Here is a 71,604-nt window from a genome sequence, read left to right as displayed (position 1 = left end):
GGTAAACCTGCTTAATAAAACGTGGGTAAAACATTAAGACAGTATGTAGAGGAGATTAGATGCAGTTTATTAGAATTAGGGTATTTTAACAGTGTTTATTTGATTGGAGACAAAATTGTACTGGAGTTGAAGTTTATGTGCAGTCTGGTTTTGTAATACCTTTTATCTCTTAGTAAAATTTTTTTAAAGTCATTGCAGGCCTTTTTAGATTGGAGTTAATCAGCCACGTCGATAATAGGGTTTGTTAACCTGTCAACTGTTGCAAATAAGGCGTGACGATTGTTGATGTTCTTAATGTAGAAGAAAAATTCTGTTGCATCTCTTATTTTTAAAATTATATCTGTAAAGTCTCTCTTCATAGATTTCATAGTGAACTCGGAATCCATTCCTCCGCCACCTTTGCTTTTTGGCACTCCCTCTTTTCATTTCCCACTCCTGGAGCATTTCTCTATGGAGATTCCATCTTTCCAGAGACAAATTATCAATGGGCTCATCTTCTGAGTTACAGGGTAAAGTGGCAGCAAAAGTATAAGCCATGGTAAAATTATTAATTGTAGTGTCTATGATAAAATACTTTCTTATAAAATCTCTTTTGTTATTTAGATCTGTGGGAAAAATGGATTTAAAGTAAACATAAAACAGGGAAAGATCTGATAGGGAAACATCAGTTACAGAAACATTTAAAATGTTTGAGTTTTCATGTTGAATGGACAAATTCAGCTGTAGTGTTGGGCTGGATGCAGGAGGTGGTGATGTGGAGGCCTTATGGTGGTCCAAAGAAATGATAGATGTGACCTATATCTCCCCATTACCACATCAACCATGTTGGTTGTCTCTATTATTTATTATTGGATTATTTGTTCATTATGTTTTTCTTTTTATTTTCTCAATTTAAAAGGCATTGCTGATGTGACTCGAGCATTTGGATTAGGAATGATATAAAGAGCTTAGAAAAACAAATTGTTTTATTATAGTGAAGTCTGTGAGATTTCATATTTCTCCATAGTTAGATATTCTGGATGTATAAGGCAGATGGGTGGATTGGGGGAGTCTTTTATTTAAAGTCTGTTTAAAGTATTGAACAAGCAGAGATTAACAGTAATTACCAGCTTTACTGGGTCAGAATGAAAGTGATATAAATGTTAACCTCCTTAAAAGAATATCCAGTTACTGCTCAGTGCATGTACTCAAGACCTGGTGAATAATTCACTGCATCGAAGCAGTAGGGCATGAAAGGTAATCATCCTGGTGCTTTGGGTGTTGAAATGCGAGATGCTTTGATAGCAGCAGTCTTGTTTTTGACTATTGGGTCTTGTGATAATTCCTCTTGACTGCTATAAACTCTATATCAGATTAAGGTCAGACCAGGTTTATGATCAATCTAGAATAGTAATACCATTGAATTGAAGCAATTACCTCCATAAAGGTTATCTGTTGACTGAAACATCTGCCCTAGATATCTGCTATAAATTCTCCTGGTAGATACTGCACCAGCTGATAACCAAATCATCCCTGTCTGTGGAAACCTTTTGCTATGAACATGTGAGCAGTGATCAATTTATGAAGTTTTCTTTGGTTTAATGGTAGCGTAACATCAAAGTGACAATATGTGACCTATGTCTTGGATACATATAGATGCAATGGCTCAGGAAACGCTGACTCCAGCAGTCATTGACCATCTAGGCCAGGTCACACAGCCGTTTATTATGATTACAATATCATGTGTCCTGGTTTGGCCATGAAAATGGGATGGACTTTTAACTGGAGGAATATTAATTTGACTATATGAATAGAATGGACATGAATGGTGAAAGAGAGAAACCCTAGATATAAGGTAACTGATAAAATGAAGGCATAGTCAAATGTATAATGGTTTAAATCTTTGTGGACAAGAGGAAATATTCTGGTAGACCGCATCTACATAAGGTTTCAGTGTGGAAATGTTTACGGCATTGTTTGAAGAACCATTCATAAATATAAATCAGAATGTATATTTAATCTGTGACTTCTGGGACTTCAATATGAATCTGCAAAACTTAAAGAGGCATACAGTGTATAGTTTGAGCCTTTATCCAAATATCACTAAAACTAGTGGGATTGCACCCCACAATGCCACAGTAATAGATCATACTGTATATTTACAAACCGTATAGGTAACAACACAGTAAGTGTCATTAATCATATCAGTGATCTGCTGGTGTTTGTGCTGCATGACATCATTTAGAAAAATCTGCTAATGACTATACACAATATTACAAAAGAATGAGAAGACAGGATTCAACGACTGAATGAAGGATGAAATACTTTAAGAAAGAAAGCATACACAAAGCTTACATGACATTCCCAAACATTTTCAAATATACGGTACATTTGATAAACATTATCAAACAATAGAATATATGTCAAAATGATAATATTCTGAAAATCCATGGATCACAAAAGGATTGGAGGATGTCCGTGGGAAAAAAACACACTCTGTAGAGAATTCCACATTCATTTTAAGGACATTTAAACAGGAATATTATATACAAGTATTAAATAATAATAAAATGACATATAGAATATTATGAAAATGTTATTAGGAAAAGACCAAAATTAATATCCAAAATGTTTTATGAGCAACACTATTTAATGTTGATGATCTCTCTGAAGAGGTGGAACATTTTAAAAGTATTCAGTGAAAAACTGGCAGAAAAGATCCCTGAACCTGAATGATAGAGAGCTGCAATGAGGTGCTCATAACAAAAAATGAAACTCAGGGTTTCTCACAGCATTGGAAGAGGGAGAAATCAAATGTAAAAATGAAATATCCAATGACATTGGAGTCAGAAGAGTTATTGAGGCAACTATTAAAACCACTGACTCATATCGGTACCCTCTCTTTCGCGCAAAAACTATACCATTATATAAAACTGGAGATAGACAGCAATTCACAAATTATAGACCCATTTTGTTACTTCGAAATTTTTTCCAAGCTTTTGAAAAACTCTTTATTAGCAGCATGAACAACTTCTTTTGAGAAATTCAAAATGCTTTCTGAAATGCAGTATAGATTTAGATCACAGAGATCCACAGCTCTTGCAGTTCTAGGATTAACTGAGGAATTAATCAGCTCAATAGATTAAAATAAGTTTTCAATTGGTCTGTTTGTTAATCCAAAAATATTTTAAACAACTCATAACAATATATTAATCAGGAAGTTAGAGCATTATGGTGTGAAGGAAGTGGTTCTTGAACATTGCTTGTGATGGTCCCCAAGGGTCCAGATTAGGACTGATATGGTTTTATCTCTACATAAATTACTTCTATAAGGTTTCACAAGTATTCAAGTGTGTTTTGCTTGCAGCTGGTGCAAATATCTTCTATCTTGGTTTGTGTTTACAGCAGCTCCTGGAATATATCACTGGTTTGACAAGAATAAACTGCCATTGAATCTGGAAAAAAATTAGTTCATTTTATTAGGTAGTTATTAAGGAAACATAGACGTGATTGTGAAAAAAGGTAGGGTAGAGGTGGAACAAGTAAAGGGAATAAAATTATTAGGTCTGTTTATTGACTACTATACTGGAAGCCTCAGATCAAACATATCCACTCTAAATAATCTAGAAGCATCATTATCTTAGTAAAGCAAAACATTTTCTGAACTATAAGCAATACGTTTTGTCTGTTTCTATCATACCTGAGCAATTATATAGAAGTCTGGGATAACACCTACAAGACATTACTCAAACTGCAGAAAAGAGCCACCAGGAAAATTCCTATAGCTGGCTAACACGAACGCAGTCATTCATCATTCATTCACTCCTGCTTGTTTAAATCCTCTGATATGATAGAATTTGAAATCTCACAACTATATGTATAAAGCTCAAAATAATCAGCTACCAAACAGCATTCAAAAACTATTTGTAGCAAGGATATAATTACAGAGATAATCAAAAATTCAAAAGCTTATGTGACAAACATGAAAATCATATCCATTTCAATAGGTGGTGTGAAAGTAAAGAATAACCTAAATAATGAATTAAAGCAGTATTGAAGCATGAGACTGTATAAATAAGAGGTGTGTAGGAACGTCAATGTCCATATCTTCATCTGTCAATATTGTTGGTGGTATTACCTATAGGAACTGCAGAGGTATGATTAGATGACTCACTTCTTTACAAAGCTTTTCAGACATAATAAACTAAATTATAGATAAATACTCTATATCAAATTAAGGTCAGACCAGTTATATGGTCAATCTAGAAGAGATACCATGGTTATTAAATCAGTGTATTTTTCACAGAGTGGACAAGTAGCACAAGTCCTCCTACTTCTTCATAGTGTTTATCTTCATAACATTAAATTAACGAAAGTAATAATAAATAAATAAATCTTGATAATAAACATGAAAATTATACATTGCTTTTCAACCATGCTTTAACGGAATAACTGAAATAAAATAGCAATGAAACAAGTCTTGACAAAATAATGGTTCCCTAGAAAAGACTGAAAATACCGTTTATAAAGAGACATGTTAAATCAGGCCATGTCAACTAATTAGCATCACAGGTGTCTAGAGTCTTGTAATCAGTCAGTGGGCCTATATATAAGGCTAGTCACTGTGCTGTATGGTGACATGGTGCATACCACACTCAACATGGACCAGAGGAAGAGAAGGAAAGACTTGTCTCAGGAGTTATTAAAGAATATGATAGAAAAGCATGTTAAAGGTAAAGGTAATAAAACCATCTCTAAACAGCTTAATGTTCCTGTGACTATAGTTGTACATGTTATTCAGAAATATAAGATCCATGGGACTGAAGCCAACCTTCCTGGACTTGGTTACCGGAGGAAAATTGATGACAAATCAAAGAGAAGTATAATACGAATGGTAACAAAAGAGACCAGAAAAACTTCTAAAAAGATTAAAGGTGGACTTAAAGCTCAAGGAACATCAGTGACAGATAGTACTACTGTAACTGTCATGTTTTGAGCCAAATTGGATTTAACTGGAGATAATCAAGGAGGACCCCATTATTTCAAATCATAAAAATGCCAGACTGGAATTTGCCAAATTAAACCATTGACAAGCCACAATGCTTTTGGGGGAATTTCCTGTGGAAACATTAGGAGTATAGGAAGTATATCATGAAATAAAACCTCCACTACTGTAACAAATGGAGGTTGATCTTTTATGTCCGAGAGCTGCTTTGCTTTATGTGGCACAGGGTGTCTTGAATCTTTCCAGGGTACAATAACATATCAAGTCTATCACCATTCTAAAGAGAAATTAGAAAAGTCACCCTTGAAACCTGAGATAACTGGAGCAGTTTGCTTATGAAGAGTGGGCCAAAATACCTGCTGAGAGGAGCAGAAGTCTCATTGACAGTTAAAGGAATTATTTGATTGCAGCAATTGTTTTAATGGTTGGACAACAAAATGTTAAATGTACCTTCATTTTTGTCCAGACCTGTTTCACGAGTTTATTTGTTTATCATTTTGTTAAAGCATGGTGGAAAAGCAGTTTTATTTATTATTACTTTTGTCTAATCCATTATATTTCTGTGAACAATGTTGGGTTTGTCTTTCCTCAAACTAAAGGTACCAACAAATAAGATAATCCTACTAAATTTTTCTCTGCCACATGGGTATGGAGGTCTGTCTTGGGGCAATATCGCAAGGGCATTTTCCCAAAACTCTGTTTTGTGCAATAATACACTCAAGAGTGCTCTTTAGACAGCCAAAACAAAACTGCATGTGACATCTTGGACATGAAATGATTTTACATCCTTTCCCGGTGTGCTGGATCAGTGAGCCACAGGTTGGACAGGCACGGACAGACGGACACCCTTTGGCTCCATTCTCAGTCTGAATTTGGATTTCTGGACACTCTCTCAAGGTTTTCAGGGCAGAATTGTGGCAATCATCATTTTCACAGCGGTCGAACCGAGGCTGTATACCTTTCCACTCCCTCAAACATTGCCAGCAAAATGCAAAAGTGCGTCCTGTTTTTCCTGAGCACACTTTGCAGTGAATGTAAAGGTTTAAGCTGCTCCCTCTGGTCACAGGAGACATGCATCCAGGACACTGTCAGGATAGATAATGTGTGGAGGGTGAAATAAAAACAGAGGGATTTGCAACAGATTCAAGCATACTTGCAGTTTTTGTGTCATTAAACAGATACTTACAAACTTAGAGTTAGGGTTTCTGGCGGCAGCATTAAAGGACATGGTTTTCTCAAAGTAGTCCTTTTCTTCAGGGGTCAGGAGGGCCATTTTACAGACCTCTTTGAAAGGCCAAACAGCATCACAGCCAGACTGACCGCAAACAAACTGGCTGTCGCCCTTTATATAAACAGTCAGAGAAATAGTCGGAATTAAACGTAAGAAAAAGAAACTCATCATTCTGTGATTCTTTAGTTTATTTTAACCAATTTTCAAAATTCTGCCATTAATATTACGCCATAACTGTTAAAAAACAAAAGCTGCTATGTCTCCATAGAAAATACACCTATACTGCCTGGAACGGTATATTTTAATTTTAACTGTTGAGATCTGCTTTTATGTGTTGAGACTGCAAATAATATCAGAGTGAATTAAATTTTCAACAACACAACGGTATTTACTTTGAAAGCCTAAATATACATTACATTAGATATTCAGACACATTTTTAAATGTGACAGTATAGTCGGTGACAGACCTGAGATCAAATTAAAATGTTATTATAGGTGTTATATATTAGAGCTGTGTTTTAAAGATTCACAGTTTTTGTGCACTGAAAAGTAAGTATGCACAACTCAAATGTAAACTACAATGAAGGGGACATAAAAAGGATAAATTGATTTAAATACAAAGATTTTAGTCTAGGTCTGTGTCTAAAACCTCCACAATCTAAACAGCAATAAACACCCTTAGTCCAGCTAAAAAAACAACCCAAAAAAGCAAACCAACTATTTAGAGCTGCAAATGTGACTATAATCTTTTAAGGAATCCAACATTATTTGGTCATTTATGTTTGGAAAAAAAAAAGAAATAAAAAGGACTAAACTTTTAAAAAATATGATATTGGTCGGAAAATGTTCCTCTATGGGGTGTTAATAATTTCTGAACGTTAAATTTGAAAAAAAAAAATACATATTTTTCAACCAAAATGATGGCAGTGTATGGTCGAGAAGCGGGGCGCGCCCTGGACAGGTCGCCAGTCTGTCGCAGGGCACCACAGAGACACACATGCACACACGTTTTTGGACTGTGGGAGGAAGCAGGAGTACCCGGAGAGAACCCATGCATGCAAAGGGAGAACATGCAAACTCCATGCAGAAAGACCCCGAGCTGGGAATCGAACCCAGAACCCTGCTGCAAGGCAAGAGAGCTATAAACTGTTCCACCCTAGAGCCTGCCTATTTAAAACAAATTTCTGCTAAATTAAGGTTTATCTTGGGGAATGAACTTCTTTCTGTGATTTATAAAAACAAGCAAACTCTATAGCTATTATTTAGACAGGGAATCCTGTTTATTTTACCTGAATTTAACAATTTTATGGCAAATATGTTTCTGGTCGACGATTATTCCTCCTAAATTTGTAACTAAGCATTCAATTTTTTGCACTTTGTAAATAAACAAAAAGCAGATTCTGCTGCCAAAAAAAAAAAAAAAAAAAAACACAGTGGAAAAATGAAACCTTTTTATCTAAAAGCATAAACAACTTGCCGAAAGGAGCTTTTATTAAATGTTCCAGTTTATTTCTCTGCTTTGCTATCGGTTTCAGATTACTCGCTGCTCTCTTACCTTTTCCACTAAATGTTTGCACCACTTAGTGAGAGACATCGGGGTCACCACATGTCCACAGGACATCTGAGCTCTTGGAGATGCAAAACCTTCGCATGTAACTGTAGAAACAAATTTAATGAGATCCTACAGGATGTTTAAATACAGCTTGATTATAAACACGGTAACATTTATACCAGACATTCAGATATGGCAGCAAGTATCCAGCTCCAATCCTGCTCTGTCTAATGAACTAAAACAGCCACTTACAGTCAAACTGATCCTCCTTATCCACGAAGGGAATCGTCGGATCCCCCAGCTTATAACACTTGGTCTCAGCTCCAGCGCTCATCTCGATTTCTCCCGCGAAGACAGAAACTACCAGCAGGTTATACTGGAAGAAAGAAACTCTTTCGATTCTGTGCGGAATAAGTCACGTGAGTCAGTTCTGTCGGCTAGAAAATAAACTTGCGGAACTCCTGAAACCCTGCTGGATAACCGGCTCAGGATGGATGGATGGAAGGATGGACGAACAGATGGATGGATGGATGGACGGATGAACGGATGGACGAACGGATGGATGGATGAAGGGATGCATGGATGGACGGATGAATGGACGGACGGATGGATGGATGGATGAACGGATGGATGGACGGACGGATGAAAGGATGGACGGATGGATGGATGGATGAAAGGATGGACGGATGGATGGATGAAAGGATGGATGGATGGATTTAAGGATGGATGGATGGATGGATTGAAATTACATGATTAACAGTAGTGAAAAACAATCACTTATCCTCCTAATAAACAATCATTTATCAGGAGGATAAATGTCATTTTTGACAATTGAGCGTTGCTATAATAAAAACTACAAATGGCTCATTTACATCCAGCTCATCCTAAAGTAGAAACAATCAGTATCACTGATTTCCTCTATTTTTTATTTTGATTTTTAAATCAGTACAATGCCATATGAAGAGAATCCAAAAAGCAATAATTCAAATTAAGCTATATATTAGTCATTCATTTAGTAGTTTGTCTCTTCAATTTGACATGTTTCACAAATTAATACATAAATGTTTTCAAAAATAATTCAACAGATCAAAAGGTTTATTTACAGATATAAACATTTGACAAAGTTTAAAAAATAAATCAAGCTTTTTTATTTATAACAGATTTATAACAGTTTCAATGAATGAAAAGCTGAAATTGATCATATTTGAGCCAAGAAAATTCAACCTTTCTGTCATTTTATATTAATTATGTTTTTAAAGAACAATATATTAAACACTCCTAAAACAAACAAACAAAGAAAAAAGAATCTCACCACTATGTACATATGTATAGTCCCCCCCCAAGAAGTAAAATGACTGGAAGAGTTTGAAAATGAGCTTTAATAAAAATCTATTTCTTCGTTTATAAAAGCTGTACATTAATGGACAGGAAACTGACTGACTGTCACATATATTCAACCTAATGATATCTTTAATTAAAAGGGGATAGAAATAAACATCGAAACAAGTGGAGTTGATTTCAGGTGGGGATGGTCCGTAGTTCAAGCATCCAGTCCTCCATTGCAGCGCACCACTGCCTGGATCTCAGATTTGTGTTTGATCTGGTACTCAGCCAACATGTGTCCGTCCTGCAGGGTATAGTTTTTGTGGATCAGACCCATATTCTCCTTGTCTGCAAAAAAAAAAAAATAATAATAAAATACATAAATGAATTAAAACAATGAATCACCCTTATCTTTTAGGACATTTTTTTTTTATCGACAAACTAAAGAAAACAGAACAACAGAAAGATAACACAGATGTGATGATAAGTTTTTAATAAAAACTACACTCTAAAACTCAAAGTAATTAAACATTTATTTTAAAGGATGCAATTAGCTTTACAGCACAGGATAATTTCAGTAATAGCCTATATATATTTATATATATATCCACATCCTAATGTTCCTCTAAATGGTCAATTAAGAAAAGGAAGGGGTTTGGAACAATTCTATCCATCATCTAAAAGTAATACATTTATATGTAGAAAAGAGATAAAATAGCTTTTTAAGCAGAATTCTCCTTCTTTTATCTGTTTCATCTCTGAGTTAACCCACACAAATAAATATTTGGTCCTTTTACCTGTGTCAGGCCGTCTCTCCTGTATTTTCTGTTTCAGATGTTGAACAGGAGTCTCTGCCAGCTCATTCACATGCTGACAAACTTCAACCGAAAGCTTTCTGTTCTGTTCAAAACAGATGAGGAGCTGAACCACCATGGTATCTTCTTTGATGAGCTGAGAGGCTGCTTCTGAGTTAAAGCTGTAGAGAGAGGTGACTGCACTGTGCAACAGCAGAGGTTACATGGGTATAAATGGACTAGTTGGTTTCATTTTCGTTGGGGCGGGGTTTAAAAAAACCCCAAATAGATTATAGGAATGAAGAAAAGTATGAGAATTGCTTTATACTGAGTTGTTATTGGTGGCCATGTTATTTGAATACTATATAAACGATAACACACAGTAACATATATTTTTTTCTATAGTCTGTTCATATATATTTACTCTTTGCAACAAACTGGCCGAGAGATCCCAGGTTATCAGTAGTGGGAAGAAAGCATCAGCTGAGCATCTGCTTTACGTGTTGGTATAGCTTTGGTTCAGTGCTTTTAAGATATATTTGCCACAATGCAACTTTCTTCTTTTTTTAAACTCTTCTCACAATTTAATTAAGCAAAGTTTATAAGAAAAGTGTGTTGTCTTTTCTAAAACCACCCAGGTTTTCCCCTAACTGTCTCCCAGTTTATATTTACCACACTGGGCAAAGGTACAGGATCATTCTCAGGATTTGGTTTCGGATGGGCTTCCAGGTACTTTCCATCAGGTTGCCAAGGCACCACCCCTTCATAGCACCAGATCTGAACTATTACATAAAGGTAAAGTATGTTAGATGTCATTTTAATTCTTCGTCTACTTATTTCCTCATTGTTGTTATTTTGTTTGAAGTTATTCTTTCGTTTTTCTTATCAGAAATTGCTCTTCCTCTAATTCCTTTTCTGCTGTAGAAGCAATAATTATTCATTAAATAAAAATCTGTGATTCAAGTTTAGAATTTTGTTTAGAAATTTGCAAGATGTAGGAACAAAAAAAGATTTTTAAATGTCTGAAATTAGCTGATATTCTAATAACTGCAACTGTTTAAGTAGATCTAAAGCATTCATTTCTTAAAATGCTTAAATATGATCAAATCAGATTTAAACAGATGTAAAATAATTAACAGCTTTATTGCAGTCCATACCAGTGTCCTTACTTAATAAGTAGGTGAGCTTAGTGAAACAACTTTAATTTTTTTTCAAGAGGACTTTCTGGAACTTCAGTTTTTACTGTAATTGCATATTTCAAGTCAGAGTGCCACCTAGTGGAATAATAGTTATTAGCAAGCCTCTGCTGTTTCTGGCAGACAAGTAAAAGGGGAATTTTGAGACTGCATTGTTATTAAAAGGAGAAGCTACTGAGCACAGGAAGAACAAACTAAGAATAAAGCAAGATCTCAAAACAATTCAATGAAAGAAAAGACTCAGATAGACATACAGTTATCTAAAAAAAGGAAAGTGAAATCTATGATTAAGCTTGTAATTCAAAAAATGTAGAAAATAGGCTTTAAAAACAACATGTTTAGCTTTTCTTTGCAGCTGAAGAAAAAATGACTTATCCAAATATTTACACCCCTTGGAAGCTATTCCAAATTGCCAAGGATTTTGTAAAGAATCCAAAGAAACTTTATTGACTGGGAACAGCTGTGTCAGTCAACTCATCACAAGTCTTCAGGTAGGCAGTGTGTACTTGATGCAATAGCCAAACAAGACTTTTTTAATGATTAGTTTAGCATATTAGTTTACTTTGTGAGGACAATATAAAAACAGATTAGGCTATTTCTAATTTCAATCTGCAGGCCCTGGGAGGTTCTGAAATACACATTACATTATAAAATAAAATTCAAAATATTGCACAATACATTTCTATAGAATTATTAACATTACCTCGCTAAAAGGGTATTATGAGTTATAAAAAATTACAATACTTTACCTGGATTGATCCCCTGATACTATGAAGTGAGGCTGCATTATTTCTCCTGTTTATTCAGTTAATATTGTTCAAAACAAATACTAAATTACATTTAAAAGGACTGTATATTATTTTGCTGCTTTATATCATAAGGTTGAGTAGTTTAATAAAAAGTTAACCATGTAAACAGATCATATGCTTCTTATAGGGCAGGCATGAGAAGTGTATTGGTGACACTCCAGCCTTTTGTCTATGACTCTAAAGGTAATGGGTGTAAGATCCCAGACATTTTAAAGTTTAGTGGTTATTTTATCATCATCAAGGATCATTATAGAAACATTTTATTTTGTAGATTTAATGTTCTGCATTATTATTGTTGAAGATGTGAAAAAAGATGGATTAGCAGACCAAACAATACTAAAAGGGAATTGCATTTCATTTGATACACAAATGATTGCATAAGCTTGGTATAGTGTGGAAAGCTTCAGATTTATCCAAGTGAAAAAACAACGTTCTGATAATGTGTGTGTTAAAGTATATTCATGTTGGAATAGATTGAATTACATGGCAAGACTGTAATTATAATATTATATATCTGTAGAATAGAGATTGAAAAGAAGTGTGAATGAACATTTATTAATAAATATATACATTTGAGATTAAAGATATAATGAAGTGAGGCTGCATCAAACTGGGACACACCATTGCTCTTCTCATTATTTCTCATGTTTATTCAGGAAAATTCTTTTGTCTGCCCCCCAGACCAGAACCATAACATTTATTGTTATCCTTAAAGCTTCTTCACTGAGATAATTCACCTGAGATAATTTGCCTGATGATTCCCCATCTCTTTAAGGTCCTTCTTAAGTTTTTTCTTTTCTTCTTTAAGTTTTTCAATGGCTTGTTTTACCCTGTTCTTAATTTCCTCTATTTCCGGCGCAGTTTCATCTGTTGCAGCCTCTAGTTGCTGCTTCTCTGCTGCCAGTTGTGCTTTTTCTTGAAGCAGCTCTCCTTTCTCTGCTTCTAATTGAACTTTTGCCTGATCAATCCCCTTTTTCTCCATCTTGAGCTCCTCTCTCAGAGCTTCCAATGTGCGTTTCTCCTCTATCAAAGCTTTACTTTCCAGAATTTGTCTCTTTTCCTCTTGAAACTCTTTCTGATCCATTAATTGAATTTTAGGTGTTTCAGCCTCTTTGTTCTTTGTGGTGGCTGATTCCTTAGTTTGAATCTCACGTCTGGCTTTTCTCATGAGCGTGTCCCTCTCTGATAAGAGCTCAGAAACTCTTATTCTCAAACCTTCTGCGTATCCATGCAGAAACTGGTTTTCCCTGCAAACCGTCTGAAAATCTTTTCTGTCCTGCTGGGAACTGATTTGTCTTTTGGACCATTTTAATATTTTGCCAGGATCATTTACCTTTTTAACAGTAATTTGCAAATAACAGTCAGCTTTAGCTTCAGCTGTCCTAAGAAAGGATCACAGTTTTTGTCTGTTTGATCAAAGGTGTGCAGCTATGGTTTCATGTCTCATTGATTATACTAAACACTCTTGCCCTAGATTTGTGTTTGTCTGCTGTGTGTTTTTCTTCGTTATATGTCCCCATAAAAACACAGACTCCAAACTATCCCCTGGTAAACTTTGTCTAGAACCACCACTGGTTGGGTGGGATTTGGCAACAGAAACACAGGCACTTCAGCAGGCAGCAGCCTCTCTCCTTCACACTATACAGCTCTTATTGATGTTCCCCTTAAACTTACGACAGACATGTGACCCACAGAGGCCTGTTATTACGGGACTGGACAGCAGCCGAGAGATTTGCTCGGTTAGGCCATATTACAAGTTAATAATCAGTCAGGGTGACTATGTTACACTATCCAACACATTCAAGACCTTGTCTGTGGTTAGCCTACATAATAAAATTTGAGAATGTAAGCATGGACCACACCTGCTTACAGATGTGCAGCTGACAGATGTGCATTTTTCAGTGACAGTTTCTCTACCAGAGCCACAATCTGGCCCTCACTCATTCTGAGTCTCCTGGACATTTCCTGTACTGAGTGATTTTCCTGTTGTCATTTCTAACCGATGCATTTCAGTTTTTCCCTGTGCTACAAATAAACAATGGGTTTTTTAGAGTCAATATTTGAACAGATCTTAAATTTTGAATAACAAAAAGTGTGTAACTGGCACACAAACACACAATGAGACTAACATTAGAGTCTTGCTTTCAGGTGTGAACTGAACAAGAGAAGAGGTAAATAAAATGTCCACAGCTTTGCAATACATACAGGAAATACTGAGTTTATAACAGCCTTAAGGTATTCACATTAACTAGAAAACATAAGGAGAAATCAACGATGAACAAAATGAGAAAGTTACTGTCTAGCAAGCAGGAAAACATCTACTGGGTTTTAAATGTCGGTGCTGTTGCTTGAGGTCAATTGTCAGGTATGCTAAGATGATGCTGCGTTAGGTTGCTTTTGATCGGCTTATATTGCATGGTCTCTTCTGTGGTGTCTAACCTGGGATTGGTTATATCTGTCAGTCAATTAGTTGATTACTTACTCCAACTATGGCAAGCTGTACTGAGATGATATTGAATGAGGAAGTGTACGTGAAAGTGTGTTGTGCCTGAAAATGGGTCAAATTGCATCACTGTCACACTCAAAGTGTGACCTTGGCAGCCCTGATAAAGGAAAGTGTTGATGGCAACAGCCCAGCTGATACTTCTTCCATCGTGGAGAGAAATAAACAGACCAGATGAAGCTACTGGGATGAGAAATATAGAATAGAAAATCACTTTATTGTCCCACAATTAGAAAAAGAAGAGAGAACATAAAGTTATAGTTGCAACTAACAATTACTGCAGGATTGGAAAATAGAGATGGAATGAAGCTAAATGATGACAAAGGGTTCCGATTTCTCTATAAAGCTTTTAGGGATGTCTAAAAATGAGCCATGTTTTAAAATGTAACACATACAGACTAAGAAACTGTTTTTCATGGAGGAAATTTTGATTTCAGAAGTAGCGGGGCACGGAAGTATTTTTTAATGTAAGTACTATATAAAAGTTGAGCATGTTTTCTAGTAGATCTGTGTTTGTTTCCTGCACCTTCTCTATTTTTCCTCCATTCTGTCTTGCAGCTCTGCTATCCCTCTCCTGACAAGATATATGGATGCATGACATGAACAATTGGACCATTTGCAGCAATCCATGTAGATTAAAAACACTGTTTGACAATTATTATGAGTTTGGATATATGAAATCACATTAATAGATTGTATTTCTTTTCCTTTTTTGATGATAATAATAATGTATAACAATAATACATTGGGTTATGAACACTTTTAATAAAACAAATATACTTTACGAGGTTATTGAGAGCTTTATCATGCGGAGGAGGATCTTGAATTGGATATGCTGCTTTATGGAACCAGTGAAGGTGTTGAAGGAGGAGTGTTACACAGTTCTTTGAATGTAACTCACACTTTGACTTTTAAAGAGGTCTTATGTTTCTCTTTCTTTTTTCAGTCATCCTGGCTGTAAGCAATATCCAAATACATACATGCACATGATATCAATTCAAAGATTTGTGTGAATTGATACACTTTATATTATAAAAAATTCATCTTAAAAGGCAGCAAAATATTTAAGCTAGAGTGGAGGCTGAATTGATTTAATGGTAGCTTACAGAATCAAAGACAAGCAGATAAAAGCAGAGTAATGCAATGGAGAGAAACTGGACAAGGGGAACTGGTAGTTGATGACAGACATAGATTAAAATTACAGTATAATCAGGCAGGAAGAAGGAGAAAAATCTGACAAGTGTTTAACTGGTTGGATGCTTATAGAGTGGCTTCAGGGCCTGATGTGGCTTATTAGAGGAAAATGGTTCAGCTGAGGAAAAACCAGATCAGCAACACTGAAGGAAAGGGACCAAAAAACAAAGGTAAAAACTGCAGGTGACCCTGAACACAACACTGGCCAAATAAAAAAGGGAAATACCAAAAAAAGGAGTTCAATCCAAAACACAAACAACAGAATTAGAAAAAAACATAGCAAAGGATTTAATTCATTCTTAAAAACCTCATTAAAAAAACAAAGACCCAGAATAAGACAAAAACAAAAACAGGTAATAAAACATTATTTAGGCGCCTGTTGAACAATCTTCTACAAATCAAACTTCTTTTTGAAGTCACGTTTATCTGCTCTTTAACAATTAGTTGATCCTCAATATCAGACAAGTCATCTTTAGATTTTCTGCTCTCTTCATCTTCTTCGCTTTCTTGATCTATATTAATCCTGGTAAAGTCTGTTTCCCTTTTACCTTTCTTCCTGTAAAACAGGAGATAGGCACTCTGGGATCTGGTGCAGAAAAAACAAAAATAAAGTTGAGTTTAATATAAACGGCAAAATCAACAGAAAAAAACAAAGGGCAGCAGCGAACCTCTCAAAGTTGTCCATTTGAGACATCCGGTTATAAAGCTGTAATAAAAAGCAAATAGAGATAAAACTCTTTTTTAGATTATATTTTTTATACTAAAGTGAAATACTGATTTTCACATACATAAACTTAAAATCCACCTTCTTTTAAATCCTTATTATAGGACAATCATTCTCACCATTGTAACACAGGAATCATTGAACTCAAACCATCCTTTTTCATCCTGAGGTTTGATTCTTGCTGTACAGGCACGTGCAGAGGGGGGGGCTAAGGGGGCTTGAGCACCTGCCCCTTTTGCTCCATGATCCCAATGTGCCCTTTTTTTTTTCTTTTTTTTTTTTTTTTTATTTGACACATGTACTGAAATTATTATTATTATCTTTTTTTTGGCAAGAAAAACAATACAATAAGCCCTCCGGTCACATTGTTACCCTTGACCTTTTGCCGGTGATGATGCACTTGCCTCTCGCACAGTCAGATAAGGCGCCTAACTGCGGAGCTAAATGTAGCGAACATTCCACATTAAACTGTGGCCGCTGCTCATTTGGCCCTAAGCAAGATCAACCATGATCGGACGGATGGCTGTCTTCAGTCTGCGCCGCCTCTCCAATGTCAACCTGAATAGACATGTAAGTGAAACCAAATGAGCCCCATGGATGATGCAGTATTGTTTGATCTAAAACACTGTTTACTCTGTGCTTTTAGTCTTTTACATTGAAAATTATGTTTTTTAATTCACAAAAAACTGTTCTGTAATGATTACAGAACAGTTTTTTTGTGAATTAAAAAAACATAATTTTTGGTGAAAATACTGGAGTAGGCTTGCTACTTGTCAGACAATGGAAAACTTTAAACGTTGTATAATTTCTCTACTTTAGCAAAGAGTAGCGGTTTAAACGGAGGAAAGTATAGGACGCGGCGCGCCTTTCTCTGAAGAACTACTGAGCGGGAGGAGACAGCCAGGTGAGGAAAAGCTGTTCTTATCTATCGATTCAGTATTTTTATCATACAGACTGGCTGTTGTTCTTGTGCTATGAGCTAGCTGCTAGCTAATGACTTTGCTAGCAAAGCAAGATAACTAAAAAGCTTCCCTGTGTCGTTAATGATAATAGGACATTCTTCAGTATTACTTATGCAGTAGGGGCACATCGCCCGTCAAAAACCTATCATCTCCATAACGGATATATGTCTGATTTTCTAATTTCCTTTGCTGCATGATGTACATTTAATTTATTCTAGCGTTAGGTAAATGTATCTTGAAGGAGAACTCATCCAGAACTACTATGATAGATATATGATAGATATAATGTATGAAGCTGGTGAAAACAAAACTGCGCAGCTTATGCAAGGAGGATCGGTTGTCAGACCTTCTTTTGTTGGCAATCGAGAAGGATGTGCCAATCATTCACAGTGAGGTTATTAACATTTTTAAAGACATGGCTAACAGAAAACTGCTGCTGTGAACAAAAGAGAACAAAAATAGCAAAAATGCTTAAAAGTTGGAAATTTGTTTTCAAACAGTACAATCACCATGACGGAAAATAAGTTTTTGGATCATAATCTTGGATTTAGTTTGGGGGAAAAGAAAGGCAAGAGACTGAAATAAATAAGACATTGACCTTCACTCAACACAGAAAAGATGAGATAATGAGGAAAAAAAAGAAAAGAGAAACTGACAAGAAAAAACGAAGGGGAAAGATTGAAGAAAATGTATATAGGTACTTACAAAATACACTAAGACACAAACAGAGTAGGCTTTTCTCATGGTGACATGCATTAATAAAATGTTTGTTTTGTTCTTTTTTTTTCTGCAGTTCCACGTTAAAGTTTGATGCAGCAGCTCTGCTTTTCTGAATGGACCGTCTCCATCTCCACTGTCAGTACAGCAAACCAGGCAGACATTCTTTTTATAGATTACAGTACACTAAAAGGTTGCATTGTGCCCTTGTATGCATTTTTAACAGTTTAATTCTGTAAAGACAAAATATGTCTGGTGGTCCAGCTCTGATTTACATCTTTGGCTAAATTGCAGGTTTGAATATTGTAATACTTTCCTATAAGAAAATAGACCTGCAGAAAGAAATTAGTAATAAAAGATTTTACATATGCATAGTTCTATGTTCTATGTAGAGATTTCTCTTAGCTTTGATTGTATGTCTCACAATTTTGTAATTTATCATTGTTCATTAAACTCTGAAAGCTATGTGACTTTGTTAATATTCTGTCCTAAAATGCGATAAAATGTGCCCTTTTTTTTTTTGAGCACCTGCCCCTTTAGTGGTCTCTGCACGGCCCTGCATAAATCATATTTTTCCCTGTGCAACACACTGACGTCACTGACGCAACAGTACGTGACATATATGCCAGTGCGCATGCATGCATGCAACCCATACAGATATGGAAGCGATGATAACCCCCCCTGTTTCGGTGCCACCGTTCATAATAAACTTTGGCTACAAAAACTTTACATGAGGCGAGAATAAAAGAGCAGCAAACTGCAGCTTCTTTAGAAAAAAATACACAATGCTTGGTCCACCACATCTAGTGCAGGTGTACAGCCAGGGACATCACAGACATAAGGCAATAATTCAGGACCTTATTATTTCATGCAACCTCCCCTTGTCTTTGATCGACAAGCCCAGCTTTAAAAGCTTCATGGCAGTGGTAGAGGAGAAATATGTTGTGAATAATGTTGTAAATTGGCGCTAAATAAATAAACTGAATTGAATTGAAAATACTCGCTAAAACTAGAAAAAGTTGTAACCATAAACGTCAGGTAAATACTGTAAGAAAATAGTTTTTTTAAAAGAAAAAAAACTAAAAATGAAAAATTTATCTGGAAAAAATTTTTGCGTGTGTGCTTTCTTTAATTGTATTTTTCATTTAGCAGTTCAAGATAATGATAATTCCATAGATATAATAGCGACCTTTAAGCTATACCGTCTCAGTGACGAAGATGAAAACACAAGGAGAAACAAGCAAGCACGAAAATTATTGCACTTTTTTTAATTAATCAAGTGATTAGAATTTTTTGTGCGATTAATTGATTATTGTGACAGGCCTTCTCAAGACTTGAGACTTGACTTGGACTTGAGCTCTCAAGACTTGAGACTTGACTTGGACTTGCAAAAAATGACTTGTGAACATGTCTGTGACTCAAGACGGCTCAGGGCTGGCTCAGGGGTCTTTAGACGGCTCAGAACTGGCTCAGGGGTCTCTACACAGCTCAGAGCTGGTTCAGGGGTCTCTAGACGGCTCAGAGCGGGCTTACAGCGACGCCGTCTCTTACGTCGGGGGTTCTTAGAAGCTGGGCTAATGGGTTCTGGTTTGCAGACTGATTCTGGCAAAAGGCTAACAGATGTGTAAATGGGTTCGGACGCAAAGCTAACTGGTTTGCTATCAGGTTCACTAACTGGTTCTGGGTCTAGGCTAACTGGATTAAAAATGGATGGTGACGCTTGATCTGGCTGGCAGAGAGAAAAATGAGGTGGCATGAAGGGGAAGAGATCGTCTCTATCCCCATAATAAAAATTCCAGAGGTCAGACTCCTGAATGTGGGGAGCTCTGACTGTCTGGGGTTCTATGGCTAGAGACGCGGATAAACTAACTGGCTCCGAAACTGGCGATTCTGAACTACTTCCGGGTTCTGACGCTAAGGAATCTGAAATGTTACTTTGCTCAAAAATCGGAGAAACATGAATGGTGACGGGTTCTGAAGCTAGTGGAACAAAAACACTACCGGGCACTGGAACTAAAGGATAAGAAGTGCAAATAGAAACAGGAGAAAAAGGATGATTGACAGACCCTGAAGCTAAGGAAACTGGTATGCTAACTGGTTCTGTGGCTAACGGAACTGAATCACTTCCGGGTCCTGAGGCTAGAGAAACAAGATGGCTAACCGGTGCTGGAACTGAGGAAAACGGAACGCTGGTGGACTCAGAGACAGGGAAAACAGGTAAACTAACTGGTTCTGATCTGGAATCTGACTGGCGGAGAGCTCTAACTGTTTGGGGATTGATTTGTGGACCAAATTTGAGTTTTCTGACTGAGGACGCTAACTGTTGATCTGAAAGGTGGCTGCGGAGACGGATGGAACTGACCTGGCAAGGATGTGGACTGATTACTGCTGCTGGCTGGACTACAGGGAGGATGGAGGCGTCAGACTGACCCACCGGAGAAGGAGTAGAAGCGTCAGGCTGAACCACCGCAGAGGATGTGGCTCTCTTACCCCAGCAGCGATTCCTACGCCTGGAGGAGGCAGAAGGCAGAGGCGGACCAGCAGTGGCAGCAGATGGAGAATCAGGTTCGGAGGTAGGTGGAGAAAGTTTGAATGGTAGTTTTGAAAAAGCGTCCTGAATGTTCCAGTTGATGAGGTTGACATATCCGGCTTGCTGAAGGTTATTGTTGATGTCTGGATATTTCTTGAGTTTGGTGGTAATTATATCAGCTGCAGATATTAGTTTACGGGGTGGAGTAATGGTGGAAAGATCATCTATGGACTGTTTGAAGAACCGGAGAATACGATTGAAGGAGTTTGAGGGTGTTTCCACGGGGCTAGCTTGTTGGCCAGAGTGCACTGTCATGATGGGTGTAAGGTTCTAGCCCATATGCAGATAACACTCCAGAGGCAGGGTAAAAGTTCAAAGGTTTATTGAAAATCTGGTCAGGGCGTTATCAGGTCCAGGGCTGGTCACGGCTGGTTTGCTGACCTGGAACTGAGCAGAGCAACAGACAACATGATTCCAAGGAGGGTCCAGAGGCTGGCGGCAGACTGAGGCCTTAGGGGCGGCTTGGCTTAGCTGAGGCTTGAAGACCTCCAGATGTGGGTTTGGAGGCAGACGGCTGGCTGAGGGCTGAGGCTTGAACTGAGCAGGCCGAAGGGTGAGCTGAGCAGGCTGAAGGGGGGAGGCAGGAGGGTTCAGAGGCTGACGGCTGGCTGAGGGCTGAGGCTTGAACTGAGCAGGCCGAAGGGTGAGCTGAGCAGGCCGAAGGGGGGAGCCAGGAGGGTTCAGAGGCAGATGGCAGGCTGAGGACTGAGGCTTGGTTCTTCAGGGTTCTGCTGAGGTCAGACAGACCGATCTTCAACAGCAAACTCTTCTGGGGGTCTTTGGTTGCTGGCAGGTTTGACCTGAGAAACAGAGAAGACAAGGATTCAGGTTCAGTTCTGGTGGTCAGGGGACAGGACTGACTAGTTGGCTCAGGGTTTGGTGTACCATGATTGACTAACACTCTGGCACCGGAGTGTGGTCCTCAGCCTACTTAAATACTGGTCTCCTGATGAGCAGATGGAGAAGTCAGCTCCAGCCTCAGGAGATTCAGTACGCCCTCTGGTGGAGAAAGGTAGACAGAAAAAACCCCAGATCCCAACAGTAACAGAAAATCCCCAGGAAGGGATCCTCGGCGCCCTCTGGTGGGCAAGCCTCAGGATCCCAACACTCACAGAGCTCAGAGTATTAAGTTAAATGTTCTCTTTTCTGCTGCTGTTGTTCAATAAAAGTATGTTTTAAGATTATTTGAGGCGAGAACATTATACTTATACTTAAGTTATATTATACATTATACATCACTATATGGCCCATTCACAGATTTAATGCGTAATTAAAAAAAAAAAATATTATAACATGCACATAAACAAATACTTAAAAATGTAAGTAATTAAAAAATAAAGTTGAAGATTATAAAGGACAAAAAAATAAGGTAAATATTACAAAGGCAAATAAATAAAGAAGCTAATTAAAAGAGTTATATTCATGTATGTCTCACTGTATAATTTAATTTCTACTTACATTTATTTCTTTATTTTATTTTTGGTGGCAATTAATTGTATGCTTATTTATTTATTGAGCATTTATTTATTTCTGTATTTATTTTTATATATGGCAGAGTCAGTCCTCCATAGTTATGGCCCCTGTACTGAAGACATAATACTAAAAGAAATTCTAATGATGATCTGCGTTGGAACAGACATGGTTACTGATCGGTCCTTTGGATCTATTTCATTATTTTTTCTTTAAAAAACAATAGGGGGGTAATAAGGCTTCAGTGGTATTGAGATAGGATACCAGTTTTTTTTCCCAAAACACTTTAAAAAAAACCTAAAATTTTTACAGCTTAATTTTTCAGCTTTTCTTGATTTCTAATTTTGATTTTATAGAAAACTGTCATTTTAACTTAAATTACAATAAAAATATGTAAAATTCCTAAATTATGAATGTATATTGACCTAATTGTCAGGTTTGGTGGAGGTTTTGAGGACCCAATGCAGAGAGGAGTAGGCACAGATGACCAAGGGAAACAGAGGCAAAAATCAAAGAAAAAAAAAAATTACTGAAAACGAAACAAAACCAATAAATGTCAGGAAAAATACTCAAGTGAAGCAAAAGACTAGGAAGCAACTCACATCTTCAACACACACAGGAAACCAGCCCTGAAAGAAGGCTCTTGTGCTCTTTAAGCCCAGCACTATGATTATAAAGATGTCTTTTCACCTGTGTAGGCTACCCAAGTTCTCCACAAAGATGTATTGTAGAGATGTACAACTCACACTAACCCACACACAGGAACCCTGACACTAATATTCCAAATATTAATTTTATTTTATCTTTTAGATATTTATATAGCTACGATTTTTTTGAGTTGCTTTATTGCTATGCTAACAGATTTTTATTTTGATTTAAAAGATAATCTAATTCAATTTCAAGCCAAAAATAAATATTTTCATTTGGAAGACATAGAAGGTTAATTGAACCTAATTGAATGGAAATTTCACTTCATGTAGATATATTAATATATTTGAATCCCTAGCCCTGTTTTTTAATTCGCGCTTTTCTTTGCCCCCACGAAAACTCGCTGGCCCCCTCCTGGCCCCTTCCTGGCCCCCTGGTACTTTTAGTCTAGAACCACCACTGGTAACCATACAGTCAAGACAGTAATGCCAGGGTGTTATTTAGCAAGCACAAACAAATCGAAAAGCAAACAAATAAATACAGGTTAACTCAGAAATATATCAAAGTGAGAGCAAAAATATTATCATAATGGCTTTTCTATTTTTTGAATAGTGCTGAGATCTAATATATTGTTTGAATTCCTCTTTAAAGGCTAAAAAAAAAAATCTAAATAACGTCACTTACATGTTATCTTTTATACATTGTTTAAAAAGAGAATTTAAAATCAATTCGGTCAAGCTTAGATACTATTGTTTGTCTTGTTGTAAATAAAAACAAACTTAAAAAGAAAGACAAGAAACTGAAAGTAAAAGTTGATTTTACATGTGACGTAGCAGCAGCTGCATTGGAGCCCGGCTGCATAGGACGAGGAGCAGAGGCGCTGAGCTGATCCAACATGAGCAGACCGGGTCAGGATGAGAAAAGATTCGACCCAAGAGACACTACGCTGAAATTCGTTAACAGACCAGGTGATCTGGATCCTGTTGGGAGCTGGAGAAAATCCCATCTTTCTCCAGCAGAGTCCGCCGTGGATCCTCTGAGGGAGCCTCCTGCGCAGCTGCAGCTCATCTAGATCATCAGAGGATCCACTATATAAGCTGTCTTCAGACCTTGCCTCAACGCCGCAGTGTTGTTCCAGTTGGTCAGCGCTAAAGCCTAGATCTTTGAGTATCTCCATGACTTTGAATCCAGGTTGGATTCTAACCTCTATCTCTGTGTTTCCAGGAAACCCGTGTCTCCTCCGTGAAAGCTTTGGAAGAGCTAACCTGCCGAGCCGACCCTCTGAGCCAAACCCTGAAGATTCTCTGAGAACCGCCAAGCAGCTCTGGACCAGAGCTGGGAAACCAAGGCTAAGGTCTGTTCAAGCTAGACGTGAGACGCTGAAGCAGCAAACGGACTCTGCTGATAAACACCTCTCCAGAACCAACAGTGACTCTCCCAAAGAGAACCTCAAGAACCCTCAAGGTACAATCAGAGCTCACTTGGAAATCAGATCCTGTCAGCAGTCCTTAACCACTCTGTCTCTCACGCAGACTCCGGTGAAACCAGAACCCAGGCCCGAACCTGTCATCAGTACATTCTGTGTGTTGTGCTAATAAACGTGTTAAAACTTTCATCCTTGTGTCCGTCAAGTGGTGTTCTGCAGAATTGGGTCTCCATTTGAGAACCCATCATGACAGAACACTGCGGCCAAACTCAAGGCCCAGCAGATCACCAACTCCGTCGACTAGAGGAACAGGCTGCCCAAATCCATGGACATGGCCTGGCTCTACGTGAGTTAAACACCCACATTGAAAGACAGAATCAAGCAATCCAAAGTTACGTTAATTATTTCAGCAGCGCTAATGCTGCGTTTGTACAGCAACCATTTCCTGGTCCAGTCCCTCCCCCGAGGTCACAACCTGTGACGTCATCAGAGTTCCGCCCTAGTCTTCCAGAGAAATTCTCCGGTAACATGAAAGATTGCAAAGGATTTTTATTCCAGTGTAGGTTGATTTTTCAGAACTCTCCTGGTAGCTTTTCCACAGATCACAAGAAGATAACGTTCATTCTTTCTCAGTTAACAGGAAGAGCCTTGGAGTGGGCTCAGGCAAGATTTGCTACTGACGACAGTTTAAGTTGCCGTTTTTCTGACTTCATTGCTGAATTTTTCCAAGTTTTCAACCAGGAAACTGAACAAACTATTGATTCCAGAGCTCTTTTCAGCCTTAAACAAGGAAATTCATCGGTGGCAGATTTTTCAATAAACTTCCGGGTTAAGGCGGCAGCTTCCGGATGGAACCAAAGCGCCTTGAAGGGAGCCTTCTTCATGGCATTAAACGAACAGATTAAAGATGAACTAGCAACCCTCGACGAACCAGCTTCCCTCGAGGATTTAATTCGCCTTTCCATTAGGCTTGATAATAGGATTCGTGCCAGAAACAGTTCTAAGAAGCTGAGTAATTTCTCTCCTGCCTCTCTTAATGTGACTGTTTGTTCTCCCTCTACAGAGCAGATGCCCACTCAGAAGTCCAATCCCCAATCTCTACCATTGCCTGTTCAAGCCTCTCATTCGGGGGAAAGGGATTTTGAACCAATGCAGGTGGGACACACTAGGCTCACTCCTGAGGAGAGACAGAGGCGTTTCCTAAGTAAACTTTGTATCTACTGTGGCGAGAGTGGACACTTCATCGCCTCCTGCCCGGCAAAATCAAAAGCCGGGGCCCGCCAGAGGATCTGAGGAGTCTGGCGGGCCAAATAAATACAATAAAATCTCCTCGTTTGTTGCTGCCTGCCACGCTCTTCTGTGATAACCAAAGTCTCTCTTTCTCCGCTTTCATCGACTCAGGCTGTGAGCGTAACCTAATCGACTCTAACCTCGTCCAGCAACTCCAGATTAAAACCGTTCCTCTCTCTCAGCCTCTCAGTGTGTCCGCCATAGACGGGAAAAGACTCCACCGTGTTACCCACCAAACTCAGCCCCTCGAGCTACTTCTGTCAGGTAACCACCGAGAGACAATAACTTTCTTTGTGTTTCCCTCTGCATGTTCCCCGCTGGTCCTCGGGTTCGAGTGGTTGGAGAAGCATAACCCTCACATTAATTGGACTAAACGTCTTCTGGAATCATGGTCCACTACGTGCCACGAAACCTGCCTTCGTTCTGCTGCCCCTATGGTGGGGCCTCCTAGTGGTGGGGGGGAGATGGACTCTCCTGACCTTTCTTCAGTTCCCTCTGAGTACCATGACTTAGCCCCTGTCTTCAGTAAGGTCAGTGCGACGTCCCTACCTCCTCACAGACCATACGATTGCGCCATTGAACTTTTACCTGGTGCACCTCTTCCTAGCAGCAGATTGTATAACATTTCCAAGCCCGAAAGAGAAACAATGGAAAAATACATCAACGAATCATTAGCTGCTGGAATAATTCGCCCATCATCCTCTCCATTGGGCGCCGGTTTCTTCTTCGTGGGCAAGAAGGATGGTTCCCTGAGACCTTGTATTGATTATCGAGGTTTGAATCAGATCACTGTTAAAAATAAATACCCACTGCCTCTTCTCGCCTCTGCTTTTGAACCTGTACAGGGTGCAACAGTGTTTTCCAAGCTGGATTTAAGAAACGCCTATCATCTCCTTAGGATACGAGAGGGCGATGAATGGAAAACTGCCTTTAAGACACCCTTGGGCCAATTCGAATACCTGGTGATGCCCTTCGGTTTAACTAATGCTCCCGCCTGCTTTCAAGCTTTGGTTAATGATGTTCTCAGAGATTTCCTCAACGTGTTTGTTTTTGTGTACATTGATGACATTCTCATCTATTCCAAGGACCTCCAGGAACACAAGAGACATGTCCGTCTTGTCTTACAGAGACTACTGGAAAATAAACTGTTCGTGAAAGCCGAGAAGTGCGAGTTCCATCAACCTTCAGTCACCTTTTTGGGGTTTGTGCTCGAGGGCGGCCAGGTAAAAGGAGCTTCTTCCCCACTGCCATCAGACTGTTGAACCTTTGATCCACAATCCGAACTCTGCACCTATTGCACATTATCGGGCATCAAATGCTGCTGAACTTTTAACTTTTAGCCCTTTAAATTGTTCATCTCATTGTATTTTTCAATAACGCATTTTTTGCACAAATGCCATTTTGCACTGAACCACTGCAACTTGCACACTGTCTCTTATCCTCTGCACTGTTCACACTTTGACCACTGCTGCACTTTTTGTATTTTTCTATAACTCGTGCCATTTGAAATATCAATGCAACGTTCATAAGCTGTATGTAACGCAATTTCGTTCTGTATGCACCCTGTGCATACAAAATGACAAATAAAGAAGTCTAAGTCTAAGTCTAAGTCTAAAACCTTCTGAAGACACGATCAAAGCAGTCTTAGACTGGCCAGTTCCTGAAAACCGAAAACAGCTGCAGAGGTTTTTAGGTTTCGCTAACTTCTATCGCCGATTCATCAGAAACTACAGTCAAACCGCCCTTCCATTAACCTCTCTTACTTCCATTAAACGAACCTTTCAGTGGACTCCTGAGGCTCAAGCTGCTTTTGAGAAACTCAAATCCTTGTTTTCTAGAGCTCCTGTTCTGATACAACCTGACCCAACAAAACAGTTCATCCTAGAGGTGGATGCTTCTGATTCTGGGGTTGGAGCGGTTCTCTCCCAGAGGCTCGACTCTGATCAGAAGATACACCCATGCGCTTTCTTCTCTCGTAGACTCTCTTCCGCTGAACAGAACTATGACGTGGGTGACCGAGAGCTCCTGGCTATTAAGTTGGCGTTGGAGGAATGGAGACATTGGCTGGAGGGAGCTGAGCATCCGGTTCTTGTATGGACAGACCACAAGAACCTGGCTTACATCCAGTCAACCAAGCAGGCAAATCCTCGCCAATCCAGGTGGTCAATCTTCTTCTCACGTTTCAACCTTATCATTTCCTACAGACCCGGATCCAAGAACGTGAAGCCCGATTCTCTCTCTCGTCTCATCCAGCTTCATGTACCATTGGAGTGGTCAATTGGGAGATAACGGATCTTATCAACTCTGCCCTAGCCACAGAACCAGATCCAGGTACCGGTCCGCCTAATCGTACCTATGTCCCATCTTCTGTCAGGTCCCGTCTGATCCAGTGGATGCATGCCGCCAAATTCACCGCTCATCCAGGAGTGAGTAGAACAGTTGCTCTCATCTCCAGGCGCTTCTGGTGGCCCACACTCCACAGAGACGTAAAGGAGTATGTGTTGGCTTGCCCCACATGTGCCCGCAACAAAGCCTCACACCAACCTCCTTCAGGCCTGCTTCAACCTCTACCAGTTCCCTCTCGTCCTTGGTCCCACATAGCCATTGATTTTGTCACCGGTCTCCCCGTCTCCCGAGGTATGTCCACCATTCTAACCATTGTTGATCGTTTCTCGAAGTCCTGCCATCTAGTACCCCTCAGGAAACTTCCCACGGCCTTCCAGACAGCCCAGCTACTTATTAAACATGTTTTCCGGCTTCATGGCATTCCCCAGGAAATCCTCTCGGACAGAGGTCCACAATTCATTTCACAAGTATGGAAGGCTTTCTGTTCTGCTCTCGGTTGCAAGCCATCCCTCACTTCAGGTTACCACCCTCAATCCAACGGCCAGACAGAACGAATGAACCAGCAGCTGGAATCCACCCTCCGCTGTCTCACCTCCAATAACCCTGTTGATTGGAGTCAATACCTCCCGTGGATTGAATACGCCCACAACTCTCTCCGATCTGCATCCACTGGACAGTCCCCATTCCAGGTTAGTCTCGGTTACCAACCACCTCTTTTCCCTGCAGATGAGAGAGAGATATCGGTGCTGTCCGTCAATCAACACATCCGTCGCTGTCAGAGGATTTGGAGGGAGACCATCGCCACACTCAACCAGTCAACCGAGTCAATTAAACGCTTCGCCGACGCCAGGAGACGCCCCGCCCCCGAGTATTCTGAAGGCCAGGAAGTGTGGCTCTCCACTCAAGGGGATGTCTCAAAAAACTCTCCCCGAGATTCATTGGACCCTTCAAGATCTCACGAGTCATCAACCCCTCAGCAGTTCGTCTCCAATTACCTCAGTCCCTCCGAATCCACCCTACATTCCACGTCTCTCAGATTAAGCCTGTTTCTTCGAGCCCTCTGTGCCCACCGTCCGACTCCCCACCACCCGCCCTGGAGGTCGATGGCCATCCGGCCTTCACAGTGCGCCGCATTGTAGACTCCCGTCGACGAGGTCGCGGATGGCAGTACCTCGTCGACTGGGAGGGCTACGGACCGGAGGATCGTCAGTGGGTCCCAGGCTCGTACATCCTCGACCCCACTCTGATCGAGGAGTACGAGCGTTCCTGCCCATCTACCTCTTCCGCACCGCCAAGGGGCGGTCGTTGAGGGGGGGGTACTGTTGGGAGCTGGAGAAAATCCCATCTTTCTCCAGCAGAGTCCGCCGTGGATCCTCTGAGGGAGCCTCCTGCGCAGCTGCAGCTCATCTAGATCATCAGAGGATCCACTATATAAGCTGTCTTCAGACCTTGCCTCAACGCCGCAGTGTTGTTCCAGTTGGTCAGCGCTAAAGCCTAGATCTTTGAGTATCTCCATGACTTTGAATCCAGGTTGGATTCTAACCTCTATCTCTGTGTTTCCCGGAAACCCGTGTCTCCTCCGTGAAAGCTTTGGAAGAGCTAACCTGCCGAGCCGACCCTCTGAGCCAAACCCTGAAGATTCTCTGAGAACCGCCAAGCAGCTCTGGACCAGAGCTGGGAAACCAAGGCTAAGGTCTGTTCAAGCTAGACGTGAGACGCTGAAGCAGCAAACGGACTCTGCTGATAAACACCTCTCCAGAACCAACAGTGACTCTCCCAAAGAGAACCTCAAGAACCCTCAAGGTACAATCAGAGCTCACTTGGAAATCAGATCCTGTCAGCAGTCCTTAACCACTCTGTCTCTCACGCAGACTCCGGTGAAACCAGAACCCAGGCCCGAACCTGTCATCAGTACATTCTGTGTGTTGTGCTAATAAACGTGTTAAAACTTTCATCCTTGTGTCCGTCAAGTGGTGTTCTGCAGAATTGGGTCTCCATTTGAGAACCCATCATGACAGATCCGATGCGTAAGAATATATATATTTGTCATTTATGATGGTGATATCGGTGTACCTTTTAAAAGAAACAAATAGAACTTCATGATTTATTAAAACACAACAAAACTGGAGTCTCTATTTTGATGGTATTGAGTCTGTCCTCTGGTCTTTTAGCCCCGGAGGAAGGAGATCAGGGTCTCCAAGCTGAGATGTCCTGTGGTCATGCTGTTACTCCTCAATCTCTGACTGGGTGGTGTCGCAGCCTGCTGGATCAGGTATTTTCCAACGTTTGATTCAGCAGAGGCGTCATTCGATTTTAAGGAATGGGGGGGCCTTAGCCCCCAGGTGATACACAGGATTTAAATAAACATAGTGAGTGATACAGCATTTCTCAAACAACTAACAAAAACTGAAGTTACTTTTCCACTAATTGAACCGATTTAACAAAGTTACCTTAATGTGAAAAAATTTAAACAACTATCAGATTTTCTGTATTTCAATGGCGTAACTATCGGTAAGCTGAGTATGCAGTTGCTTCGGGCCCCCCGACCTGGTGGGTCCTCTACACAATTGTGGACTAGGACAGAGGAAATTGTAGAGGATTAAACAGAAGTCGAGATATTTTTGTTGTTGTTTTGTTTTACTTCAAACTAAACAAGACAATTTGAGTGAGCGGCCAGGTAATTAAACATGTAAGTTGCCTTTTGTTATGAATAATTATTACCATGGAAAATGTTTACAATGCACTATGTTTGCTTTGTGGTGAACAGCGTTAAAATTATGTTCTGTATTCCCTTTGAGATATATGATACATGTAGTCTACTTCCACTTAGCCTAAAACAAAGAAAATGTTGCTCTGATAGCAGAACAGTTTTTGTCCCATTTTTTATAAACTTTGTTTCGAAAGTCGATTTGGCAAAGATTCCATTCTATGTATGCTTTTTTTTTTTCGTATTGCCATGCAGAAAAATTGCCTGGAAGCTGCTGGAAGTTTTTTGAATTACCGGTATTTGTTGATAATATTCTGTATATCGTTATGGTAACTGTACTTTTTCAATAAATGAACCTAGTATTTTATAGGTTCAAATAGACACACAATCTCGTTTTTATTCATTCCACTGGTAGTCTGTTTTGCTCAAATAGAAATAGAGGCCTGCCTCCAATTCTGGTCCCCTCCAATAATTGCTTGGAGCAAGATGTACCTGAGTGAAATAAAGGCCCCGTCCTATATTAGAGGATTTACGGTAACCACAATAAAGATCTTAAAAGAATGATGTTTTCAAGTATTTTATTTTACAATAGAACTTATTATAGGTAATCCAGAGCGTAGATTAAAACCGGTATGTGCAATGTGTCAGTGACAATGGATACTAAAAAAGAGTTACTTAAGTGGATTCCAGAAAAGAAAAAGCAAAGAAGAGCTGTGGTGTTGTAGTTCATATGGGGCCCACCCAGATAATGTTGCTTACGGGCCTATCGTTGTGTCGTTACACCATTGCTATAATTCCATCCATTCATCTTCTCCCACTTTGTCCTGTCCAGGTATTGTAGGGCTGGTGCATATCTCTGGCATTCTATATTTTCTATATTTTCGATTCAAAACAACAACAAATGCAGGAAATATTATTGTTGATATGTTTGCCCCTCAACCTCTAAGCTCTGCCAGATCCTTCACAACATCTTGAAACTGTCACGATTTGGTGGTGTTGGTTAGAGGACCCAAATGCAGAGACGAGCTGGTTGAGATGAATTAAGAGATTTAATAGGTTAACAGGCTCTGAGGCAGGAGTAAAAAATCCAACAAAAATATCTTAAGAACCAGAATCTAGGAGACATCAGAGAAAAAGCAAAAACTAAGAACCAGGAAGAGACAAGGAAGGATGACAGAGAACTGACCAGAGGTTTGATGAGATGTAAGACGAGGATCCAGCAAACAAGAACTGAAGAGGGAGGGCTTTTAAAGGGGACAGAGACAAAGAGAGAGCTGACGAGGAAATTGGCAACAGGTGCTGGCAGGAAAGAGAAAACAGCAAGGGGGGACAGAGCAGAAAACAGAGCTAGGGATAGAGGACACAAGATGGCAGCAGAGGACAACAAATGGAAAACTTGGAGGACAGGAACTAACAAGAAAACAACAAAATAATAATTAGACACTAAAACAAGGAGAAAAGTAAGACTGAATACTCTACATAAACATAACAAAACCAAGACTGTGACAGAAACACAATACATTAAATTATAATATGACCTCTGCTTACAACACAAACATTATTTGTTCCCAAATATTTTGACGTTGCCCTGATTTAATTTTAAATACAAACGTGAATCAAATGGAAGCCATATTTAGCTATTTTGAAAATATCTGTGTCAGGCTGATTTATATGTTTATATATACAATGGTTACAATGGAAGTTGAGAAGAATTGTATTTTTTTTCCAGCTTTTTCCTTTCGTATTTATATCTAGTTTTAAAAAATGTCAATGTCTGTTACACAAATGACTCTACAATAGGAAATGTTTGGACTTGGGTGTGTCATCAACAATTAGAGGGGGGCTACAGCCCCAATAAAATAGGCATGGTGACATCACTGTAATCTACTTTCAATTAAAGGTTTACTTTTGTTTTCTCAAAAAAGCATTTTTTTTAAGTATAGATTCAGGCATAGCACAGGTTCTTCTCCTGCAAAGTTCAACATGTCAAAAATGAAACATCTTAGACATATTTTTGCCACCAGGATGTAATCGCCTGCTTAAACTACATAAGTGTTTAAATGGTTGACTTACTTTGTCAGCATCCCATATTACTTCATAATATGGCTCCCTCAATGCAAAAAAAAAAATCCTCCCTTTCCTATTGATTATGGGTCAATATTTTATTTATGGTTCTCAGTAATTTCCGGTTGAAGGTGCGAAAATAAATAATTTATAATTATTTTACTTTCAGGCATATAAAATCTCTAAGCTTTCTACCTATACGTTGTCTATGTTTGAACTTTTAGGGCCAGTACAAATTTAAGTGTCCGGCTTTGAAAGATGGCACCCTGCAGCAGTGTGGTGCTCTGTGGTCTTATCAGGAGGTTCGCCGCCTGGCAGTCCTGACAGCTGCAGAAATGCAGCACTTTGAAGAGAACATGGCACGCCTGGCAGCTGCAGAATACTGTGATTTTAAAACGGTAAGAGCCAGGACAATTTAAGATAATTTTATTATGCAATATTTCAGTTTTTAGCAATATGCAGCTATATTTTTATATATTTTGTGTCCAACAGTGTCCAGGCTGTAAGACCTACGTTGAAAGAGCAGAACTGACCGACCTCTGTGTAGAATGTTTAGTATGTGCAGAAGATAATGATGATGGGTTCCAGTTCTGCTGGCAGTGCTTGATGCCTTGGAAAGGTCCAGCTCCTCGCTCTGATCGCTGTGATAATGATGGTTGCATCAACCGTGACCTGGAACTGCTCAGGACCTGCAAGGACACCATCCTGCCTGAGGTGGAGGGGGTTGATGCCTGTCCCTCCATCCGGGCCTGTCCCACCTGTGGTCAGAGGGTTGAGCACGACAAGACAGGCTGCAAGAACATCATCTGTCCTCGCTGCCAGGTGGAGTTCTGCTTTGTGTGTCTGAAGCTCACTCCTGAGTGTCTGGAGACCAGTTCCCACTTCATCCCCTGTAGTGATGGTGTGGCTCCCAGACAGACATCCATACCTGTGTGGCGCAGAAACTAAAAATACACAAACCTACTCACTGTATTTTACAAACCTAATCAGTAGGATTAAACTAAAATTGAAAATCTTGACTCTCAGTTTTGTATTGAAATATGTAAGTGACCTGATTGGGTCCATTTACAACAAATAAAGTTCATTTTAAGGATATTTTTTTATGCCTGATCTAAGTCTGTGAAATTCCACATATAAATAATCTGTATGTCAGTGAAGCCCATAAGTTACCATTCGGAAAAAACAAGCATGCTTAAGCACTGCAGAAGTTTATGACCTTGAAAGGTGTCATAGAATGATTCTATAGGGTATTTGGTGCTGGTCCTTAAGGTCTCAATAGGATGTGTAACATTGGTCGGCCTGAAAATGGCATATTTGCTGTTCTATGAGCCCTAATGCAAACCTGGTTATAAGACCTAGAATGAAACGACAGGTTTTCTTCTTTTTATGGTATGCTCATGAATATTTAGATGAACTGTGCAATGATTGGTTGGTTTATAACAAGCAAAGCTGCTAAGCAAAGACACATCATAGCAACAAGCACTCACTCTCTGAAACATCAAATTGTCGATATGGTAGGGTGATGTCATCTTTTTCCCGGCTATATCCTACTTTTCATACATAAAAAAATGTCCGTGGGGAATTTCAAAATTGTCCGGGATTTTGTTAGACTACAGTGCAGTACGTAGTCGAAACACACCGGACATTCGAACAACCCATCAGCTGTGGGCCTGGTCCGGGAACCCTGGTGGACGGAGTGACTAAACTGTGACAGTAGCCTGGACACAGGCGGCCCCATGCTTCCCCCCGCCTGCCTTACCGGTTCCCAGCCCCTCTTCTCAGCTGAGGACAGGCAGCCCATGGCTCTCTGCTGAGCCCCGGTCCAGTCAGCGGCCCAGCAGTCGACACCCCCCCCCCCCCCCCCCCCCCCCCCCCCCCCCCGAAAAAAAGTGTACACCTTTTCAGAAACCAAAATCTGGTCACCTTAGCAAAGATGCTTCAGCCGCGCATCACAACTAAACTGGTACAAGCCTCAAAAATTAAGCAGCACGGGCGTTTTTGCTGCTCTTGCTGCTTTAGGGGTGAATATAGCATAACAGTGGCTAGCTTCCAGCCATGGCGTCCTGCAAGAGCATTGGGTGGTCAATTCGTTCATGGGTTAGGGTACACACACGGGGGAAAGGACAAGCAGATGACCATGATTGACATGTCAGGAGCCAATCACTTACAACGGACCGTCTTTTGTGTTTGGTTGGGGTTTTTCATTGATTTCTCACTATAGCGGGGACCATTAATTGTAGTTTCACTTCCAGACCTTCTATTTCACTGCTTGCTAAGGAGCTGTGGGAAGATCTTTAAGCCACATGGTAAAAAAGGAGTCAGAAAAGATCTCCTACATCTTTCATTAAACTGCCTTAGTTTTGCGGAATTTATAAAAATTATGCTCTAATTTGTAGTAACTGTTTGGTGCGATTGCAGGTAGTGGGCCCACTGGCGGATGGTGTGGCATCGCACCTCCGGGCTGGGCCATGCTGGGTCTTATAAGGAAGACCTCCAGGGTGGGGTCCCAGCTCCACTGTATCGGGCAACATCATTTGCCTTGATTTAATAGTCTTCATAAGGGCTTTTGAAACTGCTCTGTGTCTAACCCGTCACCCAGAGCCTGTTTGCCTTGGGAGACCCTACCAGTCAGTCTATTTTTGTCAGATCCTACATACCTTTAAAGCTCCTGACAACATAGCCTCTGGGAACATTCAGGCACTGAAACCCCTCCACCACGCTAAGGTGGAGGTTGAAGGAGGGGAGGCAGCTTCAATGCACTAATTCCTTCCTTTTTTCTTATTCAATTAATGCATCATAAAGGAAGCAGATTTTTTCTGATGGTTCCCTCTAACCAAGACCTAAATCATGCACTAGGAGAGGGTTCTCCAAGTCCAAGGCCACAGTTCAAATGGAGATGGCCCTTCCCAGTTTGAGGAAGAAGTTCCTGCCTCAATTAGAGGAGGTCAAGTATGTTTGGATCTTGCCCTTAAGAGAGAAAAGAATGCAGTCAACTAGGCAGACCTGTGAAGACGCTATTGCAGTAATCAATTCATATTACAAGTATTTTCCCATCAAAGGTTAAATTTTTTTTTATTTGAAGTTTCTTTAGTCAATTTGAAAGGAGCATTGTCCTCTTTTTTTTGACTGCTGACGTTACCTCAGTGAAATAATCAGTCATGTATCAGATTGAAATAATTGTACGGAGAAGTTATAAAACAAATCGTTTTTTTTATTTAGAGTGAGAGTGAGAGTGGACAGACCAACAGACTATCATTCTAATCACAACTTTAAATATAGGGGTGCCTGATTCTTCCTTTCCTTATGTTGATCAACCAACGGAATCTCTGCGACTGTTTTTATAATATCTTCTCATTTATTAGTGACCAATAAGTGCTGTCATGTTAAACACTAAACAAAGTATATTCTTAACTATATAATAAGAATTTTTGTCTTAAATTTTCATTTTCCAATTTTTAGATAACTGGGGGAGGTTTATCTTAGTTTGTATTTTACTTATTATTGTATAGTTTACTCTACCTGTGCTCAGTATTCCCCTCTTTAGTAAAGATGGTTTCTATTATTTCACACTAGTTGGCATTTTGACTTTGAAAATGGAGGTACAGTAAGTCATATGAATAGAAAAATTAAAAGTATATTTTTGATCATTGTCATAAAAGCTTTTTATTATCTTAAACCTGCAGTTAACTGAATTGATGATACTCTGTTTTATCAAAAATCTGCTGAATGCTTTAGATCTACTTAACCAATTTCCATTATTTGAATTTCACTTGGAGGCAATTTACCAATGCCTAATGTTGTATATGCTTGTTTTGTTTGGCAAAATTCTAAACTTGGATCTCCATCATATATTTTTATAATATACCTAATAACTGCTTCTACATCAGAGGAGCAATTGGTTTTACCAAGAGCATGTTCTGATAAGAAGATAGATGTAAGATTAACTTCAAACATAGCAACAACTATGAGGAGAGAAGTAGACAGAAAATAAAATTACATCACATATCCTTCACCTTTATCTAATAGATCAGATCTGCTGTCACTGAAGGGTGTAGCCTTTGCAGTCTGATTGGAAAGTACCGGGAAGGTGGTTTGAGGTAATCTCCAGTCAAGTTCAAAGCAAGTTTTGGCAAAGATCCTGCAGCTCTACCCAATGTGGTCAATAAAAACAGAACATTTAAGGGAAACCCTGGTTTTCTCTGAAAAGATAACACTAATTTACTGTTAACTTTATTTAGGTGCTCGCGTCCTGTGTCAACTTTAAAGAAGTTAAAATGTAATTAACTGAATTATGACAAACATCCAAAAACGGAAGAAATCTGAAGGTTGACAAATATTTTCTAAAGCACAGATGAAAAGATGTGCCAACAGGTAAAGCAGATGCTGAACAGCTGCTTTTTACACACTACTTTTAAATCTAAGACCTTTCAGCCAGCTTGTGTGCTGTACTATCTTGGGGCTTTGGACCCTCTTAAAACCCAAGTTGCTTATATTTTACGCTTATCACAGAATACTTTTAGAGATGTTTTTACGGGACGAATGTTTTAACGGGACAAATTTAATCAGTGAAGTTGTTTCATTATGAAATATCTGACTTTGAAAATCTTTGTTGAACTGATAGAGCCCCAGGTTTGATCTCCGGCTAATCACAGCCGTAATATTGGTCAGTGTGTTGTACAGTAATGTCAGTCATTAACATTTAATTATTTCAACAAAAAACATTCCAGAGGTTGTTTTTCAGCAAGGACGTACAACTCAAAACTTTTATCTGTGTAGTCAGTTTGTCAAAAAGTAGGCTACTTTTAAATCTGTGTCAAAGCTGTTAGAGAACAGGCCTCAGGCTTCTGCGGGCTGCCTTCTGAGGCCGAATATACTGTGAAGTGTGATCTCCAGCTACCCACAGCCCTATCGTTGGCCAATCACTCTGTCATTACTTATTAATTAAAAAGTGATTTATAAATGTTTTTCACCAGGAAAAGTACACCTCAAACCTCATCTGTGTATTCAGTTGATCAAGATTATGAATGTACTTCTAAATGCACTCCAATCAGAGGAGAAAGGTCAGATTGGTTTGAGCTGATAGAAAGATAGCACTTCCTACTACAGCAGCAGTTTGGGCTACAGCAACAAAAGATCTGCTACTCCTATCAGCTAAGAATAGAAACCTAAGGCCTCAATTTCGACAGACTCACCAAAATTGGACAATAAAAGAGTGGCAAAATGTTGCCTGGTTGCAGTAGATGAGTCTCCATTTCTCTTGCAACATTCGGATTGAACATTCGGTCAGAATTCTGAACATTTCAGCACCATAAAAGCATGGATCCATCCATACCTTGTTTCAACAATTTAGGCTGGTGGTGGTGGAGTAATGGTGTGGGGAATATATTCTTGGCACACGTTGGGACTCTTAGTATCACTTGAGCATAAGGTCACAGCCTACCTGGGTATTGACAATGTCCATCCCTTTGTAGCCACAGTGTACCCAACTACTGTTGCTGCTTGAGATGATTCGCGCTACGTGTCATAAAGCATGAATCATCCCAGCCTGGTTCCTTCAACATAACAATGAGTTCCCTTGTACTGAAAAAGCCTCCACAATCACCAAATCTTAAACCAATAGAGGACCTTAGGCATATTTATAATCACATCATGGATGTGCAGCCAACAAATCGACAGCATGTGTGATGTAGTAATGTCAATATAGACTAAATTATCTGAGAAATGTTTCTAGCACCTTGTTGAATCTATGCTATGAAGGATTAATTAAGTGTACTAAATGAAATGGCTGGTGAGTGTATCTTTTTAGACTGGCAGAGTATCTCTAATCTGACTCACAGGCTAGCCAGGGGGGGTAGTTGCAGAAAAAGCCTAAACAGAGTGTCATCAAACCCCTCCAGAGGCTAGGGGTGTTTCCTGCCTGTATTCATCTTTAGTAACTCAAGTTGTTCCCTCGTTTAGGGTTTGATTCGGCCCAAATTAGGGCAGAGAAACCTCCCTGTTTCTATTTTAGGACTGGTTGCATATTTACATGCACAAAATCAACCAACTGACTGTTTTTTGACTTTTTCTTGTTTTAATCGATGAGTGATATTATAAACAGCTGACCGCTTCTTTGCTTAAAATCATCAAAAGCAGCAACTGTGTATTCAGTTTTCTCTTCACTAAAATGAGAGTGACAGAAACTCATTTAAATGACTGAATGAGATTCCTTGTGTAAATTTGTACTTTGGTGACACCTGCAGGAAATCACTCCGTTTTTCAGCAATACTTACATCACCAGGGTGTGTTTGTTTTTCAGTGTGCTTGCTTCAACAAAAATACTCTATAGTAAAACTCAAAATATACAAAATTATGTTCTCATTTATCAACTTTGCTTTACTGCACTACAGCACCAGATATGTCTGCCTGGTAGGTTGATTTCATGTAAATTTTGCTCACTGAAATTTCTAAGAAGAAACTGAAAGTAAAATTAAAATATTTGCTCAGTGGCGTAGCAGTCTGCAGCCTCTGAGAATACGCCCTGGTAGCAGGCAGAAATCCATTCTTTATAAAAGACAAACTAGAAGATTTAGTGGCTCTAAAATGAGCAGCCCAGCTGAGGACGACAAAAGATATGACCCCAGGGATACAACGTTCAGTTTTGTCGACAGACCTGATGACCTGGATCCTCTGTGTAAGGACTATAAACTGCTACTGCTGTTTGTATCATATCAGTTGTCGTTTGCTTTAGCTTTAGCTTTAACACCTTGTGTAAACCTTTAGATTTTAATTGGTTTAGACTGTCACCTGAATTAGAGAGAATTCACATTTTATTTTTTTATGTTAAACCATATGTGTTACTGAATATTTCCTAATAGGGCAGTTCGGGTTTATTTGTACTCTTCCACTGTAATTTTCCTGGTAACAGTGTCTGGTTTACTGTCTGTTCTCTGCTCCTAAGTCGATGAAGATGAAGATCAGGGTCTCCGAGCTGAGATGTCCTGCGGTCATGCCGTCACCCCACAATCTCTGACTGGGTGGTGTCGCAGTCTGCTGGATCAGGTACCTAATGACAATACTCCACACTTGAAAAACACCATTTCCTTTTTTAATGATTCGTTCACTTTTGTACTGTTCATTGTGGTTTTTTTTTTCTAAATATAAGTACAGCGGACCAATGTCAGCTGTACTTCCTAAGGTTGAAAATAATTGAACCAGCTCAGGTAGAAAGAAATCATTGTCAAACTTCATATAGCTGTTTTTAGTTTCATTTTTTTATGTTGCTATCTTTCCATCAGTCCTTTGAAAACAACGATATATAGGACATTTAAGCTCAATATGGCAAACTACACATTTTACCAACACGTTTCCCTAATTTAACCTTCTTGAATTTAATTTATTGTAATAAACCAAATTTGCTTGGTTCAGTCCCATTGGCCACTCTCAGGCATTATTACTTGTGGTTATTTACTATCAACAAATCCATTCCAGGTCTCCCTTGCAAAAGAGATTTTTATTCTCAATGGGTATTACCTGGTTAAATAAAGGATAAATGAAAAAAAAAAAGAATTGTATTGTATTTGTAACACATTAATGTAAAGGAAAATGTTCACGTGCTGCCTAAAATACTGTATCTGCGCCAATTATTGGTGCCTTTGAGCTATAGCTTATTGCATTTTTATTTACTTGTACTAATCTTTTGTATAAAAAAGCAGGGGTGAAGCATGTTTTAAAGGTTAAACAAAACATCAAAATCCTCAGAATGTTGTCATGTTGCTTTTATCTGCTTTTCACAAAAATAGATTTTCTCAATATACAATAAAAATATAACATTATCCTCATGGTTTGTTTTTAAATGGTTCCACTCAATATTAGTTTATTGTGACATGATATGTATGTTTTGACTTCCAGGGCCAGTACAAGTTTAGGTGTCCGGCTATAGATGAGGAAACACAGGAGAAATGTGGTGCTCAGTGGTCTTACCGAGAGGTGCGACGTCTGGCAGACCTGAGTGTGGAAGAAATGAACTACTTTGAAGAGAACATTGCTCGCCTGGCTGCTGCGGAGTATCAGGAATTTAGAGCAGTAAGTTTCTCTAAACTCAGATCAATCATGACTTTAGGAGTTATGCTTGATCTATTATGTCTTTTTCTCACAGTGTCCTGGGTGTAAGACCTATATTGAAAGAAAGAACCTGACTAACCTCTGCGTGCAGTGCTTAGTATGTGCTGCAGACAAGAAGAAAGTGTTCCAGTTCTGCTGGCAGTGCTCAAAGCCTTGGAAAGGCCCAGCTCCTCGCTCTGATCGCTGTGGCAATGATGGCTGCATCAACCGTGACCTGGAACTACTCAGGACCTGCAAGACCACCACCCTGCTTGAGGTTCAGGGGGTCGATGCCTGTCCCTCCATCCGGGCCTGTCCCACCTGTGGAAATAGGGTGGAGCATGACAACACAGGCTGCAAGAACATCATCTGTCCTCGCTGCCAGGTGGAGTTCTGCTTTGTGTGTCTAAAGCTCACTCCTGAGTGTCTGGAGACCAGTACCCACTTCATGCCCTGTAGTGATGGTGTGGCTCCCAGACAGACATCCATACCTGTGTGGCGCAGGAAGTAAAACTGCTGCCAGTTTACCTCTCCGAATAGGAACTTGGTGGTTATTGTAAATTAAGCATGTTATTCTTACCTTTGTTCACGTTCAATAACTGTAAAACTCAATATTTAGCATTATATATTTGAACAATTATTACTCGTGTGTAATATTTGCTTCTGCTATGTTGAAACATATTGTTCTTTTGCCTATCTAAAAATGTTTTTAAATAAATTATTTTACATCTGACTGCAGCGCCACTATCACAGATTTTTGTTTCCACTCACCAGGACCATTCCACAAAGAAATGAGATTGAAGATTTTCTAAAGTAATAGCTTGAGGGGTTGGGTGGGTTGGGTATGAGGACTGGGAAGACTTGCTGATGAAGGCCTTGGGAAGAGACTCAGCAGAGGGTGCAGTCATTAGAAAATAGCTTTACCCAAACCCACTTAGAACCACCCCAATGCAACCTGAAAGAAAGAGGAGAGGAGGCAGATGACGAATAAAGGAATAGTGTCAAACACTAGAAGATGGATGGACTAGGAAGTAGACTGCTGGATCATAGCAGGTATAGCTGAGGTGTAGCCTCAGCTCCTAGGCTTGAATTAACATGTCCATTTAATTGTGTATTTAACATCCCTTGTCTTGTTTCAGTAGTAAGTTGTGAATTAAATTAACAATATAACCAAATATATTTGACTAAAGGCTGATTTATACTCAGAAACCAGGTCGTCTGCGTTTGTGTCGCAGTGAATGCAAATGTTCCCCCGTCCCCTCTGCAGACACTCTGGTGCACCTCTGATTAGTCAAATCCACATCCACTCTACACTATCCTTATATCCTGTTTGGTACCTCATTGGCTTGTTTTGTTTTTTGTATGACCGCAATTTTGGGAAACGACTCGTGAAGTTGGACCAGCTAGAAGATTGAGGTTTCGCAAGAAGGCTGGGACCCTTTTTCCACCTGGATCTTCCCTCTTTTCGCCTTCATGTCCCTCCGTCATCACACAAACTTCCCCCACTTCCTTACCGCCTTGGCCATATCTAGACCCACAGATAGTTCATGATTGACCCTCTTGCGTTGTGGTGGGGAATAACAGCTCAGACCACACTTCAATATTCGGAAACAAAAATATCTGCGACAAGCTCACTGCGACACACTGCTGCGGGAGTATAACCAGCCCTTTAGCCTTACAATGTTTTACATTAATTATTAATTAAGTGGTAGTAAATAATTTTTAAACACTAAGTTTTTCATCAGACCTCAATAATGTCTTGAACCCCAGTCGGCCTCAGCAGATGACTGCTCACACTGAGCCTGGTTCTGCTGGAGGTTTCTTCCTGTTAAAAGGGAGTTTTCCTCTCCACTGTCGCTACAAGCATGCTAAATGCAAGGGATTCCAGGGAGTCAATGAGTCCTCACAATGCGCAGGTTTTCCTTTGATAAGAATATTTTGAAGAATATGATTTTGTTACCTGTATGGACAAATTAAATATTTTCTAACTGCAGCTTTTCTGTGTGAGTTTCTCCAGGTTGAATTACAAAAAACTTTGGGTTTCAAAGGTAGCCTAATTCTAACAAGAAATCTGTAGTTTTAAATCTATATTTGGAGTGAGCAGGGAAGTACTTCTCTGATCTCCCTGCTTGCCAAAGACCTTCAAGTTAGTTTCAAAAGAGATATTTAAAGATGAGAAAAGTGAGGTAAAAAGACTAAAGACAGAAATTAGCCATGATCGATTTTGATAGGCCTACATGTTAATATGCAATATCTCCAAAGACACGGAAGGAATTCTCTTTATGGAACTTAAACCTCACCCCTTTCAGTTGTGATCACCAAGCACTGGACCTATGCTCCAAGTTTTATGCACATTTGAATGCTTTGAGTTTTTTTTTTACTCTACATAACCTAGTGTTCAGTTTCCCCCTTTGGAAATGAGTTTAAAACATTTACTTCAATCTTCAAAAGAGTTTACATATTTATTTTCTAAAATATATAAGATGTTATATCAGAATCCCCACAGAATTTGTGTTTTTTATGTTTCTGTTTCTAATGTTGAATTATTCTGCCTTTTTAAACTGTTCTAAACAAATCATTTTTAGATAATATCTAAGGTGATGTTCTAGACACACTTGTGAAAGGTTCATTTTCACTGATCAGTTATAAATATTTCAACAACATTGAGATGCATCCAAAATTATAGAGGTGATACGATGTCTAAATAACAATAAATATGAGTGATGTGTTTTGCACTTGGAACTTTCTCTGTTCTTGTTTCTAACATTCAAAATAAATAAAGGAAAACTTCTACAAAATTGTGATAGTTAATTTTTATTAGCGCACAGCAAATTTGCTTTAACCATTTATTAATGCAAAGTGCGACCATTCAAGATGAACATATTTATCCTCATGTGGTCATGTTTTTTTCACTGTATTTTTAAATACCGTCCATAAATTCATCCAAAACCGGTTATCCCGCAGGGTCAGAAGTTAGTTATATGGCTGGTGTGTTGCGCAATCTTGCAGCTGCGTCATTTTTCTCGCAGTGCACATTTTGACACGAGTGTTTGCATCAAGAGCTTTCCGACAGAAGGAAAGGCACGTGACTTATTCCACTCGAAATCGAAAGTTTCCTACATTGAATTACAAGCTGATAGTTTCCTGCATCGACGGAGAAAACAAGAAAACTCCCAAGATGAGCGCTGCAGCTAAAATAAAGTGTTATAATCTGAGGGATACGACGATCCTCTTTGTGAATGAAGAGGATCAGTTTGACTGTAAGTGGCTTATTTTAATTTATCAAGCCATTGCAGGGCTGGAGCTGGACAATCTGCCTCCGTCTATCTTAGCTTCTTCGATAAATGTTACCTTGAGTTTAAGCCAGCCTGTTTTACAGCATCTTGGATGATCTCATTAAATTTGTTTCTATAGTTTTATGTGAAGGTTTTGCATCTCCAAGAGCTCGGATGTCCTGTGGACATGTGGTGACCCCGATGTCTCTCACAAAGTGGTGCAAACATTTGATGGAAAAGGTAACAGAGCAGCAAGCTCACACTGAAAGCAAACAAAGAACCCGAATTAAAATGTTACAAAGATCTTTACTACTAAATGGTTAGTTGGCACATAAAAAGTAAAGTAAAAAAAAACAAAAAATCATACAAAACCATAAAATCACATTTGATTGTAAACTATGGAATTTGTATTTTCAATACATTTTAAATCATGATACCATGGAAGAGGATTAGGGCCACTGAAAAAAAAAGTTAGCTGATTTTTAAATTTTATTTCAGTTTAATATGAGAAAAAAGTCAGAATTCTGACTTTTTTCTCAGAATTCTGACTTTAATCTCAGAATTCTGACTTCTTTTTATTATCTGAATACAGTCAGAATTCTGAGATTAAAGTCAGAATTCTGAGAAAGAAGTCAGAATTCTGAGATTAAAGTCAGAATTCTGAGAAAAAAGTCAGAATTCTGAGAAAGAAGTCAGAATTCTGAGATTAAAGTCAGAATTCTGAGAAAAAAGTCAGAATTCTGACTTTTCCCATACTAAACTTAAATAAAATAAAAAAATCAGTACATTTTTTTTTTTCCAGTGGCCCTAATCCTCTTCCGTATGATACCCTTAAATCAGAGGTTATAAACCTTGCTATGCCATGGCACCCTTAACAACACTGCCCAAGGAGCCCCCCCCCCCACGTTTTAAACCTACAGATAATGCTGAATAATATATAAAAACAAATTATAATTTTTTTTCTAGTTTTTCTTCTCTATTAAATAATTACAGAGCATCAGGAGTGTATTAATACTCCCTTATGTAAGCGCTTGATGTTTCTAAAGCTACTCCTGTGAGATCTTGGCTGTGGTTTTTGATTATTTCCTCAATATGAGGTCACTGAGTGCTCTGGAATGGGTCTTCATCCTGCTCTGTCTGTACATTGCTGCATTCCTCTTTCCTGTCCAATCTGTCAGTTCCTGCTGTACCCCCATACTATAATGGTGCCACCAACATGCTGAAGTGAAAGGATGTGTCATGATCTGTTTAAGGAATCTGACCCACATGCAGAAAAACCACTCAGAGAACACGGGGTAAAGTTTAACAGGTTTATACTGTATATAGCAATGTGAACGGAGGTTGGATCTGGAACTCAGTGAACTGGTGAACCGGAACTGGAAAGTCTGAAGGGGAGATCACAGAGATCAGTTCAGGGACTGTGGAAAATGAGGCTGCGGCTTGAATTAAGCTGGAATGGGACTCACATTTGATGGGGCTCTTGTCAATCCTTGAACCCAGTCTGTATGGGATGATACAGAGAAGAGGGAACTCGTTGGAGAGCGGACAGGTAGACATACGTTGGACCCGGAGTAATGGAGAGTAGACTGTCACTAGGCTTTCCAATGGGAACTTGAACAGCTCATGTGGATGATTTCCCCTGCTCAGTTTGAACTCAGTAAATCCTTCCAGGGGAGAAGGTCCAGGTATCCAGTTACACAGGAAGACTTCCTGCCAAAGAGCAAAGACAAAAACAACATAAGGCTCAGGTTAGACTCAACTAATCTCAGTTTTGCTAGAGTACCCAAAACTGGACAACACTCTGGCGTCCAATCAATTGAATTTACCACTGGTTTACTTCATTTAAGATATAGAAACAATTCAAGGATGATTAAAAATGACACATTTTCTATGAAAAAAGTGAAAGTTGTCTTGGTTATGTTTAACTTATGCATACTTTTTTAGCTTAATTGATGATATAAACTGGCTGTTTAAAGATTGCTCACTTTTAAATTGAGTTTACCTGACTTCCAATGCACCAAAATGGATTCCTTCCAACAGGACACACATAGATTTTTTTAATTTACCACAGTGCTGTTACATTTAACAATGTGTCTGTGTTTATCACTTAGTGCACTTTGTTTTACTTCTATTGCACATAAGCCTATGTAGTTGCATAAATTCAATTTTTTTTATTTTCAGACTAACATTTTATACATATAAAAACAGTGAAGTTGCCAGTTTAATCATACCACACCATACATTATATCCATGTTATTTATGGTGATATTATTATTTAATCCTTAACATTTCTCTGACTGTTTATATAAAGGGCGAAAGCAGGTTTGTTTGCGGTCAGTCTGGCTGTGATGCTGTATGGACTTACGAAGAGGTCTGTAAAATGGCCCTCCTGACTCCTGAAGAAAGGAAATACTTCGAGGAAACCATGGCCCAGAACGCTGCTGCTAGAAATCCTAACTCCAAGTTTGTAAGTATCTGTTTAATGACACAAAAGCTGCCATTGAGTTTGAATCTGTTTGCAAATCCCTCTGTTTTTATTTCACCCCCACACATTATCTATCCTGACAGTGTCCTGGATGCATGTCTCCTGTGACCAGAGGGAGCAGCTTAAACCTTTACGTTCACTGCAAAGTGTGCTCAGCAAAAACAGGATGCATCTTTGCATTCTGCTGGCAGTGTTTGAGGGAGTGGAAAGGTAAACAGCCCCGATCCGACCGCTGTGAAAATGATGATTGCCACAATTCTGCCCTGAAAACCCTGAGAGAGTGTCCAGAAATCCAAATTCAGACTGAGGATGGAGCCAAAGGGTGTCCGTCTGTCCGTGCCTGTCCAACCTGTGGCTCACTGATCCAGCACACCGGGATAGGATGTGAAAATGTTTCATGTCCTCGATGTCACATGGAATTTTGTTTTAGCTGCCTAAAGAGCACTAATGAATGTGATGCAGCAATGTTCTGCAGCGGCATTGCTCCTAGACAGAAATCTATACCTGTGTGGCACACAGAGTCTTATTAGGATTTTGTTCTTTACAGTTTCCCTGAAGTTAAAGCTGGGACACACACTGATGTTTAACTAATTTATTTCAATAATAAGGAGCTGTTCTGTGTTATTTGATATTTCTTTTATGGTATTTGCCTCTTGTAATCCTGTACTATTAAATTATTGTTGATGCAGCAAAATGTCAATTTATCTTTTGTTTATTCAATGAAAAAATATTGTTCAAAATGTGATTTTAATCTTATTCTTTATCTCTTTGTAGGTTATTGTTTTATCCATAACATGCAGGAACTTGGGTGTTGGTTTGATATAATGCACTACTTTATGAGTCTAAAAAGATGTTGGAAAAACTTTCTTTTACTAAATCTTCTTAGGAACATTGTAAAAAGAGATTTTAGCATTTATTTCAATGTGGGGGATCTTATCGATACATTTCAGTGTTCATACTAGCGGTGGCTGGCCAATAGAGGGAGCTAGGGTGCACCCACCAAATGACATTGATTTAGATATTAAAAAAACCCATAAAATTAAATTATAAAATTAAAATATTTCAAAATATATTAATATGTTTTTTAGCCGTACCAGATAAATATCTAATGTTTAATGACAAGTAAAGCTGTTTTCTGTCGTTGTCGGATTGGTGACGTATTTCCGCTCTGGGGAACAAAAATCTTTGGCCATAGACTCTCGTTAGAAGTTTTACATTCGCAGTAGCTCCTCTGCAATGCAAAAGAATAGGATAGCTCTGGGAGCAGGAGAGCTGTGCTCTAAGGTGACAGGAAGCTGCGTCACAGTCGTGGTGCGGCTGATTGACATGTCGAGTTGAGGAAGTTGGGAGACGATTGGAGAGAAAGACAGAAATGATGGAAGAAAGATTGACTGAAGTCCCTTAAAGCAAACTTACCAAGAGAAGCTGGAGGTGAAATCATTCGGAACTGATAAGCTGAACATCAAAATTAATCATCGGTCAGACAGATGGAGACAGTACACTTTTTCCAGGACCTAGTTTAGCTGCATGTAGTGAGGCTAATGCTTTATTCTGCTTTCTCTGCCTTTCATATTATTCCAAACTGACATCGATTTATTGGCTGACTTGTCAGATTCAAGCAAATTTTTAGGTCTTGCTTCTCCACTGTAAGGGTCTAAATAGTCTGACGCCTTCCTATTCCTCCAACTTTCTGCACCTGTGGGCTCTTGGTACTAGTGCTTTAAAAGTTACTAAAGCTAAAAACACCTGTTGGGGAGCTCTCTGTTTCCTTTTGTGCTATGGAAAAATCTCCCTCAAGCTATTCGGCAGGATTGGTTTGTGGAGATTTTTAAAGCTAGGCTAAAGACCCAATGGCTCACTCCATCTTATGCAGCTTGTTCCTGAGCCTCGAGTTATAACATTTCTTTTAGTGTTTCCTCTTTGTTTTTAAACTGTGTTGCTTTATATATTTTTTATCCTCTGTAAACTGTTGAAATCTTTGTCTAAAAGAGCCTTATTGTGGAAATTAAAGTGTTGGTTATTTTTTGTGAAAATAAGAATTGTGATAGAAAAAGAAGCATATATACATATATATGTATATATATATATACGGTATATATATATATATATATATATATATATATATATATATATATATATACACTATATTGCCAAAAGTATTTGCTCACCTGCCTTGACTCACATATGAGCTTAAGTGACATCCCGTTCCTAATCCATAGGGTTCAATATGACGTCGGTCCACCCTTTGCAGCTAGAACAGCTTCAACTCTTCTGGGAAGGCTGTCCACAAGGTTTAGGAGTGTGTTTATGGGAATTTTTGACCATTCTTCCAGAAGCGCATTTGTGAGGTCGCACACTGATGTTGGACGAGAAGGCCTGGCTCTCAGTCTCCGCTCTAATTCATCCCAAAGGTGTTCTATCGGGTTGAGGTCAGGACTCTGTGCAGGCCAGTCAAGTTCATCCACACCAGACTCTGTCATCCATGTCTTTATGGACCTTGCTTTGTGCACTGGCGCACAGTCATGTTGGAAGAGGAAGGGGCCAGCTCCAAACTGTTCCCACAAAGTTGGGAGCATGGAATTGTCCAAAATGTCTTGGTATGCTGAAGCATTCAGAGTTCCTTTCACTGGAACTAAGGGGCCAAGCCCAGCTCCTGAAAAACAACCCCACACCATAATCCCCCCTCCACCAAACTTTACACTTGGCACAATGCAGTCAGACAAGTACCGTTCTCCTGGCAACCGCCAAACCCAGACCCGTCCATCAGATTGCCAGATGGAGAAGCGCGATTCGTCACTCCAGAGAACGCGTCTCCACTGCTCTAGAGTCCAGTGGCGGCGTGCTTTACACCACCGCATCCGACGCTTTGCATTGCACTTGGTGATGTATGGCTTGGATGCAGCTGCTCGACCATGGAAACCCATTCCATGAAGCTCTCTGCGCACTGTTCTTGAGCTAATCTGAAGGCCACATGAAGTTTGGAGGTCTGTAGTGATTGACTCTGCAGAAAGTTGGCGACCTCTTCGCACTATGCGCGTCAGCATCCGCTGACCCCGCTCCGTCAGTTTACGTGGCCTACCACTTCGTGGCTGAGTTGCTGTCGTTCCCAAACACTTCCATTTTCTTATAATACAGCTGACAGTTGACTGTGGAATATTTAGGAGCGAGGAAATTTCACGACTGGATTTGTTGCACAGGTGGCATCCTATCACAGTTCCACGCTGGAATTCACTGAGCTCCTGAGAGCGACCCATTCTTTCACAAATGTTTGTAAAAACAGTCTGCATGCCTAGGTGCTTGAATTTATACACCTGTGGCCATGGAAGTGATTGGAACACCTGATTCCAATAATTTGGATGGGTGAGCAAATACTTTTGGCAATATAGTGTATATATATATATATATATATATATATATATATATATATATATATATATATATATATATAGAGAGAGAGAGAGAGATATGTGTAGATAGATAGATAGATAGATAGATAGATGTATGCATATATCTATATCTATATATATATATATCTTTATATATATCTATATATATATAGATAGATATATCTATCTATCTATCTATATATATATATATATATATATATATATATATATATATATATATATATATATATATATATATATATATATATATGCTTCTTTTTCTTACAGTGGAAAAATAGTTTTTAAAATAATTAGGATATTTGATGAGATTCTAAAGGTTTCGACAGAAGCTGGAGTCAGTGTTTCAAGAGCTGCTACCCATTAATGTATCTTGTTCATAGATTACAACCTGACCCAAGTATTAAGCTCATATTAAACTAGTAACTCTTTCAGAAGTGTCCTACATGGACTAAATTAAATGTGATTTGGATTGTTGATCACTGATTTAAAATCAGTATTCCACATGAGAGTACATTTTGCATTTTATTTGGTAGTCAAGCTTCCAGAATAAGGAGATACAGGTTGGAGGCAACTAAAGTACATAGTGAAGTTTCCACAGTCAGTTAAGATTTGCTTATCAGCTGATTTCGGTTTACCGTGTTTCAATAGTTTCAAAAACAGTCCAGCCATTTAGCAGGGCAATTTAGAGCATATTTATGGTAGATACTTGAGTCCGCAGATAACATTTATGTAGATACTGTTTTCATTTCCCAGCAGGACTTGGCGATTCTCTGCTTGTCCAAAAAAACACCTCCCTGCTTTAATCCACTGTTCTGGACAGAGCATAAAAACTCCCTGCCCTAAATCAGATAAAGAGTTTATGGTAGTAAAGGTGAATTGTGTACAATATTTATACAGGACACTAAAAAATTCCTCATTCTTGAATCTTTCCGTATCTCTTTGTTAAATCAGGAAAGGTCATAAAATATGTTAGATATTTAATCAAAGATGGGGAACTTTGACTGGGGTCAAATTGATCCCAAGGATAAAAGAAGGGTTAGCTGATGGTGGTCTTCTGCTGGAATGACCGATCTACTTTAAGGTTCAACATCCAATGCATTCTGAGATACTTTTGCACATTGCACACTGTGCCTTATTGTGCCTAGATCAGGGATTCCCAAGCAAGGGTACTAGTGCCCCCAGTGGTCCACCAATGCATTGCAAGGGGTACATAAAACATTTAATATTTTACCTCCCAGATAAAGAAATACAATAAATTGGGCTGCTCTGCAACAACCCAACTGCAAAATAAACCTATATTTTATCAACCAAATAGATAAAAAGAAAACTTTCTAATCAACATTTACATGATAACTTAAGTGGATATCAGTGCTGTGCACCTGCACCACTTCTCTGCAAGTGAGAGCAGGAAGACAGCACATTTTTTATTCTAATTGAAAACAATTACGTGTCTGAGCATTAAATATTCAAGTTAAAGAAATTAAATATTCTTAATTAAATATTATTTAGAAAATAATCTACACGTTTGGCCCAAGGGGTACTCCTTATATGATAAAATTGCCAAGGGGGTACACAAGACAAAAACCTTCCTAACACTGCCCGTTTACTAATTGTCACTCATCTTATCCACCTGCTCCGTCTGCTTTATATATAGCTCAGCTATCGTGGCCAGATCATTATTTTTTAGTTTGAGTCGGTGATCATTGCGGTTTTCCATAGTACGTGTTCTCGTTCTACAAGGCCAGTGGCGAGGGAGGGTTTTTAGAGTTGTCTTGTTTCCTGATCATGTCCTGGCTCTTATCCACTGAATGTGCACTGTTCCTGTTTTGGCTCAGTGGAGGGAGGTAGTTTTAAGTTCTTTAGTTTTCCTGATATCATGTCTTGTTCTGCCTCTCAACTACTGAGCCTACCTGTTTCCATCGAAATGTTTCTGCCTGAACTCGCTGTTGGACTCATGAAACCCTGAACCTGTGAGTGGCAATCTTATCCAGAGTGATCCGACAGTTCTTCAGAAAGTCTGTCATGCTTCCTGCAATGTTTGACTCTGCTAGGTCCATCTTGGCTGGTTCCTCCTGTCAAATATGGGTGGTGAGGTTGCTTGAGGACCCAGATGCTGAGACGAGTGAAGCAGAGATGAGTTCTGACAGATTTAATTGAAGAACACAGGCAAAAACAGAGGCACCAATCCAAAAATCCAACTTAAAATGTTAAACAAACCAAAAACCATGGAGACATCCGGGGAAAACGAGCATGAAGGAGAGCCAGGGAGAGACGAGGTGAGAAGACAATAACAGTGACGACAAGGGACCAGCACTGAGTGACTGCAGACGTGGAGTATTTAAGGGGAACAGAACAAAGGATGGACTAATGAGCTGAATAAGGAGCAGGTGTGGGTAGAACTGGCAAGAAGGAATCCAAGGGGAAAAAAACAAGCACAATGGGGCAACAGAGAGTAACAAAAGAATGCTCTAATATGATGGAAAATAAATCAACAAACAAAACAACTGATAACAGAAAACTGAAAACTCAGAGTCACAACAAATGGGAAGAACCATAACATTTGCTGGATAAAGTATTCTAATAAGAAAACAAAAGAGAAAGCATTTTGTTTACTCCCTCCCTCTCTCTGCAGTCCTAGGAGTGGCTTTTACTCTCTATATCAGCGGTTGTTCTACAATAGAAATTCTTTCTGCACTGTGAAGAAAATCGGTGCAGTCTTGAATGATTCAGTATGAAACAAGGTAAGACTTTCATGCCGACCTTCCAGTAAAGATGGGAATGACCATCTTCTATCATTAATGTACAGATGTTTTATATCTGAATGTCCCACAGACATTAAGTACTATGGGTTGAGGAACCAAGGAGCAACATGCTACCTGAACAGTATTCTGCAGGTTCTGTTTATGACCAAGGAGTTCAGAGAGGCTGTAGAAAGGTTGGTGAATCAATCAAACACCATTTTTTATGTTACAACATCTTCTTTATTTTATGGTAGCCTCTGTATCTCTGACAACTTTTTATTAACAGATGTCCTATAGACCATAAAGATCGCATTGATGTTCAACTGCATAGTTTGTTTGAAAGTTTAAAGGAAAGAACATCAGAAACCAGAGACGTAACAAGGAAGCTGGGGATAGAAAGAGGTAAATTATAAAATGCATTAAAGAATGATGAGCTTGTTTCTGGATTAGGGAGATAAATTAGAACTGGGATATTAAAATGTATAAGCAGCAGCACAAAGCCTGAAAAGCTTTAGAGAAAATAAAATGAACAGTACGATTCATTATAATTATTATAAAGATGCTGTGTTTCATAGATAATTGTTCCTCTATTCTCCCAGTGAATGAACAGTATGATGCTGGTCAATACTTTGAGAAGATTTTATCTATGGTCAGTGATGAAGCATCAAAGGTAAATGATTCATCAAATCACTGTGAGATCAGGATGGAGACCGAATTAGAGAATCTGCATTAAGTATAGATGCTTGTTTTCTATCAAAATGTGCTTTCAGGTATTTAAAGGACACCTGACCCACAGGACTGTCTGTGGTGGATGTTCTGCACATACTGAAGAAGATGCACCATTTTGGTATCTTTCTCTTCCACTGATGGATTCTAGTGATCAAAACTACAGTGTGGTGAGAAACAATCTGCAAACTCGAAACCATTTTATTCCAGAACAAACTCCAGTCATAAGTGTGACCTGGACTAGTCAATGATTTATGATAATATATTTGTAATAGCCAGAGTTGGCAGAATGTTTTATCTGATAGCTCCTGGTAAAAAAACAACCTTTTCAAAGTCAGTGTAAGTAATACAAGTGCTTTTTCAGGAGGACGCCATTAACGAGTTTTTAAAGGATGCAAAATTTGATGGAGAGGACCAGCTGTACTGTGATAAGTGTGGAGATAAACATGACACCACTGATGTAAGTAAATGGAAACTAGCTTTGTATAAGTGCCTTTTTACAAGGAGTCAAATATTTGAATAGAAATTGAATACTTAATAAAATGGGCATTAATTGAAGAAAGAGATTTTGACAACTTTATAAAAAATATTCAGACCCCATTGACCTGTACATATGAAACCATATAAATACATAAACCATATACAAAGATACAAACATCATTCCCTGTATTTAGGTCAGCTATGATTTCCACAGTAATTTATTTTTGTTAAACACCAAACATAATCACAGATTTTTTTTGAGATTAAGAAATGTATTACAATATCCAGTATAACACCATTTCCTTGTTGCTTACAAAGTTTCTGAGCGACAATGATCAAGGCTCTTATTTGTCAAGATTGCACACACACAAAAAACCGGTCCTAAAATTTTGTACTTAAGAAACCTGGCAGAGAGGCACATTTTGGGGGAAAAAAAACGACAATACAGCTGTAAGTATGAAGGATAAAAAGTGCCAAAATTAAATAAATAAATACAGCCTTAAATAAATAATTAAATGTGTCAATAATTCATTAAATGTGGAATTAAATAAATAAATGTGTCATTCATTAATTAAAACCACGTCACTAACATAAAGTGCCACAATTAAATAAATAAATACAGCGATAAACAATTAATTAAATGTGTAATTCATTAAATAAATAATGAATTAAATATATAAATATGTCATTAATTTAATACAATACGTCTTCATTTTATTAAAAAAATATATATAATTATTTCAGTGTGCATTTAATTATTTCATGGTCCTGTGTCGCAATGCATCAAAACCATTAAAAGAATCTGTCAAACTCACCCATCACAGTTAGGGGGCGGTTATCTAACACCTGATTGGTCACCCTGCACATTAAGGCGATTACAGAGACTGTAATCCACAGGTTGTGGACATACTCTTAGGCCCCGTCCACACGAAGTCAAAACGAACACGAAACGCTGATATTTTCCAAAACGTTTGTCGTAAAGACGGAGATGTAAAATAAATGTGATCGTCCACACGAATGCATGAAAACGCTGCAAAATGTATGCCAGGCCTGTAAGTGGTGCTGTGGTGCCAAAGCAAAAATAAGCGACGAAATGTTGGGCATGCACACTAATATTTATACATGGTTGCCCTGCGGGTCCATTTTCGTCGTTAAGTCAAATTCAGGTGCTGAACTATGTCGTCGATATTGCTCTGTTCTTCCTGGAGATATTCCAGAAGAAGAAGATTCTGTTGTAAGCCCGACAGCAGGGTGAGTAGCATGAGCAGCAACCATTCAACACAGTACGGCGCCATTGTTGTTGTGATACTGTGCCACGCATGCGTGTTTAGAGTCGACGCTATGACGCATGCGTGTAAAAAAAAAAAAATGCGGTTAGAGCTTAAAGATGGAAACGCGAAAACGGCGTTTCAAAATCTTCCTACTCTGAAGGCTGAATAAAAAAAAAGATCGTTTACAGACCCCCGAAACGCCGGCTTCGTGTGGACGAGAGGCTGGTTTGGTGAAAAATTTGTGCGTTTAGGCCAGGGTTCGGCTTCGTGTGGACGGGGCCTTATACAGTAGGTGGCGACTCGATTCGCGTTAACCCTGCCCCCTAACTTTGATGGGTGAGTTTGACAGATTCTTTTAATGATTTCGATGCACTGCACTGAAATAATTATATATATTGTTTTAATAAAATGAAGACATATTTTATTTATGTATTTATTTAATTCCACATTTAATTAATTATTGACACATTTAATTATTTATTTAATGCTGTATTTATTTATTTAATTTTGACACTTTTTATCCTAAGGTGTAGAAGTGAAGCCAGATTAAGTCTTCTCAGATGTTCAAGGTTATGTAAAATAGATGGATGACATTATAAGCATCCAATATCACAGTGTAACTAGTGCTTGTACTGATGAACCATTACTATTCTGAAAGATTTGTCAATTCATAAAAAGGAAGCTCAAATCCTTAATCAAAGCATAGGCAATTTTTAAAGGTTTTCTCACCATCACGTTTCTCTCCCCAGTCACCAAGAAGGTGCATCGTACCACAGATAAATACATAGACTATATTGCCAAAGGTATTATCTCACCTGCCTTGACTCACATATATATATATATATATATATAGATATATAGATATATATATATATATATATATATATATATACACTATATTGCCAAAAGTATTTGCTCACCCATCCAAATTATTGGAATCAGGTGTTCCAATCACTTCCATGGCCACAGGTGTATAAATTCAAGCACCTAGGCATGCAGACTGTTTTTACAAACATTTGTGAAAGAATGGGTCGCTCTCAGGAGCTCAGTGAATTCCAGCGTGGAACTGTGATAGGATGCCACCTGTGCAACAAATCCAGTCGTGAAATTTCCTCGCTCCTAAATATTCCACAGTCAACTGTCAGCTGTATTATAAGAAAATGGAAGTGTTTGGGAACGACAGCAACTCAGCCACGAAGTGGTAGGCCACGTAAACTGACGGAGCGGGGTCAGCGGATGCTGACGCGCATAGTGCGAAGAGGTCGCCAACTTTCTGCAGAGTCAATCACTACAGACCTCCAAACTTCATGTAGCTCAAGAACAGTGCGCAGAGAGCTTCATGGAATGGGTTTCCATGGGCGAGCAGCTGCATCCAAGCCATACATCACCAAGTGCAATGCAAAGCGTCGGATGCGGTGGTGTAAAGCACGCCGCCACTGGACTCTAGAGCAGTGGAGACGCGTTCTCTGGAGTGACGAATCGCGCTTCTCCATCTGGCAATCTGATGGACGGGTCTGGGTTTGGCGGTTGCCAGGAGAACGGTACTTGTCTGACTGCATTGTGCCAAGTGTAAAGTTTGGTGGAGGGGGGATTATGGTGTGGGGTTGTTTTTCAGGAGCTGGGCTTGGCCCCTTAGTTCCAGTGAAAGGAACTCTGAATGCTTCAGCATACCAAGACATTTTGGACAATTCCATGCTCCCAACTTTGTGGGAACAGTTTGGAGCTGGCCCCTTCCTCTTCCAACATGACTGTGCACCAGTGCACAAAGCAAGGTCCATAAAGACATGGATGACAGAGTCTGGTGTGGATGAACTTGACTGGCCTGCACAGAGTCCTGACCTCAACCCGATAGAACACCTTTGGGATGAATTAGAGCGGAGACTGAGAGCCAGGCCTTCTCGTCCAACATCAGTGTGCGACCTCACAAATGCGCTTCTGGAAGAATGGTCAAAAATTCCCATAAACACACTCCTAAACCTTGTGGACAGCCTTCCCAGAAGAGTTGAAGCTGTTCTAGCTGCAAAGGGTGGACCGACGTCATATTGAACCCTATGGATTAGGAACGGGATGTCACTTAAGCTCATATGTGAGTCAAGGCAGGTGAGCAAATACTTTTGGCAATATAGTGTATATATAGACCGCTCTTTCAGAAGCACATTTGTGAGGTCCTACACTGATGTTAGATGATAAGGCTTTGCCTGTAGTCTCGGCTGTAATTCATCCCAACAATGTTCTGTAGGTTTGAGGTCAGGACTCTGTACAGGCCAGTCAAGTTTATCCACTGAAGAATTCCAATCAATGTCCTTATAGACCTTGCTTTGTGCTCCGGTGCAGTCATGTTGGAAGAGGAAGGGGCCAGCTCCAAACTCTTTGCACAAAGTTGAGAGCATTCAATTGTCCAAAATATCTTGGTATGATGAAGTGTTCAGAGTTCCTTTCACTGGAGCTAAGGGGCCAGGCCCAGCTCCTTCATACATATATCCCCAGACCATAATCCCCCTCCACCAAACTTTATATTTTGCACAAAGTATTCTGACAAGTGCCGTTCTCCTGGCAACCACCAAACCCAGACTCATCCATCAGATTTCCAGATAGAGAAGTGTGGTTTTTAACTCCAGAGAACACATCTTTACTGCTTTGGAGCCCATTGGCAATTTGTTTTACACTACTGCATCCAATATATTGCAACTGGTTATGTATGGCTGGGATGCAGCTGCTCGGCAATGGAAACCCATTCCTTGAAGACCACAGGCCTTTTGTATTCACCATCGCTAAGGTCCTATATCATGCTTTTTTCTTTTAATCCTTCCAAAGTAAACTATAGTTATAAGATTAAATATTTACTTTGACACTGCAGAGTTTCAAAAATACACCATCTCTCACTGTGTGGGTGCCACACATTTCATGATGCCCCCATGTCAAACCACTTCTGTGGATTAAGCTCCTTTTTAAGTAGGTGGAACAAATTATGACACCTCTCACTCAACTAAAAAGCACATTTTGACTATTAAGACACCAGTTAAAACAACAAATGCTAGCTGTTGCTGCTCAAAGAAGTTGCTTTAACAGCCACTTCACCTTAACTTTGAGCAGAAATCAGCTTGTGTTTCTTCACATCTCTTATCACTGGTCTGAGTAAGCAGGCATGCTGTTCACTGGGCAGGGACACTACATTCAAGGTGGGATCTTCTTGGAGGGAGCAGGTAAATGCAGCTACTGAGATTTGCTATGGCCAGAGAGGGAGGAGCTGCTGCTCAGATGATGCTCATGTTTTTGAATAGCTCAGGAATAGCATTGTAACCAAGTCAAAAGATGAAAAAAAGTAGATATACAAATAAACATTGACTTTGTTGTCTCTATTTTACTCTCTGGCTAATTTTGACATTATGAACAGGATCACTGTTCGACTAGCTCTCACTTTCAGTCTGATTTCTTTAGATGTTGCTTCAATATTTTCACACAGTGTTTTTCAATACATGCATCCATTTTCTGACATGCTTAATCCCAAGCGGGGTCACGAGGGTTGCTGGTGCCTATCTCCAGCTGTCTACGGGTGAGAGGCGGGGTACACCCCGGACTGGTCGCCACTCCATCACAGGGCAAAAATAACCATTCACGCACACACTCACACAGTGTTTAATTTTAGTAAATACTTGTATTATTTATGTAAATATATGGTGTTAAAGGCATGTATGATGCTATGTTTCATGCAGAAACATGAACTAAAGCATCATCCAGAGGTTTTGCTGCTGCTGCTGAAGAGGTTTTTATACCAAGGCAGGTCATACATGAAAGACAGCCGTGTTGTTGACCTTTACTACACCATCAACGTACCTGGGGTATGCTTAAGTATACTTTTATTGTTGTCAATGTCCATTTCAATTTTCAGATAAATGTGTTTTTCATTGATCAGAATCAGACATATGAACTGTACGCGTTGGTGGAACACTTTGGGAATCTGAAAGATGGACATTATACAGCAAGAATCAAGCCTCGGGATGAAGACAGGTGGTTTGAGTTCAATAATTCCTGTGTTAAAATGGTGAGAATGATTGTCCTAAAAGAAAGCTTTTCTTATTACAAAGTCGACATTTAATGTTGTTATATCAAGTGACATCTAGTTGTTTCTTTTATGACAGCTTAAAAACCAGACGTTCCAACCAGAGAAATATGAGAAGTAAGTACCCTTTGTTTTGTTCTTCCATTTATTTGTTTTTTAATAAACTAAAATTAATTCTGTCTTCACAAGAACCCAGAGCGCCTATCTTCTATTTTACAGGAAGAAGGGTAAGAAGAAAACAGACTTTACAATGAATTTAACTAGGTCCATGTTGTAAATTTCTTCTTATTTACATTTCAGACACTGTTTCAAGAGATAAAGGAGAAGAAGATAATAGAAAACAGGAAGATGATGACCAGGCCAGAGTAAATAAACTGATTGAGGTGAATTCAGATAGCAGCATAATTTACAGTAATTTGGTCAACAAGGCTTTGCGGGGTTTTTTTCGCACTTGTTTTTGGATTACTGTGGGTTGTTATTATTGCCATGATGGTCTTTCCGAATTAATTCTGCCCTTGTGTTGCCTTTTCTTAGTAATGATTTTTTCTTTTAAACTTTATTGACATCTGCAATGACACAGATTCTAGGAGGGAATTCAGTTGCATAAAGTGTTAAATTAAGAGGTATAGCAGTAAGTACAAAACTACAAACGCAAGGAGACGAGAGAGTGCTAACAACAGAGGAGGTTACAGTATAACAACATTACATTGCAGGTTTTTCTGTGCCAATGACATTTAAGAGCACAAGACAGTCTTGAGCAACAAGGTTGTGTAAGGAAAATGTCTGTGTTTACCTCTTTAAGCTTTCTCTTTTATGATCTGCCATTTTGGGATTTTTCGTTCAGTTTAGCTTCACTTTGGGTTTTCAGTTAGGTTATTCTGTTTTCACTGTTAAAGGGTTATCTTTTTGGTTATATCCTATTCAGCAATCTTTTTAGCCTTTGCTCTAGTTTTATTTTCGGTCGTTCATTTTTTAGAGCTATCTTTAGGCTATATTTCCCAGTTACTCTCCATTGTCCCTTAGTGTCACCTGCCTTCCCATTTGTTTTCTTCTTGTTCATTCTCTGTGTTCCTGTTCCCACTCAAATCAATGGCTGCTGTATATCTGTGACAACTCATCTCTGCCTCAGCTCCTGCATTTTGGGTCTAGGTACAAACTTCACCATTCACTGAAATTATTTCCCAGATACTTTCCTGAGAGCAAACACTTTAAATAACGCTTTATAAGGTTTATGTATTAAGTGACTAGAAAACATGACGAGTTTTAAAGAACTGCACTGATACGACGGTATGATTAGACTCGCTTCATCAGAGTCAGCACAGGCCCGAATAACGGTTAAAGAAGCATTTTATACACAAAGCCTGAAACATCATCACATCATACATATGTTGGTACACTTGGAGACTTCACTGGCTCCAGCCATACAGTGTTAAAATATTACACTGTGTTCCAGATAAGAACCACTCCAAATGCAAAGTGAATGTACTCGCTGTTAACAATTATAGATTAGTTCCATCAGCATGTACTGTGATGCCTAGATAAGTGACTTGAGATTTTACAAGATTTTTTCTATGGTGACATCCTGGCAGGAATAAAGTGGTAGGAGTTCACTTTCTTTTCACATTTGCTTATAAACTAGAAGCAAGTGAGAACATTTAGAAAACGTGAAGGGCTCTCCTTATAATGTTTTTAGTTTTGAACAATATCACCATGTCATGAGCAAACTGGCTACATTTGTATTCTTCATTAAATAAGTCAATACTTTTAAGTTGGATGTTTAATGACTTATTAAGCTAAAGCTCGAGAACATAAACTATTTGTGAGATATTGGACATCTATCATTTATCTGTTAGGTCAGATATCAGATTCTATGCTGTAACATAGCTTTTTTTTACACTTGCTGTTGATTCCTTAAAGAAGCTTTGAAGCCAGTGAGTCATGGGGAGGTTTCCAGCCTAAACATCTATTTTCTTTGCCACTGTCAGACCTGCCAACTAGATTTTATGTGTTTTTCCCCTCCGAGCGAGAGCTGGGGTTCATCATTCAGAAGGTTTATAGCTGGTTCCAGTTGTATCTGTACCCCTGTTAGCTCTGCTGTTGTGTTAATTTCCTTTTCCCATAACTCCAAAAATCCCCTGACATTCCCATACAACATGTGGAAAAGAGCCCAAGGTTCCCTAGAAGCAAAATAAGCAATATGGGTCTCTAAGTTAATGCCATTTGATGTGTAATTTTAGGTGTTAGGTATGCTATGTTACAGAACTTCAAGGGTATATATTGATGATTAGGGTTTTTGATGCTTCCATAACATTATCCCAAATCCTGTTCCAGTCTATTTTGCCCCTAATCTGATAAATCCCTCTCCCAGTCTTTCATTCCTGAAATTGGCAAAACACCCGCTAATCTCCAGATTTTTAAGTGAAGAAAAAGGTAAGCATGAGTGGGGGACTTTTTTCAGCTAATACAACAGTTAAACCTGTCATTAGTATGCAGTAAATTATTTTTCCATGCTGTGTATAAACGTACATCAGCATCAGGATGTTTAGCAAACCAGCAGCGAGACGCAAATAAACCTTTAAGTCTTTCCTGAACAAACCTTGTAAGTTGTGTAATGTATGCAAATTAGATTTTTTAGTTAAATGATAACAAGGTTTAGTTATTCTTGGAATAAACCCAGCCCTCCTTCATTCCTGGGTAGACTTTGTGCTCACAATTACTCTCCACATATTTAAAATTAGTTTTTTGGTCACAGTAGAGAGAGGAGAGATAGAGAGATCTGATTGGTCAAGAGGTGGACAGCACCTGACCACATGAGCATCATCAATATTACCAAAACATTTGTACAGAATCTTATTATTCCATGTAGAGCAGGTCACATATTGATCCAAGTTAGGCAGATAACTAGAAACATCACAGCAATTAAAATCCCCAATAAGAAAAGCCGGGTTCTCAGCGGATTGACACTATACCTCATTATAGCTGTCAGTTATGCACTCGACTGCTAGAGCCTAACTGGACCAGCTACACAGAGCAGAACCTGTCCAACATCCGTAGGAAGATAAAAGTACATAGAATGACAAAGTCAGGATCTCAGAGTGGTTAAAGCAGTCAGCTTCACATACCATTACATTGGATACCCGGCTGTTTGCCACAAACATGCATAATCCACCTCCAGTGCTTTGCCCGTGCATTTGGGGTCTCTGTCATAGCGCACCACAGTATAATTCAGGTCGGCAATGCTGTCATTCTCCATAAGCCAGATTCCACAAAGAATGTTAGATTGGCTCTTTAAAGTATCTGTCATATTTGACAAAACAGGAAAGTTGCTCCATCTTTTTCCCTATGGATCGCTCTTTGGATAAAGTTACCGGTATCATCAGGAGTAGAAAACCGGAAAGAAAAAAAAAAAAAGAAAACCGCATCCTCTTCATTTAAGCCAGGTCTGGATTACCCCTCTTTTATTGTTTGCTATTTTTAACATGACTTTGTTGCTGTTCTAACACATGCAGAGCAAATATTGTATATAAAAGGCACTTAGTTATCATTGACTCTTCTATATATTAAAGGTTTAGTTTTTTGAAATTGTACAACCTTAACATATCAGCCTAAATACTAGAAATAACATTGTTTACAGGAAAGTGAACAACACGTGCAACGAGATCACATAAGCAGCCAAGAAAAGCATTTTATAATGACTCATATCTTATTTTCTGTTGGCTTTAGAAATTCACACAAAGCAAATAGAAGTTTTCTTTGCAATTACAATAGTAGCCATTCAAAATGTCCCCACTTTTCTTGATGGGTCCTTGACTGGTCCACTTTTTAAACATCAATCTTTATACTGAAATATCTTTTCTGTTATGATTTGTGGACATTAAGATCAGAAGAAAAAAGACATCTCCAGACCCTGTAATTCAGTGAAAGGGTGGAGTCAGAGTAAAAAAATATGCACGTCCAGGAGAAGGAGTGGGTCATTCCAATGGCTGCTACTTTATGCTGCCATTGATAGTCTCAAAGTCTATTGATACCTTTTACACATCTTAACACAATATGTCTCTCATTTCAAATTATATACTTTTTTATTTATTCTTTATTCCATGACAGGATCAGCTAAAAAGGGGCTCTCTGCATCTACCTATTTCAAAATTTGCCCAGGTCATCCAGCGACCACCTCTTGATATGAACTGTCCCCAGTTTCTTGTAAACCATGACGTCCTTCTCTTCAGATCACCCATGAATCATTTTCAGATGCCTTTTGATGTAGTTCATGGACCTGCTGTGCTGGCAGCTCTTGTTAATGGGGAACATGCAGAGGATTTCATTCCTTCCCATCTACCTCTCTCACAGGAAGAACTTGAGCAGCCAAAGTATATGGTACCTTCTCAGCAACTTCAGACTTCTCCAAAAATATCCTTTTCAGTATCAGAAGTTCCACCCATTCTGTGTATATCTCTAAAGACAGTGAATAGGTGTTTGCATGAAAATGGGATCCCAATAAAGCAGTGTTATAGCACCCTGACTGATGAAGAGCTGGACAGTTTATTCTGGCCCATAAAAGCCATAATTCCTAATATTTGGTTTGGGGTGACAAAAGGGATTCTCCAATTCATGGGCCACCATGTACAGTGGAACAGAGTTTCAACATCAATGCATCGTTTCGACTCTGGTGGTGTGGTGAAAAGAATGGCAGGACTTGGATGTGTTGCCAGAAGAACTTATTCGGTTCCCGGTTCTCTTCACCTGCTTCACATAGACACTAATCATAAAATCAAAAGGTGTAGTAAAATCGTCTTGTCAACATAATCTTAATCATGCAATACATTATTAAAATCAATTATCCTTCAGTGTGATTTCTTATTTTCTCTTTACAGATATTGTCTGGTGATATTTGGAGGACTAGATGGCCATTCCAGAAAAGTATGTGTTTTCCTTATTACTGACAGCTTATAGCTGTTTAGTTAGGACATTCTTCTCATATCAGACATTTGTCCTAGACTATTAAATGTTTCCTATTAAAGGTTATCTTATTGGCTTTTTATTTGCTTTTCTTAGAATAAAATTCAAATTCTCAAAACTACTTGTCCAAACTTAAATCATTTTGTCACAATCGTTGTCCTACACAGTCATGCAGCAGTGTTTTCTTGTTTGTATCATAATGACATAGTCTTAAAAAATTTACAGTAAAAGAAAAACTAAACTTTATGAATGTTGTACCACTGATCTTGTCTTTATGCATAGTTTACAACATTACAACCTTCTAGAGCGGAGGTCTTCAACAGGGGGTCTGCGACCCCTGGGGGGTCCACGGAGGTACTGCATGGGGGTCATGAAAGTTCCAGTTGATTAGACTTTTTTTTAAATATTCCCCTCTGTGATATTTTCCACTAATTGAAATGTCTTTAAATCCACATTAACATGAATTCAACACACTGTAATAAACAGATAAATGGAGGCAGAAGATGTCTTTCAGTCATCAATGCACACATTAAGCGACACACAGGATCTCTTTCAAGCTGGGCACCGTTTCATTCACAACACCTGTCCCATCAACAAGGAATCAGAATCAGAAATACTTTAATAATCCCAGGGCAAAATTACTTGTGTTAAATTACTCCATATGTAATAGAGTGACTATAGGACCAGTTTAATATAACACTATTTCATACCATATATATAATATTAGGGGGTCCCCGCTCCATCTCCCAATCAGTTTGGGGCAGACTCGGAATAGTAATCTTTGATACTGGGCATTTGGTCCTAATTTCAGCGTGCGAGGGCCAGCCCTCCTTAAATAATACCAGCCTCAACACTCTCTGGCCGAAGCACCTACCTATGACAGTAAATAACTCAAAGAGCTCAAGAAGTAATACAATATTAACTATCTATGTGATGCATGCAGTATAAATAGGCCTTCATTGGCATATAGTGTAATTTTCTATTTCTTCAAACTGTAAAATCCTTGCAAAATCTAAATTATAATAAAACTAAAATGCTTTCTTTAAACCAAAGTACGATGTTCCTCTTATACTTGGCGAATTTATGTTTGAGTATTTTAAGTGGGGCGGTGTAGATGGAAACATGCCAAGGCCGAAAAATCGTTCCCAGTCCCAGCCCGGTTTGGGGGTCCTTTGCCTGGAAAATGTTGAAGACCCCTGTTCTATTGTGTTAATTAACTCAGAACGTTAGACCCAAAATTCAGGGCAAGACAGGCAGTGGGAAAGTTCAAAGCATTTATTTTAAACAAGGATGAACGCGGGATTGCTCGTGTGCTGCGGGTTTCAAAACGAACTACTAGTTTAAAGAACGAGAGAGGATTTTGCAATTAAGTCATTGTGTTTTGGTATTTATACAAATTTTTTTGAGAAATAAACGTAATTTTTTGGCCAATGTCAAAGGTGATTTGAGAACCGCACCAAAGTCACAAATAAATACTGTACCAAACACGATTCATGGGTCAAAATTTCAACAATTTTATGACTACAAATGCTATAAACTAGCACTTTATCTAGTTTCAAGACGGTTACTATTTCAAGACAGAAGGATGGATGTCTTTCAAATGATCAAATATTATGGTGTAATTTCTTCAGATGTACATAAATATTTCCAATTTCTTCTGTTGTATCAATATTCTCTATATGTATTCATTTAACATATTTAAAATCCAATTTCTGTGCTGCAGATACTGTATTTAGTTGCTCCCAACAACAAAGTGTCCACTGCATTTGGTTTCTTCCAGGAGTCTACACAAAAGTATGGCAATCTGCTGAGGTGAGATTGCTATGAATAATTTATTTTTCATGGCCTTCAGCAATAGAAATTTGATAATGCATTTTAGTATATTTTTGCATACATTGGTCGTCTACAAGACAGCAGCATATGTCAAACACACTGCACATTTTGAAAATAGATAACTCATGTCAATCAAATACTCTACAAAATTAATTTGCCAACTCCTTATATTTGGGTGCCGTGTTAACTCTCTCCCTCTGAAATATTGTATTGTTGAATTATGGGTTATCCAATGCAACCACACATCTTCATTACGCTGTGTTAGTTTGCATATTGTTCACACCAATGGTTACTAGATTTTTTAACAAGTTGTTGGTTAGTTCAACATTTACAATCAGTCTTTGCACTTTAAACAGTTGGATTAAAATATTTTTATGAGCCACTCCAATATGAGCATGAAAAAATAAAACATTGTACATTTTTTATATGCCATCAAATTATTTTGTTTTTCTTAGAAATTAAAAATGTTCATGCATTGCATCTACTGCTGAATTTATATAATTCAAAATATCTGTCCCTCTATACTGATAACTTGTCTACATTTCAGAGTGCAAGGAGACCATGAAGTGGAAAATGTTGGCATCACAAGATGCATGTTTGCTGTCAGAGGCTGTGGAAATGGAAGTTTCCTGTCTGGAAAAAGTGTTCGGAACAAAAGGTATTTTAATCTTTCGCATTGGGCATTTCCTGATAACCTTATTTTTACTCATCCTATGCATTTTTCTCTTGTACAGAGTGGAGCGCTTGTGGCGGGACATCTGGATGTGTGTTTCGATTGTTTATGGTAAAACCCTTCACAGTCTAGAAGAGGAAATACTTCTAGATCCTTGTGACGCAATCCAGATGTTTTGTTCTTAATGTGTTTTTCTCCCACGTCTGAAAGCAGATTTGGATCCCTATAAGTTGGGCTTGGATTATCATCATTTAAGGAAAAAGCAAAATCTCCCTCAACAACAGCTATGGACAGGAGGACTCCTCCAGGAACCACTTCCTGCTCCCCAACAAGCAGAGCTAGAAAATGGCAAAGGCAACTTTTAGGCAGATATGCCCCTCATGGGTATTTGGCCTACAATGTATACTTGCACAATCTACATATAAAGATCACATAAGTCACAATAAAGCCTTACATTTCTGATTTGATTGTTGGTGATCTTTATCAGTTTATTTATAATTATTTTCCCTTTAAAGTTATTTTGGTATTTACTCCACCATCACTTATGATTTGTTCCTAGGACATACAGGATGAGGATGATGACATCACTGTCCATGAGCCAAACATGACAGGAATAGATATTCCATCAGTGGACTATCCTCTGTCAGAGCAGAGCATCAATGGGCTTAGGGACACCACTGATATCACTGGACCTTCACAATCAGGGCCATGACATCTATGATTTGAATATAACCACATGGCCTAATTGTTGGAAATTTTAAATTGAAAACCACTTAAGCCCAAACAGCTCAAGTAATATTCAGTTACATTAATTCATTGCATGATGTTTAACTGTTTCTTTAGCAAAGGGCTCTTTTCTACCGGTCTGATTGGTCTTTCAGCAATAAAATACTTTGAATGTCAAAATGTATGTACATAACATGCTGATGTTTGATCAAATGTGCTTTTTTCTGTTTTATCTTTTTTTTTTGCCACGGATGGAGGCAGGGCTAGAAAAAGATGCGGCTGTGTATGGCAAATAAAATCCTACCAGAGTTCTTGTACTTGCATGCTGGTCACAAAACTATCACCATAAACATATGTACAATAAAAACCTAGGTTGACTGCTAAAACAATATATTGTTGAATTAATGCTACTGTGCTTTTAACAGCTTTATCAAACTCCTGTTTTGAATTACATAACCATTGTAAGGCCCTTTTTTGCCCTAGTTTGTCCATAACACATTTATTCATAAACAAGGCAAAACAGGAAAGTTAATTCAAGACTACCAATACTTAAGTCACGGCTTTATGAAACTCCTGCCTGAGACAAAAAACCTTGAGAAGCAGTCCTCTAAACTGGTCATGCTTTGCCATATGTTTGACATGGAGCTCTGTGGTCTTTGAACATGCAGATACAGCTGGATAGCAAATGCTGTGAATTCCAAATTCAACACTGTAATCAAGGTTGAATTAGACTGTTATAACAAAATCCTTATTTTTAATCGTATCATTGACGATTTAAATTTTGCGACATATATTCAGATATTAACTTTTCAAGATGTTTTTGAATGTGGATCGTGTCACTAAAACTAGAAATAAAAATCTTACAGAATCTAGTCTACCTAAAAAAACAAAACGATAGAACAGCCCACTTACTCAGGTATTTTCTAACATTGGTTGTTAGTTTTTCTCTACTGCATAAAAGAGCTGTATTGCTTTAGGAATCAGGTTGATCCAAGGTAATGGATTCGATTGGTAAATTTACTGAAAATGACCAGATTATCAAATTCTATGGAGCATTTGCTGCTAATCATCATGGTTTCTGAATTATTTGTATTAACCTTGTATCACAACACAAAGCTATATTCAATTAGTTATTATACGGTGCGGGAATAGAGGTGATCGTGTGATCAATTTAGAAAATATCATCAGCGATATTCTTTTTTTTCATAGTTTTGTGTTTTAAACCTCTTTGTCCGGCATATAACTCAATGTTTGCCTTAATTTTATAATAGCCCAAAGCCAATCTCAACATTAAACTAACAGATTACATCAATACATAACAATTATGGATAACTTCTACACAACGTACGGAGACTTAAGTGTCTTATTGCTTGTTACAGTACCAGTCCAGTGGTACCTCAGGTTCCTGACAGCTCCTCCAGGGTAATCCCTAATCATTTTTAAAGATCTTTACATCTGGCTGACAAATAAATGTTTCTGTTCAGCAAGTATCTAATTTCTATCTCATGGAAAAGTGTGTCTCTCTCATGCCTCTGTGTTGTATCTTCATTGTTTCTTTTATGGCCTTCCACTCCTGATGACCTCTTTTCAAATTGTCTGAACACACTTTTCAGCTTTTGAATTTTGTTCTCTAAACTTCTTAGAAATTGGCTTGTCTTTCATTGTTTTCTTTTTGTTGGTTCTCCTGTTTCTCCAATATGTGGCTTTCAAAGTTAGCTGTGTTAACCATGTTAGTATTCTCACTGCAAGACATGGCCTGTAGCAAAGTTGGCTGCTTTAGATTGTCAATTCTTTCTGTCTTAGTTTTTTTTTTTGGATTTCTTCTCACTAGCAATGTTGCAATGTCTGTTTCTACTGCTTTGCATTTCAATCAATGTTTTGTTAGGTTCTAGCTACAACCATTTAAATACATACCAGAATATCTGCTCCTTATTCACTACAGATATTATACCACTGAAGCGGTTATATAGAGTGACCATATTTTCATTTGGGAAAACCAGGACACCTTGTAGCGGGGGGGGCTGGGGGTTGGGATCTCTGTTCCCATTCATAGATATGTCTGTGGCATGCACTCACTTAACATAGACCTACGTAATCCTACAATAACATGATATTTACAGTTGATTTGTTAAAAAATGCTTTTCAGTAAAAGTCAACAGCAATAACTCCAATAACAAATGATAATTTCAATCAAAATGTATTTATTAAAAATGCTTAACAATTCCTGTAATGAATGAATAGCACAATGAAAGAAATAATGTCTCATCTAAACATCCCTCACTTAACAATAAAAGTTAACAATAACTCTCAACTCCCAATAACAGATGATACTCAGCCTCAGCAATGAACGAAATAATGTCTGTTCTGTAGGCTATTGGAAAAAAGAAATTAACAAATGAGCTAATTAACAAAAAATACCTCTTGTGTAGCAAAAATTATTCAAAATGTACCAAAAACGAACAAACATATCAATAGACTATCTTTACTTTCGGTGTCCAGGTGGCTTTTCAGATCCCTTACACGTCCATTGGACACCGAGACATATGTGCCTGCTTGGCACACTGTGCACAAGGCCTCCCGTTTGTCTCGACCCCGTCTGAAAGCGGGGAAACTCTTTTGTGAATCGTCGGTAAACATACATTTGCGCTTTTGCATGTTGTTGGCGTACTGACAGCCACGCAATCTATATTCTGATTAAGAACAGGGCTGCCAGCACTGACGCGGCTCAGGGATTACATCACATGCAGTGTCTTGCGCAGTGCCCTAGCGCCTGTGAATTTAATGGTTCAATTAAGGTAATTTAAAAATTCAGGACATTTCCTCACTTTCTAAAAAAAAATCTGGAACGCCCGGGACAGGACGTGAAATACGGATATGTCCCAGGAAATACGGATGTTTGGTCACTTATCACAGTTTGTGATAACTTATCACAGTTTAATCTGACATCATGAATTTTCAAAGACCAAGTGTAAATGTCAATTCTTTCTTTATAAGCGGAATTTATGTTGTTTCTGGTACTGTGCAGTAGGGCATGCTGTAGCTCAGTTGGCATTAAGATTATGTCTAAATAATTTTAATAACAAATTAAGGAGCAGCTCTTTTATTTATACACAATATTCGTATCAATTTGTATTATGGCTGAATTTAGGGAAATCAAACAATGAGTGTTGATGTTGCAGCACAGGTTGATAGAGAAGCAGCCTCAGGTAAGATTTTAGTATCAGTATTTAGTTCAGTATGAATAATTGGATTTTGTGATTTTTTTTATAAGCTCACAAATGATGCAACATGAATTTTGGTATACCTGTTACTGATTAGCATATTTGTTAAGTTGGCTGTTATCTCCACTACAGATGTATTATGTAATAGATGTGTTCGGAATGTTACAATAAATAGGGCTGCAACTAAGAATTATTTTGCAAATCGATTAATCTGTCAATAATTTTTTTCAATTAAAAATCGGATACCCAAAGGTTCCTTAAAGAATATTTTTTACGACAGATACCCCGATGAAACTAAAACTGTTCTTCTTGAGGAGTTCTGGAAGAAGAATATTGACAGACAAAAATATTTTTTTTTTATCTTAAATGCAAAAGGTTTATATATTATATAATCTTGGTATAATTACTGCTGTAAGTGGCTTGTTCTGTAGCTATAAGCATTTTTTTTATATTCAGATTACGTTTTAGAGTCTCTATACTGCAGGTAATGATCAATCAATTAATGAATTAGTTGACGATTATCTAAATGATCGATTAATATTTTTTTTTTATAAAATACATGAAACGTGCTACACAGAGTAACTACAGCCCAAATGTACAACATGTATAGTGAAGTTAATATTTTAAATGCTCAGCGTCAATTCCTCTTTGTCATGATTGGTACACTGGAGTGACCCAATTATGCAGAACACCACGAGACTGAAACAGTTTGTAAAAGTTTAACAGAGTTTAATTCAATTCAATTCAATTCAGTTTATTTATATAGCGCCAAATTCACAACACATGTCATCTCAAGGCACTTTACAGTTCAACCAGATCATACAGTCAAATTGATACAAAGTTTTCTATCTAAGGAAAACCAGTTGATTGCATTGACTCATTGACTCAAATACAATCCCCCACACTAAGCATGCTTGTAGCGACAGTGGAGAGGAAAAACTCCCTTTTAACAGGAAGAAACCTCCAGCAGAACCAGGCTCAGTGTGAGCGGCCATCTGCTGAGGCCGACTGGGGTTCAAGGAGACAGAAGCAGAGATACAAAAAGCAGCTGTAAAAGGCGGCCCCGTCCAGGAAACACACAGCCAGGCAGACGAGCTCCAAGGCAGCTCCCATGCCAGAGGACGAAGAGAGCACATCC

At 38.8% G+C, this 71,604-nt stretch overlaps 5 protein-coding genes across 5 annotated transcripts; 4 read left to right on the top strand and 1 right to left on the bottom strand.

Annotated features, from left to right (window-relative positions):
* Positions 1-5,607: 5,607 nt before the first annotated feature.
* Positions 5,608-8,158, bottom strand: LOC119773346 (potential E3 ubiquitin-protein ligase ariadne-2-like). Its single transcript, XM_038270311.1, has 4 exons — positions 8,020-8,158; positions 7,771-7,871; positions 6,171-6,326; positions 5,608-6,069 (listed from the first exon to the last, which is right to left on the bottom strand). Exons 1-4 carry the CDS (start codon positions 8,099-8,101, stop codon positions 5,608-5,610), a joined length of 801 nt encoding a protein of 266 aa, XP_038126239.1. The 5' UTR covers positions 8,102-8,158.
* Positions 8,159-20,945: 12,787 nt separating this feature from the next.
* LOC119773424 (probable E3 ubiquitin-protein ligase ARI5) lies at positions 20,946-33,619 on the top strand. The gene is made up of 6 exons (XM_038270429.1): positions 20,946-21,294; positions 23,532-23,674; positions 29,778-29,786; positions 29,931-30,031; positions 32,755-32,928; positions 33,023-33,619. The coding sequence occupies exons 2-6, from the start codon at positions 23,593-23,595 to the stop codon at positions 33,476-33,478; spliced, it is 822 nt and encodes a 273-aa protein (XP_038126357.1). The 5' UTR covers positions 20,946-21,294; positions 23,532-23,592; the 3' UTR covers positions 33,479-33,619.
* A 5,383-nt stretch (positions 33,620-39,002) lies between these two features.
* LOC119773432 (probable E3 ubiquitin-protein ligase ARI7) lies at positions 39,003-41,891 on the top strand. The gene is made up of 4 exons (XM_038270438.1): positions 39,003-39,203; positions 39,471-39,571; positions 40,421-40,594; positions 40,668-41,891. The coding sequence occupies exons 1-4, from the start codon at positions 39,113-39,115 to the stop codon at positions 41,121-41,123; spliced, it is 822 nt and encodes a 273-aa protein (XP_038126366.1). The 5' UTR covers positions 39,003-39,112; the 3' UTR covers positions 41,124-41,891.
* Positions 41,892-43,682: 1,791 nt separating this feature from the next.
* Positions 43,683-47,050, top strand: LOC119773322 (potential E3 ubiquitin-protein ligase ariadne-2-like). Its single transcript, XM_038270276.1, has 4 exons — positions 43,683-43,872; positions 44,027-44,127; positions 46,199-46,354; positions 46,456-47,050. The coding sequence occupies exons 1-4, from the start codon at positions 43,791-43,793 to the stop codon at positions 46,900-46,902; spliced, it is 786 nt and encodes a 261-aa protein (XP_038126204.1). The 5' UTR covers positions 43,683-43,790; the 3' UTR covers positions 46,903-47,050.
* Positions 47,051-52,488: 5,438 nt separating this feature from the next.
* Positions 52,489-67,231, top strand: LOC119773345 (ubiquitin carboxyl-terminal hydrolase 21-like). Its single transcript, XM_038270310.1, has 6 exons — positions 52,489-52,520; positions 52,612-52,714; positions 52,807-52,922; positions 53,120-53,190; positions 53,291-53,416; positions 67,079-67,231. Exons 1-6 carry the CDS (start codon positions 52,511-52,513, stop codon positions 67,229-67,231), a joined length of 579 nt encoding a protein of 192 aa, XP_038126238.1. The 5' UTR covers positions 52,489-52,510.
* The last annotated feature ends 4,373 nt before the right edge of the window (positions 67,232-71,604 follow it).

This window comes from Cyprinodon tularosa, unplaced genomic scaffold (genome assembly GCF_016077235.1).
Source record: "Cyprinodon tularosa strain WSP-4 unplaced genomic scaffold, ASM1607723v1 ctg76, whole genome shotgun sequence".
Lineage (NCBI taxonomy): Eukaryota > Metazoa > Chordata > Actinopteri > Cyprinodontiformes > Cyprinodontidae > Cyprinodon > Cyprinodon tularosa.
The sequence above is the reverse complement of the archived record's forward strand: the minus strand, read 5'-3'. Positions and strand labels throughout refer to the sequence as shown.

Bases quoted from the DNA above. Each gene is read 5' to 3' on its own strand.
- LOC119773346 (XM_038270311.1), bottom strand. From the start codon at position 8,101: ATGAGCGCTGGAGCTGAGACCAAGTGTTATAAGCTGGGGGATCCGACG. The intron at 7,872-8,019 runs GTAAGTGGCTGT...TTGTTTCTACAG, and splicing joins TAAGGAGGATCAGTTTGACT to TTACATGCGAAGGTTTTGCA. The intron at 6,327-7,770 runs GTAAGAGAGCAG...GTTTATATAAAG, and splicing joins GCAAACATTTAGTGGAAAAG to GGCGACAGCCAGTTTGTTTG.
- LOC119773424 (XM_038270429.1), top strand. From the start codon at position 23,593: ATGAGCAGACCGGGTCAGGATGAGAAAAGATTCGACCCAAGAGACACT. The intron at 30,032-32,754 runs GTATTTTCCAAC...TTGAACTTTTAG, and splicing joins GTCGCAGCCTGCTGGATCAG to GGCCAGTACAAATTTAAGTG. The intron at 32,929-33,022 runs GTAAGAGCCAGG...TGTGTCCAACAG, and splicing joins AATACTGTGATTTTAAAACG to TGTCCAGGCTGTAAGACCTA.
- LOC119773432 (XM_038270438.1), top strand. From the start codon at position 39,113: ATGAGCAGCCCAGCTGAGGACGACAAAAGATATGACCCCAGGGATACA. The intron at 39,572-40,420 runs GTACCTAATGAC...TTTGACTTCCAG, and splicing joins GTCGCAGTCTGCTGGATCAG to GGCCAGTACAAGTTTAGGTG. The intron at 40,595-40,667 runs GTAAGTTTCTCT...TTTTTCTCACAG, and splicing joins AGTATCAGGAATTTAGAGCA to TGTCCTGGGTGTAAGACCTA.
- LOC119773322 (XM_038270276.1), top strand. From the start codon at position 43,791: ATGAGCGCTGCAGCTAAAATAAAGTGTTATAATCTGAGGGATACGACG. The intron at 43,873-44,026 runs GTAAGTGGCTTA...TTGTTTCTATAG, and splicing joins TGAAGAGGATCAGTTTGACT to TTTTATGTGAAGGTTTTGCA. The intron at 46,355-46,455 runs GTAAGTATCTGT...CTATCCTGACAG, and splicing joins GAAATCCTAACTCCAAGTTT to TGTCCTGGATGCATGTCTCC.
- LOC119773345 (XM_038270310.1), top strand. The intron at 52,923-53,119 runs GTAAATTATAAA...CTATTCTCCCAG, and splicing joins GAAGCTGGGGATAGAAAGAG to TGAATGAACAGTATGATGCT. The intron at 53,191-53,290 runs GTAAATGATTCA...ATGTGCTTTCAG, and splicing joins TCAGTGATGAAGCATCAAAG to GTATTTAAAGGACACCTGAC.